The sequence below is a fragment of the Semicossyphus pulcher genome, unplaced genomic scaffold (assembly GCF_022749685.1).
Source record: "Semicossyphus pulcher isolate SPU_LCO1_2020_fin unplaced genomic scaffold, fSemPul1.0.p SCAF_22, whole genome shotgun sequence".
Lineage (NCBI taxonomy): Eukaryota > Metazoa > Chordata > Actinopteri > Labriformes > Labridae > Semicossyphus > Semicossyphus pulcher.
In genome coordinates this window covers 22153825-22225913 of record NW_027211696.1, presented here as the reverse complement: position 1 = coordinate 22225913, position 72089 = coordinate 22153825, and the positions used below count along the sequence as shown (strand labels likewise).

Here is a 72089-nt window from a genome sequence, read left to right as displayed (position 1 = left end):
CATTATTATTATTTGTAGGATTATTATTATCACTTTTTAGGTTTACATTACTTTCATTGCCATTTATTTAACTTGATTTATTGTTTCCTAACCTTAACCTTTCCCCATATGATCCCTAAACCTTAACCTGTCCCCCTCCTGGTCTCTAACCTTAACCTTCCCCCTCCCCTGGACCCTAACCTTAACCTCCCCCCTCTCTGGACCCAAATTTGAATGGAAAATATCCCCCCTGGGCCCTCATCTGAACCTCAGTCATGCCACAGTTTGGCTCCTCTCTGCTCTCCTCAGACCACACAATAACCCTATGAGCATCAACTTTGCCACCATCTGCTGGACAAAACAGCATCCTGCAACCTGGACAATCTCCCAGCCCCTCAACCACAGCTCTACCAATGAGCCACCAGAAAAACACTATTCCCCTCCCCCACCTGCCCCCACCTGTTACCCCTCACTTAGGATAGGCACATTTCTTTTACAGGACCACACCCACTCTTCTGGACCAATCTGGAGGGGGGAGGCCTGAACTGGAGGGAAAATCTACCATTTTAAGTGAGCCTCTCTCCTCCGGACTTCATCTCTCCTCGACTCCCCTCTGAGGAAGCAGCACCTGCTGCGAAACGTCAGGGACTCCTGTCTGCGCTGGAGCGAGACACCCTGTCTTTTCTTTTTAAATTATATTGTTAAAAAATGAAAAAATACGGGCACTGTTTTTATCCCTCACCATTATTTTAATCTAAGATCATTAAAAGTTAAGTTTTAGTATAACCAGAGCGGCACCCCCTGAGGACTCCTAACCTTCCCCCCAGCCGGGGGAGACCTAAACATCCTGAACCGTCCACAAAAAAGTGAACTTTATTCACCTGCCTGGAATCTCTAAGTCTCCTCAACAGGACCAAAATGGCCGCCATTCAGCATGGAAAGAGGACAGCCAGAGACTACAGGCCTCAACATCGGCTCCACATTCAAGACCAGTCGACGCAGGATACTCAGGTGGGTGCACACAATGGTTTTATGGTGACAGGGACAGGGCACCAGCGCAGTCAGGGGCAGAGGAGGGATGAAGGGTCCAGAATACACCACACAACAGACATTAGCACCCAACACCACACTACAAGGCATATACATGCACCCACCAGACAGAAACACAGAGACAGGCACTTTTTCAGTCACTCACCACCCAGACAGCCACTTGACGACTTTACACGCACAACAGCTAAGCAATATTTTAAGCTTATTCAGGCAGTTCATCATTCCCACATCATCAAAGATGCAATAGCTACAGGTCACTTTCCCACAGGCATGATGAGACAGGTCACAAAACTTAGTCAGTTCATTAAACCATCATCACCAAACGCAACAATCAGAGCTTCTATTCATGGAAACACACTGAAATGGTTGTACTCTAACATATATCTATTACTGGACCACTATCAAAACATCATTCCCACATTCACTGAGGTCTGGGGGGAAAACCTAGCCCTGGAGGTAGCAAAAGGTTGGGCTAACCGACGCTACGGGGCTAGGCTACACCCTCAGGCCTTCACCACCGCACATGAACATATATTTTGTCTCACAGAGCAGCAGTCACTTTCACCCCCTCCTTCATCCCCTCCCACTCCCTCCACTCCCTCCCCTCCCCCCTCTCCCCCTCTCCATGTCCCTCCCCAGCACTTTTCTCTCCCCCCTGGTCCCCATCTCCCCCAATCCACAGAGCATGGAGAATTGGACAATCCCCCAGAGGAGCAGTATTGGGAGGAGTCGGACTCGAGCGAGGGGGGACAACCGCCCGCCCTGCCCGAAGCAGGGGGTGATGCAGGTAACCCCCAGTATCCGGGACCAACAATATCATTTCAAACACCAATAACCTCTAACATTACTCCTAGCCCGGAGTCCTCAGTGAAGCCTAAACGGGCCCACAGAGCCACTCAAACATCAAACCCACCCATGCAAAGAAGCATCTCACCCCCCCAGACAGCTCGGGCAGAGGCGGAGAAACGACACCCTCGACCAACATCGTCTCCCCCCAGCTCGTTTTCTGGCTCCTCCCTACAGGAAAGTTCATTTATTCAACCCTTCCATTCCATCTCTCACGTCCCCTGTGTCTGCAGGTCCCCCCCACAGAACATAACAACATCCACCGGGAGCTGTCGGCCTACAGGAAACAAGAAAACACCGAAAGAGGCCCAGTTTCACCACCGACAACCACGAACATCAGTATTTGACACCCCGGTCTCCCCGATTCAGTCCCTAGGGGGTCCTTATGAGCCCACCTCACCTGTAAACCTTCACAAACAGAAGATCAACCAATCACACACTGTGAGTAAGGTAATGATGAGTGGGCTCTCACAGAAAGTCAAAGTGACGTACTCTGGAACCTCCACTGAACCCCTCACTAACAAATTTCTAAAATACAGTTAGTAGGACGGAGGCCGGCAGCTCCCCCTGGAGACCACAAGGAGGAGAGCAGAGAGGTACTGGTTACAGATTCAACATTTAAACTCAACCTGAAACCATTAAACAATAACTTGATCTTTCCCTCTTTCTCTCCCCTCGCCCAGGGGGGTCTACAAAAACAACACTGTTGACAACTTACCTATTCATGCAATAAAAATTAAATCATCATTTGGACTCTGGCTTCATAAACATTATTTACTGCAATAAATGTATAACCATCTACTTACCTGCCATAACTTACCTGCAAAATCTAATGCCAGATCTCACCTACCTGTATTCCAGCTTCCAGGTGGGGGGGTCGACCTTCGGCACACCCCCAGGCCCGTGCACCTAAGACCCAAAGGGTAAAACAAGAATAACTCCAACACTGAACCTAACCTTGCCAGAGCCGGGTGTGTGCTGATCTCGGCCCCCCCACCTGCAATACAACAGGAAAAGGTTCATTTTCACGCCAAGGTCGTCTCATACTTTCAGGATTATCATCATCAGTCTTCATCATTGTTTTATCCCCATTATCATTATTATTATTATTATTATTATTATCATTATTATTATTTGTAGGATTATTATTATCACTTTTTAGGTTTACATTACTTTCATTGCCATTTATTTAACTTGATTTATTGTTTCCTAACCTTAACCTTTCCCCATATGATCCCTAAACCTTAACCTGTCCCCCTCCTGGTCTCTAACCTTAACCTTCCCCCTCCCCTGGACCCTAACCTTAACCTCCCCCCTCTCTGGACCCAAATTTGAATGGAAAATATCCCCCCTGGGCCCTCATCTGAACCTCAGTCATGCCACAGTTTGGCTCCTCTCTGCTCTCCTCAGACCACACAATAACCCTATGAGCATCAACTTTGCCACCATCTGCTGGACAAAACAGCATCCTGCAACCTGGACAATCTCCCAGCCCCTCAACCACAGCTCTACCAATGAGCCACCAGAAAAACACTATTCCCCTCCCCCACCTGCCCCCACCTGTTACCCCTCACTTAGGATAGGCACATTTCTTTTACAGGACCACACCCACTCTTCTGGACCAATCTGGAGGGGGGAGGCCTGAACTGGAGGGAAAATCTACCATCTTAAGTGAGCCTCTCTCCTCCAGACTTCATCTCTCCTCGACTCCCCTCTGAGGAAGCAGCACCTGCTGCGAAACGTCAGGGACTCCTGTCTGCGCTGGAGCGAGACACCCTGTCTTTTCTTTTGAAATTTTATTGTTAAACATTGAAAAAATACGGGCACTGTTTTTATCCCACACCATTGGTTTTAATCTAAGACTATTAAAAGTTAAGTTTTAATATAACCAGAGCGGCACCCCCTGAGGACTCCTAACCTTCCCCCCAGCCGGGGGCAACCTAACCATCCTGAACCGTCCACAAAAAAGTGAACTTTATTCACCTGCCTGGAATCTCTAAGTCTCCTCAACAGGACCAAAATGGCCGCCATACAACATGGGAAGAGGACAGCCAGAGATTACAGGCCTCAACATCGGCTCTACATCCAAGACCAGTCGACGCAGGACACTCAGGTGGGTGCACAAAATGGTTTTATGGTGTCAGGGACAGGGCACCAGCGCAGCCAGGGGCAGAGGAGGGATGAAGGGTCCAGAATACACCACACAACAGACATTAGCACCCAACACCACACTACAAGGCATATACATGCACCCACCAGACAGAAACACAGAGACAGGCACTTTTACAGTCACTCACTTTCACCACCTAGACAGCCACTGGACGAATATACACGCACAACAGCTAAGCAGTACTTCAAGGTCATTCAGGCAGTTCACCATTCCCACATCATGAAAGATGCAATAGCTACAGGTCATTTTCCCACAGGCATGATGAGACAGGTCACTAAAGTCAGTCAGCTCATAAAACCGTCATCACCAAATTCAACAATCAGCGCTTTTATTCAAGAAAACACACGTGAATGGATGGACTCTAACATACACTTACTACTGGACCACTATCAAAACATCATTCCCACCCTCACAGAGGTCTGGGGGGAAAGCCTAGCCCTGGAGGTAGCAAAAGGTTGGGCTAACCGACGCTACGGGGCTAGGCTACACCCTCAGGCCTTCACCACCGCACATGAACATATATTTTATCCCACAGAGCAGGATTCACTTTCACCCCCTCCTTCACCCCCTCCCTCTCCCTCCCCTCCCCCCTCCCCCCCTCTCCATGTCTCTCCCCAGCACTTTTCTCTCCCCCCTGGTCCCCATCTCCCCCAATCCACAGAGCATGGAGAATTGGACAATCCCCCAGAGGAGCAGTATTGGGAGGAGTCGGACTCGAGCGAGGGGGGACAACCGCCCGCCCTGCCCGAAGCAGGGGGTGAGGCAGGTAACCCCCAGTATCCGGGACCAACAATATCATTTCAAACACCAATAACCTCTAACTTTACTCCTAGCCCGGAGTCCTCAGTGAAGCCTAAACGGGCCCACAGAGCCACTCAATCATCAAACCCACCCATGCAAAGAAGCATCTCACCCCCCCAGACAGCTCGGGCAGAGGCGGAGAAACGACACCCTCGACCAACATCGTCTCCCCCCAGCTCGTTTTCTGGCTCCTCCCTACAGGAAAGTTCATTTATTCAACCCTTCCATTCCATCTCTCACGTCCCCTGTGTCTGCAGGTCCCCCCCACAGAACATAACAACACCCAACGGGAGCTGTCGGCCTACAGGAAACAAGAAAACACCGAAAGAGGCCCAGTTTCACCACCGACAACCACGAACATCAGTATTTGACACCCCGGTCTCCCCGATTCAGTCCCTAGGGGGTCCTTATGAGCCCACCTCACCTGTAAACCTTCACAAACAGAAGATCAACCAATCACACACTGTGAGTAAGGTAATGATGAGTGGGCTCTCACAGAAAGTCAAAGTGACGTACTCTGGAACCTCCACTGAACCCCTCACTAACAAATTTCTAAAATACAGTTAGTAGGACGGAGGCCGGCAGCTCCCCCTGGAGACCACAAGGAGGAGAGCAGAGAGGTACTGGTTACAGATTCAACATTTAAACTCAACCTGAAACCATTAAACAATAACTTGATCTTTCCCTCTTTCTCTCCCCTCGCCCAGGGGGTTCTACAAAAACAACACTGTTGACAACTTACCTATTCATGCAATAAAAATTAAATCATCATTTGGACTCTGGCTTCATAAACATTATTTACTGCAATAAATGTATAACCATCTACTTACCTGCCATAACTTACCTGCAAAATCTAATGCCAGATCTCACCTACCTGTATTCCAGCTTCCAGGTGGGGGGGTCGACCTTCGGCACACCCCCAGGCCCGTGCACCTAAGACCCAAAGGGTAAAACAAGAATAACTCCAACACTGAACCTAACCTTGCCAGAGCCGGGTGTGTGCTGATCTCGGCCCCCCCACCTGCAATACAACAGGAAAAGGTTCATTTTCACGCCAAGGTCGTCTCATACTTTCAGGATTATCATCATCAGTCTTCATCATTGTTTTATCCCCATTATCATTATTATTATTATTATTATTATTATCATTATTATTATTTGTAGGATTATTATTATCACTTTTTAGGTTTACATTACTTTCATTGCCATTTATTTAACTTGATTTATTGTTTCCTAACCTTAACCTTTCCCCATATGATCCCTAAACCTTAACCTGTCCCCCTCCTGGTCTCTAACCTTAACCTTCCCCCTCCCCTGGACCCTAACCTTAACCTCCCCCCTCTCTGGACCCAAATTTGAATGGAAAATATCCCCCCTGGGCCCTCATCTGAACCTCAGTCATGCCACAGTTTGGCTCCTCTCTGCTCTCCTCAGACCACACAATAACCCTATGAGCATCAACTTTGCCACCATCTGCTGGACAAAACAGCATCCTGCAACCTGGACAATCTCCCAGCCCCTCAACCACAGCTCTACCAATGAGCCACCAGAAAAACACTATTCCCCTCCCCCACCTGCCCCCACCTGTTACCCCTCACTTAGGATAGGCACATTTCTTTTACAGGACCACACCCACTCTTCTGGACCAATCTGGAGGGGGGAGGCCTGAACTGGAGGGAAAATCTACCATCTTAAGTGAGCCTCTCTCCTCCAGACTTCATCTCTCCTCGACTCCCCTCTGAGGAAGCAGCACCTGCTGCGAAACGTCAGGGACTCCTGTCTGCGCTGGAGCGAGACACCCTGTCTTTTCTTTTGAAATTTTATTGTTAAACATTGAAAAAATACGGGCACTGTTTTTATCCCACACCATTGGTTTTAATCTAAGACTATTAAAAGTTAAGTTTTAATATAACCAGAGCGGCACCCCCTGAGGACTCCTAACCTTCCCCCCAGCCGGGGGCAACCTAACCATCCTGAACCGTCCACAAAAAAGTGAACTTTATTCACCTGCCTGGAATCTCTAAGTCTCCTCAACAGGACCAAAATGGCCGCCATACAACATGGGAAGAGGACAGCCAGAGATTACAGGCCTCAACATCGGCTCTACATCCAAGACCAGTCGACGCAGGACACTCAGGTGGGTGCACAAAATGGTTTTATGGTGTCAGGGACAGGGCACCAGCGCAGCCAGGGGCAGAGGAGGGATGAAGGGTCCAGAATACACCACACAACAGACATTAGCACCCAACACCACACTACAAGGCATATACATGCACCCACCAGACAGAAACACAGAGACAGGCACTTTTACAGTCACTCACTTTCACCACCTAGACAGCCACTGGACGAATATACACGCACAACAGCTAAGCAGTACTTCAAGGTCATTCAGGCAGTTCACCATTCCCACATCATGAAAGATGCAATAGCTACAGGTCATTTTCCCACAGGCATGATGAGACAGGTCACTAAAGTCAGTCAGCTCATAAAACCGTCATCACCAAATTCAACAATCAGCGCTTTTATTCAAGAAAACACACGTGAATGGATGGACTCTAACATACACTTACTACTGGACCACTATCAAAACATCATTCCCACCCTCACAGAGGTCTGGGGGGAAAGCCTAGCCCTGGAGGTAGCAAAAGGTTGGGCTAACCGACGCTACGGGGCTAGGCTACACCCTCAGGCCTTCACCACCGCACATGAACATATATTTTATCCCACAGAGCAGGATTCACTTTCACCCCCTCCTTCACCCCCTCCCTCTCCCTCCCCTCCCCCCTCCCCCCCTCTCCATGTCTCTCCCCAGCACTTTTCTCTCCCCCCTGGTCCCCATCTCCCCCAATCCACAGAGCATGGAGAATTGGACAATCCCCCAGAGGAGCAGTATTGGGAGGAGTCGGACTCGAGCGAGGGGGGACAACCGCCCGCCCTGCCCGAAGCAGGGGGTGAGGCAGGTAACCCCCAGTATCCGGGACCAACAATATCATTTCAAACACCAATAACCTCTAACTTTACTCCTAGCCCGGAGTCCTCAGTGAAGCCTAAACGGGCCCACAGAGCCACTCAATCATCAAACCCACCCATGCAAAGAAGCATCTCACCCCCCCAGACAGCTCGGGCAGAGGCGGAGAAACGACACCCTCGACCAACATCGTCTCCCCCCAGCTCGTTTTCTGGCTCCTCCCTACAGGAAAGTTCATTTATTCAACCCTTCCATTCCATCTCTCACGTCCCCTGTGTCTGCAGGTCCCCCCCACAGAACATAACAACACCCAACGGGAGCTGTCGGCCTACAGGAAACAAGAAAACACCGAAAGAGGCCCAGTTTCACCACCGACAACCACGAACATCAGTATTTGACACCCCGGTCTCCCCGATTCAGTCCCTAGGGGGTCCTTATGAGCCCACCTCACCTGTAAACCTTCACAAACAGAAGATCAACCAATCACACACTGTGAGTAAGGTAATGATGAGTGGGCTCTCACAGAAAGTCAAAGTGACGTACTCTGGAACCTCCACTGAACCCCTCACTAACAAATTTCTAAAATACAGTTAGTAGGACGGAGGCCGGCAGCTCCCCCTGGAGACCACAAGGAGGAGAGCAGAGAGGTACTGGTTACAGATTCAACATTTAAACTCAACCTGAAACCATTAAACAATAACTTGATCTTTCCCTCTTTCTCTCCCCTCGCCCAGGGGGTTCTACAAAAACAACACTGTTGACAACTTACCTATTCATGCAATAAAAATTAAATCATCATTTGGACTCTGGCTTCATAAACATTATTTACTGCAATAAATGTATAACCATCTACTTACCTGCCATAACTTACCTGCAAAATCTAATGCCAGATCTCACCTACCTGTATTCCAGCTTCCAGGTGGGGGGGTCGACCTTCGGCACACCCCCAGGCCCGTGCACCTAAGACCCAAAGGGTAAAACAAGAATAACTCCAACACTGAACCTAACCTTGCCAGAGCCGGGTGTGTGCTGATCTCGGCCCCCCCACCTGCAATACAACAGGAAAAGGTTCATTTTCACGCCAAGGTCGTCTCATACTTTCAGGATTATCATCATCAGTCTTCATCATTGTTTTATCCCCATTATCATTATTATTATTATTATTATTATTATCATTATTATTATTTGTAGGATTATTATTATCACTTTTTAGGTTTACATTACTTTCATTGCCATTTATTTAACTTGATTTATTGTTTCCTAACCTTAACCTTTCCCCATATGATCCCTAAACCTTAACCTGTCCCCCTCCTGGTCTCTAACCTTAACCTTCCCCCTCCCCTGGACCCTAACCTTAACCTCCCCCCTCTCTGGACCCAAATTTGAATGGAAAATATCCCCCCTGGGCCCTCATCTGAACCTCAGTCATGCCACAGTTTGGCTCCTCTCTGCTCTCCTCAGACCACACAATAACCCTATGAGCATCAACTTTGCCACCATCTGCTGGACAAAACAGCATCCTGCAACCTGGACAATCTCCCAGCCCCTCAACCACAGCTCTACCAATGAGCCACCAGAAAAACACTATTCCCCTCCCCCACCTGCCCCCACCTGTTACCCCTCACTTAGGATAGGCACATTTCTTTTACAGGACCACACCCACTCTTCTGGACCAATCTGGAGGGGGGAGGCCTGAACTGGAGGGAAAATCTACCATCTTAAGTGAGCCTCTCTCCTCCAGACTTCATCTCTCCTCGACTCCCCTCTGAGGAAGCAGCACCTGCTGCGAAACGTCAGGGACTCCTGTCTGCGCTGGAGCGAGACACCCTGTCTTTTCTTTTGAAATTTTATTGTTAAACATTGAAAAAATACGGGCACTGTTTTTATCCCACACCATTGGTTTTAATCTAAGACTATTAAAAGTTAAGTTTTAATATAACCAGAGCGGCACCCCCTGAGGACTCCTAACCTTCCCCCCAGCCGGGGGCAACCTAACCATCCTGAACCGTCCACAAAAAAGTGAACTTTATTCACCTGCCTGGAATCTCTAAGTCTCCTCAACAGGACCAAAATGGCCGCCATACAACATGGGAAGAGGACAGCCAGAGATTACAGGCCTCAACATCGGCTCTACATCCAAGACCAGTCGACGCAGGACACTCAGGTGGGTGCACAAAATGGTTTTATGGTGTCAGGGACAGGGCACCAGCGCAGCCAGGGGCAGAGGAGGGATGAAGGGTCCAGAATACACCACACAACAGACATTAGCACCCAACACCACACTACAAGGCATATACATGCACCCACCAGACAGAAACACAGAGACAGGCACTTTTACAGTCACTCACTTTCACCACCTAGACAGCCACTGGACGAATATACACGCACAACAGCTAAGCAGTACTTCAAGGTCATTCAGGCAGTTCACCATTCCCACATCATGAAAGATGCAATAGCTACAGGTCATTTTCCCACAGGCATGATGAGACAGGTCACTAAAGTCAGTCAGCTCATAAAACCGTCATCACCAAATTCAACAATCAGCGCTTTTATTCAAGAAAACACACGTGAATGGATGGACTCTAACATACACTTACTACTGGACCACTATCAAAACATCATTCCCACCCTCACAGAGGTCTGGGGGGAAAGCCTAGCCCTGGAGGTAGCAAAAGGTTGGGCTAACCGACGCTACGGGGCTAGGCTACACCCTCAGGCCTTCACCACCGCACATGAACATATATTTTATCCCACAGAGCAGGATTCACTTTCACCCCCTCCTTCACCCCCTCCCTCTCCCTCCCCTCCCCCCTCCCCCCCTCTCCATGTCTCTCCCCAGCACTTTTCTCTCCCCCCTGGTCCCCATCTCCCCCAATCCACAGAGCATGGAGAATTGGACAATCCCCCAGAGGAGCAGTATTGGGAGGAGTCGGACTCGAGCGAGGGGGGACAACCGCCCGCCCTGCCCGAAGCAGGGGGTGAGGCAGGTAACCCCCAGTATCCGGGACCAACAATATCATTTCAAACACCAATAACCTCTAACTTTACTCCTAGCCCGGAGTCCTCAGTGAAGCCTAAACGGGCCCACAGAGCCACTCAATCATCAAACCCACCCATGCAAAGAAGCATCTCACCCCCCCAGACAGCTCGGGCAGAGGCGGAGAAACGACACCCTCGACCAACATCGTCTCCCCCCAGCTCGTTTTCTGGCTCCTCCCTACAGGAAAGTTCATTTATTCAACCCTTCCATTCCATCTCTCACGTCCCCTGTGTCTGCAGGTCCCCCCCACAGAACATAACAACACCCAACGGGAGCTGTCGGCCTACAGGAAACAAGAAAACACCGAAAGAGGCCCAGTTTCACCACCGACAACCACGAACATCAGTATTTGACACCCCGGTCTCCCCGATTCAGTCCCTAGGGGGTCCTTATGAGCCCACCTCACCTGTAAACCTTCACAAACAGAAGATCAACCAATCACACACTGTGAGTAAGGTAATGATGAGTGGGCTCTCACAGAAAGTCAAAGTGACGTACTCTGGAACCTCCACTGAACCCCTCACTAACAAATTTCTAAAATACAGTTAGTAGGACGGAGGCCGGCAGCTCCCCCTGGAGACCACAAGGAGGAGAGCAGAGAGGTACTGGTTACAGATTCAACATTTAAACTCAACCTGAAACCATTAAACAATAACTTGATCTTTCCCTCTTTCTCTCCCCTCGCCCAGGGGGTTCTACAAAAACAACACTGTTGACAACTTACCTATTCATGCAATAAAAATTAAATCATCATTTGGACTCTGGCTTCATAAACATTATTTACTGCAATAAATGTATAACCATCTACTTACCTGCCATAACTTACCTGCAAAATCTAATGCCAGATCTCACCTACCTGTATTCCAGCTTCCAGGTGGGGGGGTCGACCTTCGGCACACCCCCAGGCCCGTGCACCTAAGACCCAAAGGGTAAAACAAGAATAACTCCAACACTGAACCTAACCTTGCCAGAGCCGGGTGTGTGCTGATCTCGGCCCCCCCACCTGCAATACAACAGGAAAAGGTTCATTTTCACGCCAAGGTCGTCTCATACTTTCAGGATTATCATCATCAGTCTTCATCATTGTTTTATCCCCATTATCATTATTATTATTATTATTATTATTATCATTATTATTATTTGTAGGATTATTATTATCACTTTTTAGGTTTACATTACTTTCATTGCCATTTATTTAACTTGATTTATTGTTTCCTAACCTTAACCTTTCCCCATATGATCCCTAAACCTTAACCTGTCCCCCTCCTGGTCTCTAACCTTAACCTTCCCCCTCCCCTGGACCCTAACCTTAACCTCCCCCCTCTCTGGACCCAAATTTGAATGGAAAATATCCCCCCTGGGCCCTCATCTGAACCTCAGTCATGCCACAGTTTGGCTCCTCTCTGCTCTCCTCAGACCACACAATAACCCTATGAGCATCAACTTTGCCACCATCTGCTGGACAAAACAGCATCCTGCAACCTGGACAATCTCCCAGCCCCTCAACCACAGCTCTACCAATGAGCCACCAGAAAAACACTATTCCCCTCCCCCACCTGCCCCCACCTGTTACCCCTCACTTAGGATAGGCACATTTCTTTTACAGGACCACACCCACTCTTCTGGACCAATCTGGAGGGGGGAGGCCTGAACTGGAGGGAAAATCTACCATCTTAAGTGAGCCTCTCTCCTCCAGACTTCATCTCTCCTCGACTCCCCTCTGAGGAAGCAGCACCTGCTGCGAAACGTCAGGGACTCCTGTCTGCGCTGGAGCGAGACACCCTGTCTTTTCTTTTGAAATTTTATTGTTAAACATTGAAAAAATACGGGCACTGTTTTTATCCCACACCATTGGTTTTAATCTAAGACTATTAAAAGTTAAGTTTTAATATAACCAGAGCGGCACCCCCTGAGGACTCCTAACCTTCCCCCCAGCCGGGGGCAACCTAACCATCCTGAACCGTCCACAAAAAAGTGAACTTTATTCACCTGCCTGGAATCTCTAAGTCTCCTCAACAGGACCAAAATGGCCGCCATACAACATGGGAAGAGGACAGCCAGAGATTACAGGCCTCAACATCGGCTCTACATCCAAGACCAGTCGACGCAGGACACTCAGGTGGGTGCACAAAATGGTTTTATGGTGTCAGGGACAGGGCACCAGCGCAGCCAGGGGCAGAGGAGGGATGAAGGGTCCAGAATACACCACACAACAGACATTAGCACCCAACACCACACTACAAGGCATATACATGCACCCACCAGACAGAAACACAGAGACAGGCACTTTTACAGTCACTCACTTTCACCACCTAGACAGCCACTGGACGAATATACACGCACAACAGCTAAGCAGTACTTCAAGGTCATTCAGGCAGTTCACCATTCCCACATCATGAAAGATGCAATAGCTACAGGTCATTTTCCCACAGGCATGATGAGACAGGTCACTAAAGTCAGTCAGCTCATAAAACCGTCATCACCAAATTCAACAATCAGCGCTTTTATTCAAGAAAACACACGTGAATGGATGGACTCTAACATACACTTACTACTGGACCACTATCAAAACATCATTCCCACCCTCACAGAGGTCTGGGGGGAAAGCCTAGCCCTGGAGGTAGCAAAAGGTTGGGCTAACCGACGCTACGGGGCTAGGCTACACCCTCAGGCCTTCACCACCGCACATGAACATATATTTTATCCCACAGAGCAGGATTCACTTTCACCCCCTCCTTCACCCCCTCCCTCTCCCTCCCCTCCCCCCTCCCCCCCTCTCCATGTCTCTCCCCAGCACTTTTCTCTCCCCCCTGGTCCCCATCTCCCCCAATCCACAGAGCATGGAGAATTGGACAATCCCCCAGAGGAGCAGTATTGGGAGGAGTCGGACTCGAGCGAGGGGGGACAACCGCCCGCCCTGCCCGAAGCAGGGGGTGAGGCAGGTAACCCCCAGTATCCGGGACCAACAATATCATTTCAAACACCAATAACCTCTAACTTTACTCCTAGCCCGGAGTCCTCAGTGAAGCCTAAACGGGCCCACAGAGCCACTCAATCATCAAACCCACCCATGCAAAGAAGCATCTCACCCCCCCAGACAGCTCGGGCAGAGGCGGAGAAACGACACCCTCGACCAACATCGTCTCCCCCCAGCTCGTTTTCTGGCTCCTCCCTACAGGAAAGTTCATTTATTCAACCCTTCCATTCCATCTCTCACGTCCCCTGTGTCTGCAGGTCCCCCCCACAGAACATAACAACACCCAACGGGAGCTGTCGGCCTACAGGAAACAAGAAAACACCGAAAGAGGCCCAGTTTCACCACCGACAACCACGAACATCAGTATTTGACACCCCGGTCTCCCCGATTCAGTCCCTAGGGGGTCCTTATGAGCCCACCTCACCTGTAAACCTTCACAAACAGAAGATCAACCAATCACACACTGTGAGTAAGGTAATGATGAGTGGGCTCTCACAGAAAGTCAAAGTGACGTACTCTGGAACCTCCACTGAACCCCTCACTAACAAATTTCTAAAATACAGTTAGTAGGACGGAGGCCGGCAGCTCCCCCTGGAGACCACAAGGAGGAGAGCAGAGAGGTACTGGTTACAGATTCAACATTTAAACTCAACCTGAAACCATTAAACAATAACTTGATCTTTCCCTCTTTCTCTCCCCTCGCCCAGGGGGTTCTACAAAAACAACACTGTTGACAACTTACCTATTCATGCAATAAAAATTAAATCATCATTTGGACTCTGGCTTCATAAACATTATTTACTGCAATAAATGTATAACCATCTACTTACCTGCCATAACTTACCTGCAAAATCTAATGCCAGATCTCACCTACCTGTATTCCAGCTTCCAGGTGGGGGGGTCGACCTTCGGCACACCCCCAGGCCCGTGCACCTAAGACCCAAAGGGTAAAACAAGAATAACTCCAACACTGAACCTAACCTTGCCAGAGCCGGGTGTGTGCTGATCTCGGCCCCCCCACCTGCAATACAACAGGAAAAGGTTCATTTTCACGCCAAGGTCGTCTCATACTTTCAGGATTATCATCATCAGTCTTCATCATTGTTTTATCCCCATTATCATTATTATTATTATTATTATTATTATCATTATTATTATTTGTAGGATTATTATTATCACTTTTTAGGTTTACATTACTTTCATTGCCATTTATTTAACTTGATTTATTGTTTCCTAACCTTAACCTTTCCCCATATGATCCCTAAACCTTAACCTGTCCCCCTCCTGGTCTCTAACCTTAACCTTCCCCCTCCCCTGGACCCTAACCTTAACCTCCCCCCTCTCTGGACCCAAATTTGAATGGAAAATATCCCCCCTGGGCCCTCATCTGAACCTCAGTCATGCCACAGTTTGGCTCCTCTCTGCTCTCCTCAGACCACACAATAACCCTATGAGCATCAACTTTGCCACCATCTGCTGGACAAAACAGCATCCTGCAACCTGGACAATCTCCCAGCCCCTCAACCACAGCTCTACCAATGAGCCACCAGAAAAACACTATTCCCCTCCCCCACCTGCCCCCACCTGTTACCCCTCACTTAGGATAGGCACATTTCTTTTACAGGACCACACCCACTCTTCTGGACCAATCTGGAGGGGGGAGGCCTGAACTGGAGGGAAAATCTACCATCTTAAGTGAGCCTCTCTCCTCCAGACTTCATCTCTCCTCGACTCCCCTCTGAGGAAGCAGCACCTGCTGCGAAACGTCAGGGACTCCTGTCTGCGCTGGAGCGAGACACCCTGTCTTTTCTTTTGAAATTTTATTGTTAAACATTGAAAAAATACGGGCACTGTTTTTATCCCACACCATTGGTTTTAATCTAAGACTATTAAAAGTTAAGTTTTAATATAACCAGAGCGGCACCCCCTGAGGACTCCTAACCTTCCCCCCAGCCGGGGGCAACCTAACCATCCTGAACCGTCCACAAAAAAGTGAACTTTATTCACCTGCCTGGAATCTCTAAGTCTCCTCAACAGGACCAAAATGGCCGCCATACAACATGGGAAGAGGACAGCCAGAGATTACAGGCCTCAACATCGGCTCTACATCCAAGACCAGTCGACGCAGGACACTCAGGTGGGTGCACAAAATGGTTTTATGGTGTCAGGGACAGGGCACCAGCGCAGCCAGGGGCAGAGGAGGGATGAAGGGTCCAGAATACACCACACAACAGACATTAGCACCCAACACCACACTACAAGGCATATACATGCACCCACCAGACAGAAACACAGAGACAGGCACTTTTACAGTCACTCACTTTCACCACCTAGACAGCCACTGGACGAATATACACGCACAACAGCTAAGCAGTACTTCAAGGTCATTCAGGCAGTTCACCATTCCCACATCATGAAAGATGCAATAGCTACAGGTCATTTTCCCACAGGCATGATGAGACAGGTCACTAAAGTCAGTCAGCTCATAAAACCGTCATCACCAAATTCAACAATCAGCGCTTTTATTCAAGAAAACACACGTGAATGGATGGACTCTAACATACACTTACTACTGGACCACTATCAAAACATCATTCCCACCCTCACAGAGGTCTGGGGGGAAAGCCTAGCCCTGGAGGTAGCAAAAGGTTGGGCTAACCGACGCTACGGGGCTAGGCTACACCCTCAGGCCTTCACCACCGCACATGAACATATATTTTATCCCACAGAGCAGGATTCACTTTCACCCCCTCCTTCACCCCCTCCCTCTCCCTCCCCTCCCCCCTCCCCCCCTCTCCATGTCTCTCCCCAGCACTTTTCTCTCCCCCCTGGTCCCCATCTCCCCCAATCCACAGAGCATGGAGAATTGGACAATCCCCCAGAGGAGCAGTATTGGGAGGAGTCGGACTCGAGCGAGGGGGGACAACCGCCCGCCCTGCCCGAAGCAGGGGGTGAGGCAGGTAACCCCCAGTATCCGGGACCAACAATATCATTTCAAACACCAATAACCTCTAACTTTACTCCTAGCCCGGAGTCCTCAGTGAAGCCTAAACGGGCCCACAGAGCCACTCAATCATCAAACCCACCCATGCAAAGAAGCATCTCACCCCCCCAGACAGCTCGGGCAGAGGCGGAGAAACGACACCCTCGACCAACATCGTCTCCCCCCAGCTCGTTTTCTGGCTCCTCCCTACAGGAAAGTTCATTTATTCAACCCTTCCATTCCATCTCTCACGTCCCCTGTGTCTGCAGGTCCCCCCCACAGAACATAACAACACCCAACGGGAGCTGTCGGCCTACAGGAAACAAGAAAACACCGAAAGAGGCCCAGTTTCACCACCGACAACCACGAACATCAGTATTTGACACCCCGGTCTCCCCGATTCAGTCCCTAGGGGGTCCTTATGAGCCCACCTCACCTGTAAACCTTCACAAACAGAAGATCAACCAATCACACACTGTGAGTAAGGTAATGATGAGTGGGCTCTCACAGAAAGTCAAAGTGACGTACTCTGGAACCTCCACTGAACCCCTCACTAACAAATTTCTAAAATACAGTTAGTAGGACGGAGGCCGGCAGCTCCCCCTGGAGACCACAAGGAGGAGAGCAGAGAGGTACTGGTTACAGATTCAACATTTAAACTCAACCTGAAACCATTAAACAATAACTTGATCTTTCCCTCTTTCTCTCCCCTCGCCCAGGGGGTTCTACAAAAACAACACTGTTGACAACTTACCTATTCATGCAATAAAAATTAAATCATCATTTGGACTCTGGCTTCATAAACATTATTTACTGCAATAAATGTATAACCATCTACTTACCTGCCATAACTTACCTGCAAAATCTAATGCCAGATCTCACCTACCTGTATTCCAGCTTCCAGGTGGGGGGGTCGACCTTCGGCACACCCCCAGGCCCGTGCACCTAAGACCCAAAGGGTAAAACAAGAATAACTCCAACACTGAACCTAACCTTGCCAGAGCCGGGTGTGTGCTGATCTCGGCCCCCCCACCTGCAATACAACAGGAAAAGGTTCATTTTCACGCCAAGGTCGTCTCATACTTTCAGGATTATCATCATCAGTCTTCATCATTGTTTTATCCCCATTATCATTATTATTATTATTATTATTATTATCATTATTATTATTTGTAGGATTATTATTATCACTTTTTAGGTTTACATTACTTTCATTGCCATTTATTTAACTTGATTTATTGTTTCCTAACCTTAACCTTTCCCCATATGATCCCTAAACCTTAACCTGTCCCCCTCCTGGTCTCTAACCTTAACCTTCCCCCTCCCCTGGACCCTAACCTTAACCTCCCCCCTCTCTGGACCCAAATTTGAATGGAAAATATCCCCCCTGGGCCCTCATCTGAACCTCAGTCATGCCACAGTTTGGCTCCTCTCTGCTCTCCTCAGACCACACAATAACCCTATGAGCATCAACTTTGCCACCATCTGCTGGACAAAACAGCATCCTGCAACCTGGACAATCTCCCAGCCCCTCAACCACAGCTCTACCAATGAGCCACCAGAAAAACACTATTCCCCTCCCCCACCTGCCCCCACCTGTTACCCCTCACTTAGGATAGGCACATTTCTTTTACAGGACCACACCCACTCTTCTGGACCAATCTGGAGGGGGGAGGCCTGAACTGGAGGGAAAATCTACCATCTTAAGTGAGCCTCTCTCCTCCAGACTTCATCTCTCCTCGACTCCCCTCTGAGGAAGCAGCACCTGCTGCGAAACGTCAGGGACTCCTGTCTGCGCTGGAGCGAGACACCCTGTCTTTTCTTTTGAAATTTTATTGTTAAACATTGAAAAAATACGGGCACTGTTTTTATCCCACACCATTGGTTTTAATCTAAGACTATTAAAAGTTAAGTTTTAATATAACCAGAGCGGCACCCCCTGAGGACTCCTAACCTTCCCCCCAGCCGGGGGCAACCTAACCATCCTGAACCGTCCACAAAAAAGTGAACTTTATTCACCTGCCTGGAATCTCTAAGTCTCCTCAACAGGACCAAAATGGCCGCCATACAACATGGGAAGAGGACAGCCAGAGATTACAGGCCTCAACATCGGCTCTACATCCAAGACCAGTCGACGCAGGACACTCAGGTGGGTGCACAAAATGGTTTTATGGTGTCAGGGACAGGGCACCAGCGCAGCCAGGGGCAGAGGAGGGATGAAGGGTCCAGAATACACCACACAACAGACATTAGCACCCAACACCACACTACAAGGCATATACATGCACCCACCAGACAGAAACACAGAGACAGGCACTTTTACAGTCACTCACTTTCACCACCTAGACAGCCACTGGACGAATATACACGCACAACAGCTAAGCAGTACTTCAAGGTCATTCAGGCAGTTCACCATTCCCACATCATGAAAGATGCAATAGCTACAGGTCATTTTCCCACAGGCATGATGAGACAGGTCACTAAAGTCAGTCAGCTCATAAAACCGTCATCACCAAATTCAACAATCAGCGCTTTTATTCAAGAAAACACACGTGAATGGATGGACTCTAACATACACTTACTACTGGACCACTATCAAAACATCATTCCCACCCTCACAGAGGTCTGGGGGGAAAGCCTAGCCCTGGAGGTAGCAAAAGGTTGGGCTAACCGACGCTACGGGGCTAGGCTACACCCTCAGGCCTTCACCACCGCACATGAACATATATTTTATCCCACAGAGCAGGATTCACTTTCACCCCCTCCTTCACCCCCTCCCTCTCCCTCCCCTCCCCCCTCCCCCCCTCTCCATGTCTCTCCCCAGCACTTTTCTCTCCCCCCTGGTCCCCATCTCCCCCAATCCACAGAGCATGGAGAATTGGACAATCCCCCAGAGGAGCAGTATTGGGAGGAGTCGGACTCGAGCGAGGGGGGACAACCGCCCGCCCTGCCCGAAGCAGGGGGTGAGGCAGGTAACCCCCAGTATCCGGGACCAACAATATCATTTCAAACACCAATAACCTCTAACTTTACTCCTAGCCCGGAGTCCTCAGTGAAGCCTAAACGGGCCCACAGAGCCACTCAATCATCAAACCCACCCATGCAAAGAAGCATCTCACCCCCCCAGACAGCTCGGGCAGAGGCGGAGAAACGACACCCTCGACCAACATCGTCTCCCCCCAGCTCGTTTTCTGGCTCCTCCCTACAGGAAAGTTCATTTATTCAACCCTTCCATTCCATCTCTCACGTCCCCTGTGTCTGCAGGTCCCCCCCACAGAACATAACAACACCCAACGGGAGCTGTCGGCCTACAGGAAACAAGAAAACACCGAAAGAGGCCCAGTTTCACCACCGACAACCACGAACATCAGTATTTGACACCCCGGTCTCCCCGATTCAGTCCCTAGGGGGTCCTTATGAGCCCACCTCACCTGTAAACCTTCACAAACAGAAGATCAACCAATCACACACTGTGAGTAAGGTAATGATGAGTGGGCTCTCACAGAAAGTCAAAGTGACGTACTCTGGAACCTCCACTGAACCCCTCACTAACAAATTTCTAAAATACAGTTAGTAGGACGGAGGCCGGCAGCTCCCCCTGGAGACCACAAGGAGGAGAGCAGAGAGGTACTGGTTACAGATTCAACATTTAAACTCAACCTGAAACCATTAAACAATAACTTGATCTTTCCCTCTTTCTCTCCCCTCGCCCAGGGGGTTCTACAAAAACAACACTGTTGACAACTTACCTATTCATGCAATAAAAATTAAATCATCATTTGGACTCTGGCTTCATAAACATTATTTACTGCAATAAATGTATAACCATCTACTTACCTGCCATAACTTACCTGCAAAATCTAATGCCAGATCTCACCTACCTGTATTCCAGCTTCCAGGTGGGGGGGTCGACCTTCGGCACACCCCCAGGCCCGTGCACCTAAGACCCAAAGGGTAAAACAAGAATAACTCCAACACTGAACCTAACCTTGCCAGAGCCGGGTGTGTGCTGATCTCGGCCCCCCCACCTGCAATACAACAGGAAAAGGTTCATTTTCACGCCAAGGTCGTCTCATACTTTCAGGATTATCATCATCAGTCTTCATCATTGTTTTATCCCCATTATCATTATTATTATTATTATTATTATTATCATTATTATTATTTGTAGGATTATTATTATCACTTTTTAGGTTTACATTACTTTCATTGCCATTTATTTAACTTGATTTATTGTTTCCTAACCTTAACCTTTCCCCATATGATCCCTAAACCTTAACCTGTCCCCCTCCTGGTCTCTAACCTTAACCTTCCCCCTCCCCTGGACCCTAACCTTAACCTCCCCCCTCTCTGGACCCAAATTTGAATGGAAAATATCCCCCCTGGGCCCTCATCTGAACCTCAGTCATGCCACAGTTTGGCTCCTCTCTGCTCTCCTCAGACCACACAATAACCCTATGAGCATCAACTTTGCCACCATCTGCTGGACAAAACAGCATCCTGCAACCTGGACAATCTCCCAGCCCCTCAACCACAGCTCTACCAATGAGCCACCAGAAAAACACTATTCCCCTCCCCCACCTGCCCCCACCTGTTACCCCTCACTTAGGATAGGCACATTTCTTTTACAGGACCACACCCACTCTTCTGGACCAATCTGGAGGGGGGAGGCCTGAACTGGAGGGAAAATCTACCATCTTAAGTGAGCCTCTCTCCTCCAGACTTCATCTCTCCTCGACTCCCCTCTGAGGAAGCAGCACCTGCTGCGAAACGTCAGGGACTCCTGTCTGCGCTGGAGCGAGACACCCTGTCTTTTCTTTTGAAATTTTATTGTTAAACATTGAAAAAATACGGGCACTGTTTTTATCCCACACCATTGGTTTTAATCTAAGACTATTAAAAGTTAAGTTTTAATATAACCAGAGCGGCACCCCCTGAGGACTCCTAACCTTCCCCCCAGCCGGGGGCAACCTAACCATCCTGAACCGTCCACAAAAAAGTGAACTTTATTCACCTGCCTGGAATCTCTAAGTCTCCTCAACAGGACCAAAATGGCCGCCATACAACATGGGAAGAGGACAGCCAGAGATTACAGGCCTCAACATCGGCTCTACATCCAAGACCAGTCGACGCAGGACACTCAGGTGGGTGCACAAAATGGTTTTATGGTGTCAGGGACAGGGCACCAGCGCAGCCAGGGGCAGAGGAGGGATGAAGGGTCCAGAATACACCACACAACAGACATTAGCACCCAACACCACACTACAAGGCATATACATGCACCCACCAGACAGAAACACAGAGACAGGCACTTTTACAGTCACTCACTTTCACCACCTAGACAGCCACTGGACGAATATACACGCACAACAGCTAAGCAGTACTTCAAGGTCATTCAGGCAGTTCACCATTCCCACATCATGAAAGATGCAATAGCTACAGGTCATTTTCCCACAGGCATGATGAGACAGGTCACTAAAGTCAGTCAGCTCATAAAACCGTCATCACCAAATTCAACAATCAGCGCTTTTATTCAAGAAAACACACGTGAATGGATGGACTCTAACATACACTTACTACTGGACCACTATCAAAACATCATTCCCACCCTCACAGAGGTCTGGGGGGAAAGCCTAGCCCTGGAGGTAGCAAAAGGTTGGGCTAACCGACGCTACGGGGCTAGGCTACACCCTCAGGCCTTCACCACCGCACATGAACATATATTTTATCCCACAGAGCAGGATTCACTTTCACCCCCTCCTTCACCCCCTCCCTCTCCCTCCCCTCCCCCCTCCCCCCCTCTCCATGTCTCTGAATTGGACAATCCCCCAGAGGAGCAGTATTGGGAGGAGTCGGACTCGAGCGAGGGGGGACAACCGCCCGCCCTGCCCGAAGCAGGGGGTGAGGCAGGTAACCCCCAGTATCCGGGACCAACAATATCATTTCAAACACCAATAACCTCTAACTTTACTCCTAGCCCGGAGTCCTCAGTGAAGCCTAAACGGGCCCACAGAGCCACTCAATCATCAAACCCACCCATGCAAAGAAGCATCTCACCCCCCCAGACAGCTCGGGCAGAGGCGGAGAAACGACACCCTCGACCAACATCGTCTCCCCCCAGCTCGTTTTCTGGCTCCTCCCTACAGGAAAGTTCATTTATTCAACCCTTCCATTCCATCTCTCACGTCCCCTGTGTCTGCAGGTCCCCCCCACAGAACATAACAACACCCAACGGGAGCTGTCGGCCTACAGGAAACAAGAAAACACCGAAAGAGGCCCAGTTTCACCACCGACAACCACGAACATCAGTATTTGACACCCCGGTCTCCCCGATTCAGTCCCTAGGGGGTCCTTATGAGCCCACCTCACCTGTAAACCTTCACAAACAGAAGATCAACCAATCACACACTGTGAGTAAGGTAATGATGAGTGGGCTCTCACAGAAAGTCAAAGTGACGTACTCTGGAACCTCCACTGAACCCCTCACTAACAAATTTCTAAAATACAGTTAGTAGGACGGAGGCCGGCAGCTCCCCCTGGAGACCACAAGGAGGAGAGCAGAGAGGTACTGGTTACAGATTCAACATTTAAACTCAACCTGAAACCATTAAACAATAACTTGATCTTTCCCTCTTTCTCTCCCCTCGCCCAGGGGGTTCTACAAAAACAACACTGTTGACAACTTACCTATTCATGCAATAAAAATTAAATCATCATTTGGACTCTGGCTTCATAAACATTATTTACTGCAATAAATGTATAACCATCTACTTACCTGCCATAACTTACCTGCAAAATCTAATGCCAGATCTCACCTACCTGTATTCCAGCTTCCAGGTGGGGGGGTCGACCTTCGGCACACCCCCAGGCCCGTGCACCTAAGACCCAAAGGGTAAAACAAGAATAACTCCAACACTGAACCTAACCCTAACCCTAACCCTTACCCTAACCCTAACCCTAACCCCAAACGTCCCTTAACCCTAACCCTAACCCTAGCCCTAACCTTAATTCTAACACTACTGAGGATGTGTCCTACAATTTTAGCTTCAATCAATCCAGCGCTGGAAATATAAAGTTTAAGATCAGATCTGAATCCAGGATAAAACCCTTATCTCAAAGTGGCAGTCGGGCAGTGTAAGTAACTCTTAAAAAGGGTTTTAATAACAGATTATCGCTGCCTGTATGCTTTTATTTGTTGTTTCCGCTTTTACTATTACATGCTTTTATTTTGGTGCTCCCGGGCCGGAAGTAGAAGTTGTGCATCTAATAACGACTTGACTTCGCACGGAGCATACAATATCACGGGACGGTCAGAGATCAACATAGCTCCGTAATTTAAGGATTTCCCTGTATGTGTTAAGCACCTGGCTAGAATTGGGAACAAGGTATGTTGTAAAAAATATGTTTTTCTTGGAGTTATGTGTGTTTAGCGGACTTACTGTGAGAGACTTTTTATTTTCACCATGCTGATATTTATGTTGCTGGTTAAGCTAACTTTAGTCTGTATATGTGTGTATGCTGTGATGTTAAGCTAAAGGTAGCCTTTGAGTCATTTCATGGTTAAGATGGTTTATTTGTTTGTAAGAGCTCATTTTGTTTTATTTGTCTGTCCTTAGCTCTTACGGTGTTCCTGAAAGGAAAGGATTTATGTGCAACATAAGAACAAACGGCTGTACATTAATAAACTCATCTGGAAACATCAGTACGCTTCACCATTGTCTGGCTGGGTTCGCTACAGGCAGCGTAAGGAGGTCGTCAGGAGACGAGATACCCTAACCCTAACCCCTTAAGTATAAAACCAATTTAAGACAAAATCATGTTTCACAATTAATAGTTATAATTTAAAAACATATAAAAACTTAAAACATATAAGCACATTACAGAAACAATTTCATTAAAATCAATTATACCTATAAATGGGGTTAAATTCAGTTGCTTCATTGCTTTCTCAACCCGACCTGCCGAGTATCAGAGTGAGGTTTGAACCAGGGAATCCACAGATGGCCTATGCATTCCCTGTCTTTTTAGAAGCACAAGTCAGTTAAAACTGACAGCTCTAGAAAGCAGGATCCGTTGTCCCTAACCTAACCCAATGGGCTTTCCTAACCTTAACCATCCGAGGCTCATGTCTAACCACAACTGGGAACATGCTAGACACATGGTTCTGGCACCTCTGGAGTTGGACTGAGCCACAGAACACACCCCTATAATTTCAGCTCGATAGCGCCACCTTGTGGAAAAAAAGGGTATTGCACATTACCATATCCAATCAACTCAGAATGGCAGGAAACGTGCTCCTAGCAACTTTCCACACACTGTTTTTGGGGTAAAACACTTGGTCAAATCTTAGTCCATTCCTTTCTATGGGAAAACTTCAAACGGTTATATCTCCAGATGTCAAGGTCAGACAGACTCGGGAGTGGGTGGCATCTGCCATAATTCCACCACGCTGAACACCAGACTTGCTCCCATGTCTCTACGACCTTCCGTTCCCGAGATACACACAGTATGACCCCAAAAAAGGGACGTATCTCCCGACTGGAAGCCACCACAGCCAAACGGATGACACCATTGGAAAGCCCGTCACTCATTTTGGGGGGTGGAGCTTGGTTTCGTCTCTCTACGACCTTCCTATCAAAAGTTATTACACTTATTACAACATGACACGACGTGTCATTCCCCCATTTACCCTTATACCTAACCCTAACCCTTACCCTTTTGGGGGGGAAAGAAAAGGGGTTTTCGTCCTAATGTGAAACACATGGTAAGAGAAACATACACACACCCACTTCTGGTAGTCGCACTGGCTTGGGAATGGTACCGTGGGAAAGTTCATCCCCAAATTAGTGTACGTGGAGCCAACTCTCAAGTCTCTGTGACCTTCAGAGAAAAAAGTTATTCGAGCAGAGAGCGATTTCGGGGTGGTTTTCATCCCTTATCCTTAATCAGACCCCTATTTTATGTCTTCTCTGACATAAAATCAGTCCTAAAATGAATTACACTGCCAAAGACAGAGTGCACTGAAGTTATGTTCATTCTAAGTGACATTTTATTTGGCAAATATGACAGCTGTGGTTGAAAAAAGGTCTCGTCAGAGATCCAGAAACAGAACGTCCTGAATTCCAGCACACACAAATAAGCTCTGACAGATTTCCAGACAATTAAGATTTTAAAGCACAAAAAGTGTTCAAAGAGATATCAAATCTGGTTTGAATCTAAAGACCTCTAATACATATCCCAAAGACACATCATTATCTCATATACTTTTCCTGATTGCACAATGAATTTTAAAACAATTCCAAAAATAATATCTGTTGAGAACATCAGTAAACATGAAAGGTGTTTCAACATACACTATATTACCAAAAGTATTCACTCACCCATCCAAATAATAAACTCAGGTGTTCCAATCACTTTCATGGCCACAGGTGTATAAAATCACAGACACCTAGGCATGCAGACTGCTTCTACAAACATTTGTGAAAGAATGGGTCGCTCTCAGGAGCTCAGTGAATTTCAGCATGGTACTGTGATAGGATGCCATCTGTGCAACAAGTTCAGTCTTGAAATTTATTTGCTACTACATATTACACAGTCAACTGTCAGCGGTATTATAACAAAGTGGAAGCGATTGGGAACAACAGCAACTCAGCCACGAAGTGGTAGGCCACTTAAAATGACAGAGCGGGGTCAGCAGATGCAGAGGTCGCCAACTTTCTGCAGAGTCAATCGCTACTGACCTCCAAACTTCATGTGGCCTTCAGATAAGCTCAAAAACAGTGCATAGAGAGCTTCATGGAATGGGTTTCCATGGCCGAGCAGCTGCATCCAAGCCATACATCACCAAGTGCAATGCAAAGCGTCGGATGCAGTGGTGTAAAGCACGCCGCCACTGGACTCTAGAGCAGTAGAGACGCGTTCTCTGGAGTGACGAATCACACTTCTCCATCTGGCAATCTGATGGACAAGTCTGGCTTTGGGGGTTGCCAGGAGAACGGTACTTGTCTGACTGCATTGTGCCAAGTGTTGTTTGGTGGAGGGGGGATTATGGTGTGGGGTTGTTTTTCAGGAGCTGGGCTTGGCCCCTTATTCCCAGTGAAAGGAACACTGAATGCCTCAGCATACGAAGACATTTTGGACAATTTCATGCTTCCAACTTTGTGGGAACAGTTTGGGGATGGCCCATTCCTGTTCCAACATGACTGCGCACCAGTGCACAAAGCAAGGTCCATAAAGACATGGAGAGCAAGTTTGGTGAGGAAGAACTTGACTAGCCTGTACAGAGTCCTGACCTCAACACGATAGAACACCTTTGGGATGAATTAGAGCAGAGACTGCGAGCCAGGTCTTCTTGTCCAGCATCAGTGTCTGACCTCACAAATGCGCTTCTGGAAGAATGGTCAAAAGTTCCCATAAACACTCCTAAACCTTGTGGAAAGCTTCCCAGAAGAGATGAAGCTGTTATAGCTGCAAAGGGGGGGATGTCATATTAAACCCTTTGGATTAAGAATGGGATGTCACTTAAGTTCGTGTGCGTGTAAAGGCAGATGAGCAAATACTTTTGGCAATATAGTGTATATCCACCTATTTATTGTGTTCTGATGGCTAAAAAGCACTGATAAGGAGGGTGAAAGGTAAATTACAAGTAGCTCTTCATTTTAATGGTGAATGTCAGGCCAAACCAGCCTCAACACACATCTGATAGAAGTGACCCTGCAGGGAGAGCAGCTGAGAGGGCGAGTCCATCTCTGCGATGGAGCCCCGATCCATCACTATGACCCTAAGGAGAGAAAAGATGAGTCAGGCGAGACATTTACAATAACCCAGAAAGAAAATTCATAATTATTCCAAGTTTAAAGCAAAAACTAGAGAACCACATAATGACAGCATCTGTGCTCTAGGTGGAAAGGAAATAAAGCAGTTTAGGGGGAACCTGGTGTAATCCATGATGGTGTTGAGGCGATGAGCGATGGTTAGGACTGTACAGTCATCAAACTGAGTACGAATGGTTGACTGGATCAGTTGGTCTGTTTTCAAGTCCACAGCTGCTGTGGCTTCATCCAAAACCAGGATCCTGGTCTTCCTCAGGAGAGCTCTGGCCAAACACAGCAGCTGCCGCTGGCCGAGACTGCAGAAAAACATTTAACTTAATAATCAAAGACAGGAATGTCTCTGGTGTCAATAAAGGAAAACGAAACAAATAAATGGATTTAATTTCATTTTCATTTAAGATCTAGCGGAAAGTCAAATTAATCAGTCTGTCTTTTACTTCATCATTGCTAAGTGCTGCTGATGGTAGATTCATGTTGGGTCTCTCTCTAAATAATATAAAAACTCTGGTGTTGGACAGGTAAACCTAGTCCAGGTGTGTTGTAGATGGATCTACCTGAGGTTCCCTCCGCCTTCACAGCACTTATGGTTCAGTTTTTGTGGCAGTGAGGACACAAAGCTGCTGAGATGAGCCAGATCCAAAGCTTTCCACAGATCCTTATCTGAACTGGAATCAAAGGGGTCCAGGTTCATCCTCAGAGAACCTGAAAACAGAACCGGGTCCTGACAGAGAGCAGAACCAGGTCCTTAAAATCTTTTACTGTGTCTCAAAACAAAATGTATGTTTCCACTTAGCTGGACACTTGGCCACAAGATTCTGTGCATATTTTTTTACTTATCTTATTAGTCTGTACATTTTTTTTTAGGATACACTTATTTACTTATTTTTATATGCCCTTTATTGTAATGTTGCACTCCACTTTGCAGCTGTAACACTGTAAATGTCCCCGTTGTGGGACGAATAAAGGATTATCTTATCCTACGATTCACCTGTCCATCAATATGAACATTATCGCTGGTCAACAATCAATTAGTTGACACAACTATAAAGTACTCTCACTGAAATAGTCACTGCACACTGTACCAACAAATACTTCAGTATTTGCAGTACTGACCTGAGGAATAATGGTGATTCTGGAGCGAAGATCATGGAGGCCGATCTGAGCGATGTCAATCCCGTCGATTAAGATTCGTCCTTTTGCTGCCTCCAGAATCCGGAAGATTCCCAAAGCCAGAGACGACTTCCCGGCTCCCGTCCTCCCGACGATCCCAACCTGAAAATTGATTATTTTAATCAATAAATATTCAGAAAACAGTTGATTCATTACACATAATTAAGTCACAACCCACATATTCGTTATTATAATCAATAATTATTCACATCACTATTTATTCATGGTTCATCATTTGAAGATATCTAAAGTCATAAAGCAATTGAATTATGTTTTCTACTTTTAACTTTAGGTTATAACTTTTATTTACTTATATTTTCATTGCTTTGCAAAGAATAATTTTACAGACTCGAATCATTGCTGACCTTTTCTCTGTCCTGAATGTTGATTGAAATGTTGTTTAAAGCCCAGTCCAGACCTTTACGATACTGCAGTCCGTAGTCTTCAAACTGGATGTTTCCTGTGGTCGGCCATGCTGCAGGCAGCAAACTGCCCTCAAGGGTCCATGCTGCCTGGGGGGACACATCAGGACTCACCCTTCACACCCACAGCCTCATAATCAAAGATCAGCAACAGTATAATGGCAGAAAAAAAACTACAAAAACTGATTCAAATACATGTCTACACTCTCAGCTCAATAGATGCTGCTACACGCTTCTGGTCTGCAAGACCTCAGTCACAGAGATGTTGGACCATTTAAAGAAGCCACATTTAAACCAGACCCGGCTGTACGGCAGCAGACCTCTTTGGACGTGATGTCGTACTCTTTCACCCTCTCCACTGACACAATGTTGTTCTCCACATCAGTCCAGGATCGAACAATCCAGCTCAGAATTCCTGTCACCTGCAAAATTATAAACGTTCACAAACACCATTAATCATCTGATGTTTTTGTTCACTTTGTCTGTCAGGTGAATAAAAGTTCCAGTGTAAAACACAGAGACTTGAGCTTTCAGGCAGCAATATCTCTGGCTCAGTCCTCAATCTAAACCAAACACATCTTGCTGCTGTGAAGACAGTGGGCAATCATGTTAATATGATCAATCTATCTTAATCAGCAGGTTATGTGCTGCAGTCATTTAAAGTAGCTGTAATTAAGCCTCTTCTTAAGAAGCTTAGATCACAGAGAAAGTAATGGTTAATCAGTTGTGTGACATTCTTTTTTATAACAGTGGTTATTTGAGGATTTTCGGTCAGGATTTAGAGTCCACCACGGCACTGAGATAACGCTTGTAAAAGTTTCAAATTATCAACTTATTGGTTTGGACAGAGGACTTCTCTCTGTACTCGTCCTGTTAGATCTTAGTGCTTCGACACGATAAACCATCACATCCTGTTACAGAGACTAGAACAGTTAATGTTCATTACAGGATCTGCACTAAGTTGGTTTAAATCTTATCTATCAGATCGATCTCAGTTTGTTAATGTTCATGATGTGTCCTCTATGCAAACCAAAGTTAGTCATGGAGTTCCACAAGGTTCTGTGCTCGGACCAATTATTTTTACCTTATATATGCTTCCTCTGGGTAATATCATGAGGAAACACTCCATTAATGTTCATTGTTATGCAGATGATACTCAATTATACTTATCAATGAAGCCAGACGAAACCAACCAGCTATCTACACTAGAAGCATGCCTTAAGGACATAAAGATCTGGATGACTAGAAACTTTCTGCTACTTAATTCAGACAAACTGAAGTTATTGTGCTCGGCCCCAAACACCTCAGAGATTCTTTCTCTAATGATATAGCTGCCCTAGATGGCATCAGCCTGGCATCCAGCACTACTGTTAGGAATCTGGGAGTTCTGTTTGATCAGGATATGTCCTTCATCTCCCACATAAAACAAATATCAAGGACAGCCTTCTTTCATCTTCGCAACAAACATCAGACACATCCTGTCTCAACACGATGCAGAAAAACTAGTCCATGCATTCGTTACTTCCAGGTTGGATTATTGTAACTCGTTACTATCAGGCTGCCCTAATAAGTCACTAAAAACTCTGCAGCTGGTACAAAATGCTGCAGCACGTGTGCTGACAAGAACTAGGAAGAGAGATCACATCTCTCCTGTATTAGCCTCTCTGCACTGGCTTCCTGTAAAATCTAGAATAGAATTTAAAATCCTTCTTTTTACTTACAAAGCTCTTAATGGTCAGGCACCATCATATCTTAAAGAGCTCATAGTGCCATATTACCCCTCTAGAACATTGCGCTCCCAGAATGCAGGCCTGCTTATCAGCTCCCCCTCCTTTGGAATAATCTACCAGTTAGGGTCTGGAAGGCACACACCATACAGTATGAAAAATGTCAGAGAATCATTGCAATTCAATATGTGCTTGATGCCTCAATTCTAAGGGAGTTTCTTACGTTGCTAAAATTTGTAAAGTTACATTTTTTTAATAAGCTTTTTAAAATCAAGAGTTGGATCACAAGTGACAAATATTTAAATTCCTCCACATTTTCAGTTTTTTGCCCATTGACACAGATGTCAGGACAGTCTCTAAGTTTGTTTCTATTGAATTGAAAAGTACACAGTTACAGTCTTTCCATTATTTAGATTTGCGACAGATTTAGCCATTTAGCAAAATCAGCGTCATGCGTATACACATATATATATATATATATATATACATTTATGTGTTTATGTGTTTATGTGTTGAGAGCAAACACGCTAAACTTGTAGTAAAGAATCACAGATTTTTTGTTTTTTTAAAAGAAACCATTCTAAATACTGGGTCAATGTAAAAGCTACTTTAGCAATGTATGCTTTTGTTGTACAAACATTCTTGGTTGATTGCAAATGGAAAAAAGTCTATATTTATCTTTATAAATGATCCATGTGTTCAACAGTTAACAGAGATACAAAAAGTTTTGACCTGGAGAGAATGTGACACTGCCAATCCCACGATGCCCGGACTGAGTTCATCTCGACCTCGCACTGACAGGACGGCTGCAGCCAATACCAATAGATTCCCCAGAAACTCCAGATTCACAGCAAGCCATCTGAGGTAAACAAGTTAAATTAAAGAACTACAGAGTATCTACAAACAAACCAAAACATGTACAAACATATTCCTACACTCTAACAATTAATTAAAATTAAGTAAAATCTTTTTACCATTCAGGAGGAACTACCTGAGTTAAATATTGTTTAAACTACAAAATACATATATTAAATAACTTAAAAGACATCTTCACAAATGTATAAATACAGTAAACTAAAATAAAATGTGTGAACTCACATTCAGCTTGATTTGTATCTAAAAGTTTTGAGACATGCAACATTTATTATCAAACATGGCATGGAGACGATCTAAACTGCTGGAGTCTGGACAGTTGTGTGTCATCTACGTTACAGTGATGTTAAAACCATGCTGCTTAGAGGAAGTTTTATTCTGAGAACAGCAGTGGGCTATCAAATCTTAAAGCACAAGGAATGAGCAATCAACTATCTCTGCTCTTTAAAGTAGGTCTGTCTGTCTTCTACAAGCCTCATAGAGGTATCTATATCTACAAAGCTTTCCACAATTATTTCAGGAGCTTCAATGAACCTGGTGGCCACAAAGCGAGGGAAATAAGCTTCCTGGTTGTTGTCAACATAGGTGTCTGCCTGCAGGATGAAGCGCCGCTGTTCACCAAAGGCTCGGATGGCACCGGCACCCTGCACCGTCTCGTTGAAGTGACTGTAGATTGGCGAGCGACTCACTGCCTCCAGTCTTCGCAGCTGACATGACGACGCCACGTAGAAACTCTGGACACCAGAACCATGAAAATAATTAATAAGAGGTAGAGCTGAACCTCAGAGACGTCATGTTCACCTTCAGCAGAAACCTTTACCTGTATGAAGATGTAGACAAAGGTCAGGGGGAGGAGCACCAGTCCAGTAAAGGGTGTGGCTAACAACAGAATGATGCAGACCTCCAGCAGCTTGAACAGATAGCCCAGCATCATCTTCAGCCCATCAGGAATCATGCAGTCAATGGCGTCAATCTCTTTGGAGAAGCGGTTCAGCAGGTTTCCACTGGGCGTCACCTCAAAGAAGGACATGGGCGAGTGCAGGACGCTGTGCAGAAGATCAGCGTGAAGGTGACGTGATGCTACGATACCACCTAGAGCAATGGCGAGGGTTGTCCCAAACATGGCCATCCCTGAAACCATGAATGCACCAGGAGACAACAAACTGGTTTTAATGGGCCATCAAAGATTGATTAATAAACATGTATCTACTCGGGTAAAAATTAAATGACTTCAGGGTTAAAAGTTTACAGATGAACACCAAGCAGCTGCTCTGAGGTGTCACATGTGTTGCACTAACAATGGAATCACTTCTGAAATATCAGGAAACTGAAAAAGTTTAAAACCAGGAAACTTGACTGAATGGTTTCTCCATTCTGGTTTTTCAAAGTTAAATGACATCAAACAAGTTCACAGGCTTTCAAACCATAAACATTAAAACTCTTACTAGCTAAACTGTCTGTCTCTCATTGATGTTAAATCAATAGTCTGTCTCTGTGATGACCTTGGACCCACCCTGGGTGAAGCCCAGAGCTGCAAACACGCTCAGTTTTAGTTGGTGGTCGCTCTGTGTGCAGTTGGCTGGTGGCTCGTCTGCCCATAGGCTCAGCCAGTAGCTATAGGCCAACGAGGCGGCCTGCTGGAAGGCACAGAGGAAGACGATGGTCATGATGAAGGTGAGGCCGACGGTCCTGAAGTACTGTGTGTACACCTGCAGCTTCACCTGTCAACACCAGAGGATCAGACTGTTGAATCTGCCTGCTAATGAAATGTTCCTCACTTGTAATTCTGAATTCATCTCTTTTCAAATTCATAAAATCATGTAAAACTAACAGAACTTTTTGCCATTAAATCAAAGGAGCTACTCAATAAATCAATGCTGAGCTCCATCCGGTGTTTTTACAATTGATTACATTTTTGTTTTTATTTCTGTAGTTTGGTTTATTTCTCTGTAGACTCTGCTGCATATTAATTACTTAAACTGCTTCATACTGTATGTAATTTATTCAAAATAAAAGTAAATAATTTAACAAACATTTATTATAGTGAATAAAAAATTACCCACCCTCCCTGTGTGAGCTTTATCAGCTTCTGTAAGTCTCCCAGCATCCTCATTATCCAAGTCCTGATCGATGGCCTCCATCATCTGAACACTGGCACTGCCATCCACACAAACACACACACACACACACACACACACACACAAAACATGTCAGCCCAGTGTGAATTTTGTGTGTGTTGGAGCCAGAATGAACTTTGCTGATTTGACATGAGAAAATAAAATATGAATGTAAATATAACATTTAAGTTATGCTATAATTTGCATAGAAGTATTGATTTGAATATTATGAAATATATTATTGATATTATAAAAGTATAAAAAGAATGGAGTGATTTACCTCACTTCTTACTGATAGGACCCCTTTGTGGCCGCTTCTATAGCTGATATGTGTCTATGAATTGGGGGAAATCATTGTGTGCACCTGTGAGAATCCTAGCAAGACGGGGTGCGGAACAGCTTTTTGACTTCACTCTGGTAGACTCACAAATATATACACTGAAACCGTTTGTTTTATTCATTGAATTAAAGAGCTGTGGGGATGTTTTTGTGTAAAGTTAATGCTTAATAAAGGCGTTTTCTGGATCTCCGCGTTGCTTTATGAATCACCGTGTGTCATTAACCACGCTTGCGCTTGGACAGTGGCTATCAGAGAGATGTGGACCTACTTAATTGAAAGAATGTGCACAAGTGTGTATACCATATTGCGATTATTTGTTATGTCAGCTGAGTGTGTGGTTTGTTTGTGTACCATTGTGACTGGCCTTGTAGGCCCAACACCCGCAGGGATAGGTACAGGGATGGGTGCATTGTGAACCAGGTGGCAGGCAAAAGTGGGGACCTTGGCTTGTTCATTATCTGCAGTTTAGACTGGTTCTTGGTACATGAAATGTCACCTTTTTGGCAGGGAAGGAACCAGAGCTGGTGTGGAGGTGGAGCGTTACCAACTAGATAACGTTGGGCTCAGATCCACGCACGGTATTGGCTCTGGAACCAAACTCCAGGAGAGGGGCTGGACTTTATGTATATTCCCTAGGATAAGAGGCACATGGTGGGTGTGGGGATACATTCAGCCCTCAGCTGTGTTGGAGTTTTCCCCAGTGAGAAGGCTCTGACTGTGAATAGTACTTAAGCAACAAATAGCAGTTGTAAGTATGTGGTTGTCTTGGAGTCAATGGGTGGAGTCCTGAAAGCGTTTCCACCTGGAGACTACTAGGGGAAATCCTGGAGGGGGGTGATTGGAAGCAAAGGTCCGCTCCATCTGAACCCGAGTGGTGCTTTGTGATTGGACTTCTATGCTAGTCATGGATGGGGCATAACTAACACCATGTTCAAGCATAGAGTAATTCATAAGTTTACCTGGTACCAGAACAGCCTAGGCCAATGATCAATGATTGACTTTGTTGTCGTATCATCAGATCTGCGGCTGTATGTCTTGGACACTCATCAACTGGTTACCAACTGGGGAGTAGGATCACAAAGAGGAACTCTGTACTGTACTCTGCTGTACAGACCTGGTAAACCTGAATGTGTAGTAAGGGTGGGCTAGTCTGGGGGAGGCCGCTGTCTGCGAGGTATTCAACTCCCACCTCTAGAAGAATTTCTTAATAATAATAAGAAGAAGAAGAAGAAGAAGAAGAACTCAGACTTATGTAGCACCTTTCAAGGGGCCCAAGGCTGCTTTACAGAGTAAATAATGAACAGACAACAGAATAAAACAAGCAAATAAATAGGCAAAAAGAGGTAGCACTGAAAACAGGGGAAGGTGGTGAATTGTAGTTCAAAGGCCAGCCAACAGATGTGTTTTGAGGATGTTTTTGAAAATATCCAGGGAGGCAGCGTTGCGGATCTCTGCAGGCAGAGAGTTACAGAGGATGGGGACAGCAACACTAAAGGCTCGGTCCCTAACAGTTCGGAGGCGAGAGTGAGGGATGGAGAGCAGGCCTGCATCTGAGGACTGCAGACTCCGGGATGGGGTGTAGGGATGGAGGAGGTCCTTTAGGTACTGGGGGTCGAGGGAATGGAGAGACTTGTGGGTGAGGAGGAGGATTTTATAGGCGATGCACGACTTGACAGGGAGCCAGTGGAGGTGGATGAGGGTGGGGGTGTCCTGCCAGAGCTTGGTGCGGGTGAGAACCCTGGCAGCTGGACGTACTGGAGCCTGTCCAGGGCTTTGCTGGGAACCCCGAACAGGACTCCATTGCAGTAATCCAGGCGGGAGGTATTGAAAGTATGAATGAGGGTCTCTGCAACGGATTCAGAGAATGATGGCCAGAGTCTGGAAATGTTACGGAGGTGGTAAAAAGCAGATTTGGTGACCGATTTGATGTGAGCCTGGAAAGAGAGGGTGGAGTCTAGGATGATGCTAAGGTTGTGGACTTCGGGGGATGAAGAGATGTAGCAGCCGTCAATGGAGAGGAGCAGATCTCCAACCTTACGGAGCAGCGCCGTGGGACCCACAGCCATGAGCTCTGGTTTATTGCAGTTGAGTTTGAGTAGGTTAGATGACATCCTGTTTTTTATTCAAATTCAATCAATCAATCAAATTTTATTTGTATAGCGCCAAATCATAACCAGGGTTATCTCGAGACACTTTACAGAAAGAGCAGGTCTAGACTGACTCTTTGTTAAGTTATTTAAAGAGAGGCCCAACATGAATCACCATGAGTAGCACTTAGCAATTCGACACATTGGCAGAAAAACTTCCTTTTAACAGGCAGAAACCTCGAGCAGAACCAGACTCATGTTGAACAGCCATGTGCCGAACATGGGACAGAAGGAGATGCAGGATAGAGACAGGCAAAGAGAGCAACAACAACATATGTTCTTGTTACCACAACAACATATGTCCTTGTTACATGAACAACAACATATGTCCTTGTTACATGAACAACAACAGACACATACTTATGGTTACAATGCCAATAATAGTGGTAGACTAGGGTGAAGATTAGCAAAATAAATAAATAAATAAATTAGAAGCAGAGTAGCAGAGTAAAGCAGAGTAATGATAAAGGCTGAGGTAATCGTAATTGTAACAGTTGAAGTCAACAGGTCTACTATTAGCATTAGCAGCAACAATAATGATACTATGGGGAAGGCTGATGTTAGTAGTTGTTGCAGTCGAGCAGGTCCACAGCAGCAGGTGGTCTGCAGCAACGATCCTCAGGAACCTTCAAGACAAGGGAGCACGAGAACTCCCGGGAAGATATGTGGTTAGTAATGTTAATGGGACCAGAAGATACAGAGTTAATGAGCTGCATTAATATGACAGATAGAGAGAGAGAGAGAGTCAGAGAGAGAGAGAGAAGCTTGGTGTGTCAGATCCCCCCGGCAGTCTAAACCTATAGCAGCATAACTATGGGCTAGTCCAGGCCTGAGCCAGCCCTAGCTTTGTCAAAGAGGAAAGTTTTAAGTCTACTCTTAAAAGAAGAGAGGGTGTCTGCCTCCCGGACCTTGACTGGTAGATTGTTCCAGAGGAGGGGGGCCTGGTAATTGAAGGCTCTACCTCCAACACTACTCTTAGACACTTTAGGTACCACAAGCAGGCCTGCATCCTGGGAGCGCAATGTTCTAGAGGGGTAATATGGCACTATGAACTCTTTAAGATATGATGGTGCCTGACCATTAAGAGCTTTGTAAGTAAGAAGAAGGATTTTAAATTCTATTCTATATTTTACAGGAAGCCAGTGCAGAGAGGCTAATACAGGAGAGATGTGATCTCTCTTCCTAGTTCTTGTCAGCACACGTGCTGCAGCATTTTGTACCAGCTGCAGAGTTTTTAGTGACTTATTAGGGCAGCCTGATAGTAACGAGTTACAATAATCCAACCTGGATGTAACGAATGCATGGACGAGTTTTTCTGCATCGTGTTGAGACAGGATGTGTCTGATGTTTGTTGCGAAGATGAAAGAAGGCTGTCCTTGATATTTGTTTTATGTGGGAGATGAAGGACATATCCTGATCAAACAGAACTCCCAGATTCCTAACAGTAGTGCTGGGGGGGATTGAAGATGGCGGCGTAGAGGACGGACGCAGTGAAACCAGCTCCTGTACATAATCCTACTTTTTGCCCCAGACCCGCGCTAATTTGCCATAGAAACGACTACATTTACCTCCAATAACTAAACTAACAACTGGAGATGCCGCCGAAAAAAGCTGATGTAGGTGCGAGGGAAGATAGAGGTGGAAAGCCCACTTTATCAGCAACACCTGTAGCCAACGCAGCTAGGCCCGCTAACGTTAGCCTGAACGAAGTCAACGCCGAAAAGCCGCCGACATGGTTTCATGCAGAATTTGCAAAGGGGTTCGACAAAATTCAAGCCTTGCTGGACCAAAAGCTGAACCCTTTGGCCACCTCAGTGGAAAAACTCATCAGCGACAACCGTGCACTAGGTCTACGTGTGAAAGAGATTGAAGGCAAGCAGGCTGACCACACTAAAAGTCTCGACTTTCTACACAACGACCTCAGAGATTTTAAAAAGAAAACGGAGGAAGAAATTAGCGACCTCAAAGAGAAGCTCGACGATCTGGAAAACAGAGCCAGAAGACAGAATTTGCGACTGGTTGGCTTCCCAGAGGGTGTAGAGGGGAGCAACGCCATCACTTTCTTACAAGAGTGGCTCCCGAAAATACTGGAGCTTGAGTCCGGGACCCCTATCGAGATTGAGCGGGCTCACCGTACACTTCAGTGCCGACCTGATGAGGGTGGCCGCCCCCGGGCCATGGTGATTAGGCTGCTCCGCTTCGCAGATGTGACGAGGATCCTTGACGCGGCACGGAAGAAAAGATCGCTCCAGTACGGCAACTCCGATATATTGATATTCAGAGATATTTCCACAACTCTCTACAGGAAAAGGAAAGCCTTCGCACCACTGAAGAAGAAGCTGCACGACCGTAATATATCCTTCAGGCTCCTCCATCCCACTAACTTGGTGATGGACCTCCCGGAGGGCAGACGCACTTTCACTTCCCCGGTGTCAGCTGAGAACTACCTGGGAAAGCACCATCCCGACGCGCTGAACTGAGCCTGTAACTCCAAGCACCTGAGGTAACGAACTACATCGAGGTAACGAACTATACCGAGGTAACGAACTACACCGAGGCTTCATGTGAGAAATAAGACGGCATTGAAACAGACTTTTTTTTTTTTTTTTTTAAGTTACTTTGTTTTGCTCTCTTCTTATTCGCCTCTTTTAATTTTATTATTAATTTTATTATTATTTTTATTACTATTGTTATTATTTTTAATTCTAACCGTCTATTTTATTTCGTTCTGCAACTTTTGGTCTCCCCACGCCCAGTGCGTGTGATACTTAATGCCCGTCCCTTGGTTGGATTTCACTGCAAAACTCGTTACTTCCAACTGGTTCTATGATAATTAGCCTCCTCAGATGTTAATTATAGAACTTTTTGAACCCTTTTCTGTTCTGAATCTGTTAAATAATATGTTCATTAGTTCCTTGCCCGTCACTAATTGGGCTGTCTTGATGGCATCTTGTAATGGGGTTGTTTCTATTTGAAACCTTGGCACATTACTTTAGATTAGGTAGTCTGGTTACACCTGGCAGGGTTGAGTATGTCACTACGCTTGTCGACAGGAAGAATATATGCCAACTCTCTTTTCTTTTTTTTTTCTTTTTTGGGGTGGGAGGGTTTTGAGGGAGGGCAGAGGTGCTACGGGTTTAGTAACCTCTCTGATTACCTTAGTTTCAGTTTTGACCTCATTAGACGACGCGTTTATTATGGCACAGGATATTATTTTGTTTTTTATACTAACTACTGACACTTATTGTTTGTCTTACCATACTGATGTGGCTGTCCGGCGACCGCCTGCTGTACCACCATATCTGTGTTTACTTCCTACCAGTTTAACGTACATGGCCAGATATGATGTATAGATTTCTAAGCTGGAATACCAATGGCATTAATCAACCTACCAAACGCCGAAAAGTCCTTAACTTCATCAGAAAGCACAATGTTGACATTGCATTTCTGCAGGAATCTCATTTAACTGACGTAGAACACTGTAAGCTGGGCAAACAATGGCAAGGCCAAATTTACTACTCCTCATTTACTTCTCAGGCACGGGGAGTGGCTATTCTGTTGAGAAAAGGGGTACCCTTTCAACTGGAATACTTAGAGAGGGATAGGGGGGGCTGATATGTCTTGGTTAGAGGTTTTTTGGCCAATAAACCAATTACTATGCTCAACGTTTATGGACCAAATCAAGATGAAGCTGATTTCTTTGTGAATCTTTTCTTCAAAATAAATTGCTCTCCCACCGAGCTTATCGTTGGGGGCAACTTTAATTTGATATTGGACCCACACATGGATAGGTCCTCATTATCCTCTAAACCTTTATCCTCAGCAGCCAAGGTTCTTAAAAAAGAGTTGACAGATCTTAATCTGATCGATGTGTGGAGGGCGAAGCACACACACCTTCGAGAATATTCTTTTTACTCACATGTACACAAAAGCTATTCTGGAATTGATATTTTTTTCATCCATGCAGGAATGGAGCACCTTGTTATGTCCTGTGAATATTTAGCTAAAACGCACTCAGATCACGCCCCTCTTCTACTTGACCTGAGTAAACAGGACCAAAACAACAATCCTAAACGCTGGAGGTTCCCTACCCATTTGGTCAATGATGAGAATTTTGTTAAACTAATTAACGAGCAGATTGATTTTTTTCTCACTGCGAATAAAGGCTCGGCCTCCCCATCCATAATCTGGGAGTCCATGATGGCTTACATCAGGGGCTCCACAATTAGCTACTCCTCATGGAAAAAGAAACAATATCGAGCCCAAATTATGTCCCTGGAGACTGATATTAAAACCCTTGAAAATGAACATTCTCACTCTAAAACACAGGCAATCTTAGACAAACTAATTGCCAAAAGAGCGGAATATGATGCGCTTACTACACGTGAGGTAGAAAATGCAATGGCTAGGCTGAGACAGCGCTATTATGAACAGGGTGACAAGTCAGGGAAGTTACTGGCCTGGCAGATTAGAAGAGAGGAGGCCGCCAGATACATTTCTGCTATTAAATCGCCAAGTGGAGATGATGTGGTCCGCAATCCCCAACATATTAATCAGGCTTTCACAGAATTCTACAAAACCTTGTACTCTTCTCAGGGTGAGAGCAATCGTGACATGCACAGCTTTCTGGACTGCTTGGATATTCCAAAGGTATCGGAAGGAGCTCAGATTAACCTTGAAGATCAAATATCCAAACAAGAGGTTCTGGATGCTCTGACTAGATTGCCAGTGGGGAAGGCCCCTGGCCCCGACGGCTTTACAATTGATTTTTTTAAGAAATTTGCAGAAAAACTAATTGATCCTCTCTTAGAGATGTTTAACCATGCAATTGAAAACAACCAATTGCCTCAAACACTGGAACGAGCCCTCATCATTGTTCTGTTAAAACCAGGTAAAGACCCTAAGCTGTGCGGATCATACAGACCGATCTCTCTTTTGTCAACTGAATACAAACTGCTTACTAAAATTATAGCCATTCGTCTTGAAAAAATAGTTCCCTATCTGGTTGATACGGACCAGACTGGATTCATTCAAAATCGGTCATCAATAGACAATGTTAGGAGGTTCCTTAACATAGTGCACTGTGCTAAGTCCTTGAATGACCCAGTTCTGGCAGTCTCACTTGACGCAGAAAAAGCCTTCGACTGCGTTGAATGGCATTTTCTCTTTGCGGTCCTACATAAAATGAACTTTGGCCCAAATATGCTAAGCATGATCCAACTGTTATACCTTAACCCTACAGCCATGATACAGACAAATTCAGACGTGTCGCCTCCATTTTCCCTCTCAAGAGGTACCCGACAGGGGTGCCCATTGTCACCCCTGCTTTTCGCCCTAGCATTGGAGCCCTTAGCTATTGCAATAAGGACCCACCCCTCGATCTCAGGGGTCAGGGTTGGGGATGCAAAACATGTTATATCTTTGTATGCGGACGATATAATCCTGTTTTTGACAAATTTATCCACCACCCTGCCGGCCCTTGTGGACTTGCTTAATACATATAGTGAAATATCCGGATATAAAGTGAATATGCAAAAAAGTGTGGCCTTACCCCTTAACCTGCCAGCTGAACAAATCCCACAGGGAAATTTCCCTTTTCAATGGAATGCTCAGAGTGTTACGTATCTGGGCTTAGAGATTCCCACGCAGTTAGATAAGACTTTCTCACTTAACTATGACACACTGTTAAGGAAGGTGGAGAAGGACCTGGACAGATGGATGCAATTACCCATTTCTCTGATAGGGCGCGTGAATTGTATAAAGATGAACTTGCTGCCGCAATTTCTCTACCTGTTCCAAACCCTTCCCATATCAATCCCAACTAAATTTTTTAAGAAACTAGAAGGTGTGATATCCAGGTTTATATGGAGGGGGAAGGTACCCAGAATTAAAATTAAGACCCTGTATAACACTCCTCAACACGGTGGGCTAAAACTCCCCAATTTCGAATTTTTTTACTGGGCTGCTCAGCTAAGAACTATCTGGTTCTGGCAGACAGAGATTCCTCACTCACCAAGATTGATTTTGCTAGGGGACTTATCTGTTTTACCTACTGACAGGATAAGAAAAACACGTTTTATTAGGCTATCCCTAATTGCTGGAAACAAATGCATTGCTATGTTGTGGAAAAGTGAAAACCCACCTACTGTCTCAATGTGGCTTAAGGAAGTTGCATCATACATGGCCTCGGAAAAAATTATGTTCAATGTGAAAAAGAAACCCCATCTCTTTGACAAATGCTGGAGTGACTTTAAAATGTATCTGGATAACTTTTCACAGTTAACTAGTTGAGTTCTGCCAATGATGTAGCGGCGGTCGTTGGTTGTAGCATACCTGTAGGAGTAGCTGTGCTTCTTCATTGCCAAGGTCATGACCTGTGCTGCACGTAATTTGCTGTGCTTTGTATTTTCTTTATCTTTTTATGGTTTTAATTTATTTTCTTTATTAATTGTTCAACTAATGTTTTTATTTATCATTTAACTTTCTTTTCTTTCATTTATTTATTTTCTTTAGGGTTGAAGGCAAGAGTTGGCCTATGGCTCGGGAGGGGGGGTGGATCTGGGTGGAATTTGAAGTTCTATTGCTGTTATTGATGCTGTGAACTGTATATGAAAAAATGTTAAACAAATTGTTAAAAAACAACAACAAAAAAAAACAGTAGTGCTGGATGCCAGGCTGATGCCATCTAGGGCAGCTATATCATTAGAGAAAGAATCTCTGAGGTGTTTTGGGCCGAGCACAATAACTTCAGTTTGTCTGAATTAAGTAGCAGAAAGTTTCTAGTCATCCAGATCTTTATGTCCTTAAGGCATGCTTCTAGTTTAGATAGCTGATTGGTTTCGTCTGGCTTCATAGATAAGTATAATTGAGTATCATCTGCATAACAATGAACATTAATGGAGTGTTTCCTCATGATATTACCCAGAGGAAGCATATATAAGGTAAAAAGAATCGGTCCGAGCACAGAACCTTGTGGAACTCCATGACTAACTTTGGTTTGCATAGAGGACACATCATGAACATTAACAAACTGAAATCGATCTGATAAATAAGATTTAAACCAACTTAATGCAGATCCTGTAATGAACATTAACTGTTCTAGTCTCTGTAACAGGATGTGATGGTCTATCGTGTCGAAAGCGGCACTAAGATCTAACAGGACGAGTACAGAGAGAAGTCCTCTGTCTGAAGCAGGAAGTAGATCATTTGAAACTCGCAGTGCTGTCTCAGTGCTGTGGTGGACTCTAAATCCTGACTGAAAGTCCTCAAATAAACTGTTGTTATGAAGAAAGTCACATAATTGATTAGCGACTGCTTTCTCAAGGATCTTTGAGATAAAAGGAAGGTTAGATATAGGTCTATAGTTAGCTAAGGTGCCTGAATCTAGGGTAGGCTTTTTAAGAAGTGGTTTAATTACAGCTAGTTTAAAAGGCTGGGGTACATAGCCCGTCGATAAAGACACATTGATCATATCTAGTAAAGAAGTGCTAATTGAGGGAAAGACTTCCTTAAGCAGCTTGGTTGGAATCGGGTCTCAAAGACAGGTTGATGGTTTAGACGAAGATATCAGAGAATTTAGCTCAGGAAGGTCAACTGGAGAAAAACAGTGTAAACATCAGGTGTGTGAGCAGTTTCCGAAGATACATCTGCACCAGTTACCGGCAGGAGGTTACAGAGTCTCTAATCTTTAGGATTTTGTCATTAAAGAAGCTCATAAAATCGTCACTGCTGAGGCCTATAGGAATACTTGGCTCAGTGGAGCTGTGACTCTCTGTCAGCCTGGCTACAGTGCTGAAAAGGTACCTGGGATTGTTTTTATGTTCTTCTATGAGGGAGGAGTAGTAGACACCTCGAGCATGCCGTAGGGCCTTCCTGTATTTATTAAGACTATTTTGCCAGATTAAACAAGACTCTTCTGTTTTGGTGGATCGCCACATTCTTTCAAATTTACGCGACATTTGCTTCAAGTTACGAGTTTCTGAGTCATACCATGGAGCTAGCCTCTGTCGTTTAATAATCTTCTTTTTTAAGGGGGCAATCGAGTCTAGAGTACTTCTCAGCAAACCTGCAGGACTATCAACAAACTGATCAAGCTGAGAGGGACTAACATTAGCATCAGAGCTTTCTGTAGGAAACAGATGTGGTAAAGAATTGTTTCCTTAAATTTAGCTACAGTCCTATCAGACAAACATCTTGTGAGTACATGTTTGTTAACTGGAGAGTAGTCGGTTAATAGGACATCGAATGTTACGAAATAGTGATCTGATAAAAGAGGATTTTGTGGGAAGACAATTAAGTTTACGGTTTCAAGGCCATAAGCTAGAACAAGGTCGAGGGTGTGGTTAAAGCGGTGAGTAGGCTGGTTTACACTTTGAGTGAAACCAATAGAGTCCAAAAGGGACATAAATGCCATGCTAAGACTATCATTGTCAACATCTACATGAATATTGAAGTCCCCTACAATAATTATTTGATCTGAACTCAGGACTAAATCTGATAAAAACTCTGAGAATTCAGTTAGAAAATCAGAGTATGCGCCAGGAGGGCGGTATACTATCACAAATATAACAGGCTGTAAAGTTTTCCAAGCTGGGTGTGAAAAACTCAGAACAAGGCTTTCAAAAGAGCAGAAACTAAGTTTGGGTCGAGGGTTGATTAGAAGACTAGAACTGAAGATAGCTGCCACTCCACCACCTCGACCAGTGTCTCGAGGAATATGAGTATTAAGATGACTGGGAGGAGTGGATTCATTTAAGCTGACATATTCTTCCTGACACAGCCAAGTCTCAGTTAAAGAGAGTAAATCAATATGATCATCTGATATCAGATCGTTCACTAATAGAGCTTTAGATGACAGGGATCTGATATTTAACAGACCACATTTAATTCTCATATTTTTTGGCATAACTTCGGTTGTTGTTTAAATTTTTAATAAATTTTTTTGATATATACTGCAAATACAAAAGCTTTCATCAGTGGGCCATAGGCTCTGTCACCATTATGGGGATAGATTTGGCGATAGTGACTGAACAGACAATTATTTACATAAAAATCTTTGAGATTAAACCTTTAAGTCAGCTCAGTGTGTGGTTTGTGTGTGTACCTAATCAGCTGCTCCTGTGAAAGATCGATGGAGAAATCTGTCATACTGAGACGAGACATCGACTTCCTGCTGCCTTCAAACAATACAAATATACACAATATAACACACGCACACATAAATACACAAATCTTCACAATTACAAATTAACATAAAACATAAGAACATATACTAACAAATGTAGACAATTACATATATACACATATACATGAAAACACACCAGAAAAGACAAATACACAGATACACAAAAACATTTATATAAAAGACACCAATTCAGTTACTTACTGTCATTTGATTCTCCTCGTTAATTAAAGTAATGTAGTTTGATTCAGTGTAATGTTTTAAATCTGATTTCTTACCCTTGTCTTTGACGCCGACGCTCTCTCTGCGCTGGTTTCCACTAAAGGTGTGGATGAATTTGGCAAAGGCTCCCTTTCTTTCCATCAACTGCATGTAGGAGCCCATCTCAGAGATCTGGCCCTGATCCATCACTAGCACCAAGTCCACTTTAGACAAGAAGCTGAGGCCGTGAGTTACCAGCACCCGGGTCTACAAAGACACATCCTTTGTTAAGTAACAGACATTACAGGGTTTAAACAATATAAAGAAACACACATTAGGTCAGGTTGGGATTTGTAAGTCTGGAGCCTCCCATTGCCAGCTGGCCTGCTCCTTCCCTACTTTGAGCCTGCATTCCCTGAATCATCTGAGCCGTCAAGGAACTGTTAAAACAGACATCAACAGCATTGCTACCAATTCACGGTCCTAACAACTGCTCCCAATTCAACGTCTGTTCATGTCAAGTGCTGCATGATTCCCCAGAACCCTCTGTCCATCTCCACCAACCTCTTACCTGAACCGCAGTCAGCTGTTCCTGCTGACTTTTTACCTGAAACCTGGCCGGCAGTTTCTGCTCGTACAAAGTCAAACCTCAAGTTTTCAAACCCCAGTCATGCTTAACTGCAGCAATCCCCTGTCCCTGATGAACTACAAAAGTTTCCTGTTTTTGAGTCTGCTGTTCCTGTTGAAATACCAGCAGGGTCTCACCTTGTCTTTGAGGAGTCCTCTGGGGCCGATGACTCGATCAAAAATGTGTTGTCCCACATGAGCATCAACAGCTGACAGTGGGTCATCCAGCAGGTAAACATCTGACTTCCTGTAGACAGCCCGAGCCAGACTAACCCTCTGCCTCTGCCCTCCAGACAGGTTCAGACCCTGTAGTCAGAAAAAACTTTAACACTAACCAAATAACAAACACAATAAACTCAGCGGGCATCAAGAGTCAGAGCATCTACATTTAGTGAGACATCAGCCCTCCAGTCGACTGACCAGACAGACTCTGTATAAAAGGCTTGGACATTTCCGTGAGATGCGCCAATGGATTGCGCACTCGGGCATAGGACATGACGTCACCTTGTTAGCAGGTTATATGAGAGTGCATGTCCAGCAGGAGTGAGAGACAGCTTCAAGTGTTTAATGCTTTGATGTTTAGTCATATGCACAGGTTTATCATACCCTTGTATTTCCTCAGCTGGATGAGTGATGTTTCTCTGCATGCTCATGTTTCATTGACTGATGCAAGTTTAAAGTTATGTTAAAATTGTTTATAAGTTAAAGCAACAGAACAGCTGTGTTCTTACCATGTTCTAGAGTTAATTGAGTGCACGTGGCGATAACAAATCCGTGAATGGACGCCATTATGCAGTAGCTATTTTTTTACCAGCGGGTGTCGCTATTGCCATTTGTATAACCTTATACATTAAGCCTTGTACATTAAGCTGTTTAGCCAAATAGACATGTTTACCTTTGTATGTGATTTTCTGCTCAGGAAATAACATAACAGTTGTATATGTTAAATGGGAGCTGGTTGTTTGATTTAATTCCTTTACTAGGAAGTACATGTTTCTTTATTCATGTCTTTCATGACAATTAGGAATAAAGACTGCTGGAAACTAAGGCAGTATCAGATAACTACGTCTCCTCACCTCATTAATGTATCCTGATTGATACACCATGCTGTTTACAGTCTAAACCCATAAAGAACTAGCCCTACCTTATCACCTCACAAACAGACTCGGCTAAGGGGGGGTGTTCGTACCTTCTCCCCGATCTCGGTGCTGTCTCCGGCGGGCAGGATGTCCAGGTCCGGCAGCAAAGCGCAAGCCTCCAGCACTCGATGGTACCAGCTCTCCTTCCTCTCTCCCCCAAACAAGACGTTGTCCTTCAGAGAGGCGTTCTGGATCCAGGCCTGCTGCGGGACATAGGCCACTGATCCCTGCACAGCCACATTCAAAATAAACTTTATCATCACTCACAAAAATTCTATTCAAAAAACCTTCATTATCATTTACAAAGGATTACACTCAAACAACCTCTATTATCACTGACAAATATTACATTCAGAATAACTTTTATCATCAAACTGAATTTAAGATGAAAGAAACCAGAACACAGTTGATGAACTGTCTACTGACAGTTTACTGATCCAGAGTTGTGTTCATACAGCTGTTTATTAATGTAATTCTGGCTGCTAGCACTGAAAGCATAGCTTAGCATAGCTAAAAAGTTTATTGGACCCGATGTTAAAAAGCAGACATTGTTCATTTATTGTAACAGTAGTTCATTTTAAAAGGGCTTCTTTGTGTTTATATAAATTGTTAACTGCATAACACACTCCAAGATTGCATCCATTAAATTGAATGAAAGCTCAATAGTATTTCTCTCCCTGGCTCCGCCCTTTGAGATGACATCACACACAACATTTTTTACTTTTTACAGTTTCAAAATCAAAAATGTAAATGAAAAAAGGTGCCATGTTCTTACCTTCATGGAGACAAAGCCACTCCTCTTCTCCATCTCCCCCAATATGGCCGACAATAAAGACGACTTCCCTGAGCCAACATCGCCGACCACAGCTACCAGGGCACCCGTCTTTACGTTCACATTGATCCTCTGTAGACACGGCGGCCCATCGTTGGTCCAGGAGAAGAACCCACCCTCAATCACCACACCATCTCCGTCTGAAGACGGAACATGGTTTCAGCACGTGGTACCTGGTAGTTCTATGTGATACCACATGGTTCCAGCTGATTCTTTTTGGTAATTAGGTATTTTTTCACATGGTTCCACCTTATTCTATTTGGTAATTACGTATATTTTCACATGGTTCCACCTGATTCTATTTGGTTCTTACGCATATTTTCACATGGTTCCACCCGATTCTTTTTGGTTCTTACGCATAGTTCCACATGGTTCCACCTGATTCTTTTTAGTAATTACGTATATTTTCCACATGGTTCCATCTGATTCTTTTTGGTAATTACGCATATTTTCACATGGTTCAACCTGATTCTATTTGGTTCTTACGCATAGTTCCACATGGTTCCACCTGATTCTTTTTGGTAATTACGCATATTTTCACATGGTTCCACCTGATTCTTTTTGGTAATTACGTATATTTTCACATGGTTCCACCCGATTCTTTTTGGTTCTTACGCATAGTTCCACATGGTTCCACCTGATTCTTTTTAGTTCTTACGCATAGTTCCACATGGTTCCACCTGATTCTATTTGGTTCTTACGCATAGTTCCACATGGTTCCACCTGATTCTTTTTAGTTCTTACGCATAGTTCCACATGGTTCCACCTGATTCTTTTTAGTAATTACGTATATTTTCACATGGTTCCACCTGATTCTATTTGGTAATTACGTATATTTTCACATGGTTCCACCTGATTCTTTTTAGTAATTACGTATATTTTCACATGGTTCCACCTGATTCTATTTGGTTCTTACGCATAGTTCCACATGGTTCCACCTGATTCTTTTTAGTAATTACGCATATTTTCACATGGTTCCACCTGATTCTATTTAGTAATTACGTATATTTTCACATGGTTCCACCTGATTCTATTTGGTAATTACGTATATTTTCACATGGTTCCACCTAATTCTATTTGGTTCTTACGCATAGTTCCACATGGTTCCACCTGATTCTTTTTGGTAATTAGGTATTTTTTCACATGGTTCCACCTGATTCTTTTTGGTTCTTACGCATAGTTCCACATGGTTCCACCTGATTCTTTTTAGTAATTACGTATATTTTCACATGGTTCCACCTGATTCTTTTTGGTAATTACGCATATTTTCACATGGTTCCACCTGATTCTATTTGGTTCTTACGCATAGTTCCACATGGTTCCACCTGATTCTTTTTGGTAATTACGCATATTTTCACATGGTTCCACCTGATTCTTTTTGGTAATTACGTATATTTTCACATGGTTCCACGTGATTCTTTTTGGTTCTAACGTATATTTTCACATGGTTCCACGTGATTCTTTTTAGTTCTTACGCATAGTTCCACATGGTTCCACGTGATTCTTTTTAGTTCTTACGCATAGTTCCACATGGTTCCACCTGATTCTTTTTAGTTCTTACGCATAGTTCCACATGGTTCCACCTGATTCTATTTGGTTCTTACGCATAGTTCCACATGGTTCCACCTGATTCTTTTTAGTAATTACGTATATTTTCACATGGTTCTACCTGATTCTATTTGGTTCTTACGCATAGTTCCACATGGTTCCACCCGATTCTTTTTAGTAATTAGGTATTTTTTCACATGGTTCTACCTGACTCTATTTGGTTCTTACGCATAGTTCCACATGGTTCCACCTGATTCTTTTTAGTAATTATGTATATTTTCACATGGTTCCACCTGATTCTATTTGGTAATAACGTATATTTTCATATGGTTCCACGTGATTCTTTTTGGTTCTTATGCATAGTTCCACATGGTTCCACCTGATTCTTTTTAGTAATTACGCATATTTTCACATGGTTCCACCTGATTCTATTTGGTAATAACGTATATTTTCACATGGTTCCACGTGATTCTTTTTGGTTCTTATGCATAGTTCCACATGGTTCCACCTGATTCTTTTTAGTAATTACGTATATTTTCACATGGTTCTACGTGATTCTTTTTGGTTCTAGGCTAACAGTTTTCCCCTAATCCAGTCTTTTTGCTATGCTTGGCTTAAAAGTTTCTGTGCTGGACACATAGTTGAAACTGATCGGCAAACAAATGTGTGTGTGTGTGTGTGTGTGCGTGTGTGCGTGTGTGTGTGTGTGTGTGTGTGTGTGTGTGTGTGTAAGTGATGTCACACACCTGTGCTATGAGGAAGTCTCTCCACATTGTCTAGCTTCAGTTCTTCTTGACACAGGAAGTTTCCCAGACGTCTGAGGGAGACGACAGCCTGATCAATAAAAAAACAGGTCACTTTTAGTCCACCTGTGACACACGTAGTGATACATTTATAAAAATGTAAATGTAAAGCTCTGGCAACAACTGCTATTGTTTCATATTCAGGATTTTGTGAAAATATATATATATAATTATAAAATGTATTATATATTATAGGGACTAGACTTCTGTCTCGTCTTTACTGAGTCTGAAGACTTAAAAGTTAAATGCTTACTGGTTGACTTGCCTGCATGGCGGTTCTAACACATAGTTCTACATGGTTCCACCTGATTCTTTTTGGTTCTAACTCATAGTTCCACATTGTTCCACCCGATTCTTTTTGGTTCTAACACATAGCTTGGTTCCACCTAATATCTCTTTGGTTCTAACTCAGTTCCTCATGGTTCTACCTGATATCTTTTTAGTTTTAACACATAGTTCCACGTGGTTCACGTGATTCTTTTTGGCTTTAAACATGGTTCCACATGGTTCTAAGTTGACTTGCCTGCATGGCGGTGCTCATGGCGAAGGGAAGCTGACTCAGAGGAGTTTTTAAAATGTTGATGAGAGCAACAGAAACAAAGATTTTCTGAGCATCCAGAACGTTTCCCTCATCGATCAACACGTAAAGTCCAAACACTGACAAGGCGATCTGATCAGAAAAGATGGAAAAAATATTTGTTAAACAATTTGTCATCAGAGTGAAAAAACTTTAAAGTAACGAAACAGAAAGATTATATTTCTATCTAACAGCTTGTTTTCTTACAAAGATTAATGTCAGTTTGATGTGGATAATCATTGACTGTATATAGAGATGTATGATGCATCTCAAACTCCTCTCGTTTTACAAAAGTGAAGCCAAAATTTTGCTGACATTTTGTGCTGGTGACGTAGAGGGATCATTTAGGGCCCTATTTACACGGCGGACAGCACACAGACTAAGGCACATGGCACTAAGTTAATAAGGGCATGTCTGACAAAGTTTTGCCAGTTACGCGGCGCACATCGAGGCGCAAAGAGGTTGGCTTAAGTCCCTGGATTATTTAAGGGTGTAATATGAGTCAAACCAATCAGAGTGTCAGCTCTCATTCCCTTGAAGAGCCAGAGGGGTGTACTACGAAGTGAGATTAGAGGGTTAGCCAGGTCTGTTGAGCCTTAACCCAGGGTTTTCTGTGTAACGAAGCTGGTTCTCTTTTAACCTGGCTAGATCACCATTGTAACTTACTCTTCAAAATGTTCAGAGTTTTGGCTTAAAATTGTCTGTAAAGCGCCGTCCTGTCATTAGTAATGTTCTGATGACAGAGCGCTGGTTTAGCTCAGTTGGTAGAGCAGGCGCCTCATATACGGAGGCTACAGTCCTCGTCGCAATGATCGCAGGTTAAACTCCCAGCCTGGCGATCTTTGGTGCATGTCATCCCCCACTCTCTACTCCCCACATTTCATGTCTATCTTCAGCTGTCCTATAGATTAAAGGCAAAGCCCAAAAAATAAATATATAAATAATGTCCTGACGATGTCCTCCACGGGTACTATAGATCCTCAGCTGAGGTTATGTGTATATGTAAACTTTAGGAACCATGACGTTACGCACGTAAAGACACAGAATGAAGCCATGCAGGAACACTAGCACGTACTGTATGCAGAGCCTATGCATTCAGTTAGTGATGAACATAATGAACCCCCCAGTCTCCCTTTTCTCTTTTTACCTGTTCACTTCTGGTAAAATTAATACTTTAAATTCCAGCATATCATCCAAACAAAAACGATGAGGACACAGCAGCTAAAGACACTGGATCACTTTTGTTTGGTCCTAATTTGTAATCTGGCGTCGTGTGGGTAAGCGGTTTGCTGATGTCAACGTTGTGAATCTAGTGGCCCATGGTGGCAGTGGGGTTATGGTATGGGCAGGCGTATGTTATGGACAACGAACACGGGTGCATTTTATTGATGGCATTTTGAATGCACAGAGATACCGTGACGAGATCCTGAGGCCCATTGTTGTGCCATTCATCCACGACCATCACCTCATGTTGCAGCATGATAATGCACGGCCCCATGTTGCAAAGATCTGTACACAATTCATGTAAGCTGAAAACACACCAGTTCGTGCATGGCCAGCATACTCACCGACATGTCATCCACTGAGCATGTTTGGGATGCTCTGGATCGGCGTATACGACGGCGTGTTCCAGTTCCTGCCAACATCCAGCAGCTTGGCAGCCATTGAAGAGGAGTGGACCAACATCCCACAGGCCAAAATCAACAACCTGATCAACTCTATGTGAAGGAGATGTGATACTGACTGGTTTTCTGACCCCCCCCGGACCCCCCCGGACCCCCCCAATACAGTAAAACTGCACATTTTAGAGTGGCCTTTTATTGTGGCCAGCCTAAGGCACACCTGTGCAATAATCATGCTGTCTAATCAACATCTTGATATGCCACACCTGTGAGGTGGATGGATTATCTTGGCAGAGGAGAAGAGCTCACTAACACAGGTTTAGATTTTGTGTACAAAGAAAAAGTCTGAGATCTTTGAGTTCAGCTCATGAAAAATGGAAGCAAAAACAAAAGTGTTATATTTTTGTTCAGTTTATCATGTCTTTAATTTGGGAAAAAATGATAGGTGCCCAATACAGAATAATCTTGTTGACTGTACAGTTTTGAGTTGACATCCTCTTTTGTATCTATTTGTTTTCCAACTGTCTCCATCAATCGACTCCACATTACAACAGATGTTGAGGATGACTTGTTTGCATTGCCTGCCACATAAAAATGGCAGAAACTGTCTGACGTCACTATTCTTTGTGTTACATAATATTGGTTGGGAATGACATTGGCATAAACAACTGTAACATTGAGAACTTTATTTTACTAAAACTAATTATGGTAAAAAAAAATAAAATCTGTGACCTTTGAACTCACATCAACTATGGCCAAAAAAAGTGGTCTTCATTTCTCTAAAGTGGATATTAAGATGATAAAAAAGCATTTACTCAAATTATGTTGAATTTCTTAAGGAAACATCATCATAGAATTCTCCTCACTTTCTTTTTTACTCCTTAAATCTAGAGTCATGTCCACCTCTGACCTTTTCTCCCGCTCTAACGATTGTCTCCTTTCCTGTTCCTAAATCCTTTTATCTTCAAAATGTAAACAACTTTAAATTTCACAAATAACTACAGAGCTGTAAAAGCTCTGAGCCACACACAAATACTCTATCTAACCTCTCGAGTAACTCAGTAACTACAATATGAAACATTTGCTTTCTGTCCAAACCAGTTCTCCTTTTTTCAGCTTCCACACATCTCCTGCTCTGTGTGCATCTGTTACTCCAGGAGGAAACAGGCCTTAAACCCCAATACAGGATTTTATTTTTATGTATATGTATGTATTTTAATGCAATTCTATGCACTCCTTCACATTCAAAGTAATCAATTAAATTTTAAAAATGCGTACAGCTGTCATCATTTACCATTGATTTAAAGTGAAATTTGTAACCATTCATTTAATGTAATATTTAAAGGGGTTTTCTTCCTAAATAGACACTCACAATAAACTTTTTCAGTTAGTTTATGCAGTGCTGCACCTCTCACTGTCTGCTACTCTCTCTTTTCTCTCTCTCTTTCCATAATTTGTGCTGTCTCTCTTTCCATAATTTGTGCTGTCTCTCTTTCCTTTCTGTCTGTCTGTCTGCATCACATAAAACGCTGTGGGATTAGATGAGTAAGGCAGGCTAAGTAAACAGAATGTACAACATCACATCATAAATCAACAATTATTGAGAAGGCACTGCAGAAGCCAACTTCTCACCATTGCCTCTATTAAAAGATGGTGTTTGAGTTTTTCCGCCTGGAGCTGAACACATCTCTCCTCTAGTGTTGTAACCCGTGTCAATGTGTCGGGAACAGCCATCGGTCGGGAAGTGTGCGTGAGTGAGTGGTCAAGCAAGTCAGAGAGAGAGCAGCAGAGTGACGGTAAAGGCGAGCGGAGCAGAGAGACTTGAGAGAGGCTTAAATTTAATATCGTATCCGGGGCTACATTCAAAGCGTTTGAGGTTGTGAGGCGCTCCTCAGAACGTGGTGCCCTAGGAGACCGTCTATATTGCCTAAGCCTTGAGCCGGCCCTTTTAAGACCTAAAAGATTCGGGGCTTTTGACAAAACATTCGGGGCTCAAGCCAAAGAAGCCATCCCCACCGCTCTGCTGATGCATTTCTGTAGCATTCCTCTCTTGCCTTATTTGCAGCAGCAGTTTTTTGTTTTTACTGAAATAAAACAAGTGTGGTAATCAGCAACCAGCACCTCCTTTACAGTCCATTTATCCTCCATAGGCTAAATTAAATCATATTCTTTATCACTATCGCCATGTTATTACTTTAACAACTAGGTTTCAATTTCTTGAAGCATTTTATATTCATTGTCTGTTATATGCTCATTTATTCCCCCTGTTATTCATCATTTTATTATAAATAAAAGGCTTAATTTACTGCCAAAAGTCGTCTGTCGATACTTTTCAAAGCAGAACTATGGTCAATGTGTTCAGATCATACCAAAAAGATAATGAGACTGATTAATTGTTATCCTTGTAATTCTATTTGTTTAATTTCCTCCTAATCGGAGGTGGTGCCCCTTTCAGAGAGTGCAAATTGCTTATCATAAGGTAGTTATCACTACAAGGCTTTATCGAGCCAGCTTGCCTGAAGAAAGCCTTGGTATGTTGAACTTGTTTCGTAGTATAACCCCATTTGCACCGGCAGGTGTGTTGCTATTTAAACATCCGATTTCTTCTTACATAAACCGAGCTCGGCCCAGCATATTTAACTTCTTTCCTTCCACTGTGCCCCTGCACACGCAGAACACACAGCACACTGTACAATACATGTCGAAGCACTGATTGATGTTAAAGCCACTGAAGCGATCCCACTGCCCAGCAGAAACGAACATTAAGAAAGGCGCTGGGAAAGTTGATAGCTGAGGATTGTAATAAATATAGCTCTTAGTTGTGTGTGTGTGTGTGTGTGTTTCTGTGTGTATTATGGATCATGAATCAGAATCAGTGTGTGAGATGAAGAGCTTGGTGTCTCTGCAGTTTTTGGCCTGTGCGTGGCTCAAGCAGGAATCTCTCTGTGGTGAAGCAGGTGTGTATGGAGGCAGCGGTGAGATTGTCCACATCATGATAAGGAGAAGAGGGAAACTAAAGCTTGCTGTCTCACAGTCCTCTGTCCCATAACCAATGTTATTTCACTGTATCTGCAAATATACTGCTTTTTCCTTATGAGTAGAAGCGCTGCTGTGCATCCCCATGTGAGTAACAATGTATGTTCATAATGCACCCTTTAAATAGCAGAGACAGGCTACCTTAGGCCAGGTTTTTGTTGGTCTATGGCGCAGTCACTTTCTGCGTCCTCAGGATAGCAGTGCGCTACCCGTTTGCATGACCACACCTCATTTTAAGACCAACACGTCCATAGATGCTAACGTGGGTGCAAAATCACTTACTATTTACACAATATGGGTGCTGGGCATGAAAATGACAACTGTGTCGGGTAGAAAAAAGCAATGACACTTGCACTGCATGCTGAGGCGCTTTGCACTGGGTGTACGATAGGGCCCTTAGGGCCAGAGTCTGCGCAGTTCCACACACTTCACCATGATAAGAACCAACTATAATGACATATAGTAATATATAATATATATATAATATATAATTATGTTTGAGAAAAATGTATTTGACGTATTTTGATTTTATAGTTTGACTCATGTCCCATCTGTTAACATGGAGGAGGCAGGCTTTATGACCTATACTGCAGCCAGCCAGCAGGGGGCGCTAGAGGGGAGAAGGGTTTTGGCTTCATCTTTAGAGAGCAGTCATGTTGGCCATTTTTTTATACAGTCTATGATGATGACCAGTATTTAGCCTGGAACCAGTGGTCAGTCTGGCCAGACTCAGACTCACCAGGAAGGAGGACGAGTTGAAGGAGGCCAGAGAAATGGCATAAAGGATCTGAGATTTCTTCAGGGCGTTCAGTTCTCCATCTCTCAGAATGGAAACTCGTTGCAGAAACGCTTCCTCCCAGGCGTAGAACTTCAGGATCTTCACCCCGCTCAGGATCTCATTCATGAGTTTGATCCGACTGTCCATGAATTTCATTTGAACCTCCTGGAAAACACATATATAAATATAAATATACATATATATATATATACACATATATATAAATATACATATATATATATACACACATATTTATATATAAATATACATATATATATATATACACATATATATAAATATACATATATATATATATACACATATATATAAATATACATATATATATATATATATGTATATATAAATATACATATATATATATACACATATTTATATATAAATATACATATATATATATACACATATATATATATAAATATACATATATATATATACACATATATATAAATATACATATACATAAATATACATATATATATACACATATTTATATATAAATATACATATATATATATATATACACATATATATAAATATACATATATATATATATATATATATATATATATGTATATTTATATATAGATTAGCTGTCAACAAGAAACGTTTAAATTTAATTTACAATAAGAAATTAGGACAAAGAAATGTGTCACCTGCAGTTTGCTTCTTATTTTAGCAATGAATCCGTTCAGAGGGAAGATCAGAACAACAGCAGTAATACCAGCTAGAGCTGATGGACCCAGGAGCTGCCAAGCAATCCATCAATCAGTCCATCAATTAATCCATCAATTGATCAGCCAAGCATTATAATCATTATAATTTATTTTTGTTTATTTTTGTTTATGTTGTGTTTGCATTATTTGTATGTTGTGTTTATGCTGTAAGGTGTTTTTTTTACCTGCCACAGGAAGTAGAAGCACAGTGAGATCTCGATAGGCGTGATCCAGATGCTGTTAAAATAAACTACAAAGTCCATCAGCTTCTGAGTGTCGGCAGAAACCAGATTAATGATTTCTCCCACATTGCAGCCGCGCTGCGCAGCACTGCTGATCCTCAGACACTGAGGATTCACGCACAGAAAACATAACAAAAATATCAAACATTCATGATTCAAACAGGAAAAGTGGAAGCGCTATACTGCTCTCTCTCCCTCCTCCCTCTCACAATCAGCTCTTGAAGGTCCTGAATCAAGAGACCTGATTGGTCAGTAGGCAGCTGATCTCTTTGCTCGAACATAACCTGCTCTAGAGCACGTCAGGTGTTCAGCATATATTACAATGGTGATCTACCTTGTGAACCACCTTCGTAGTACTGAAAACCCAGAGTTAACCCTGGAGTTACCTCGAAAACTCAAATCCTGCTTGGTAGTGTTATTCATTTTGAGATCTTTATATTTAAATTGTTTATTACGAACCTGACTGATGACAAATCAGAAACCCTTTAATCTAGATAACAAACCCTAACCTTTCTGTAGACGAGGCCCATGACAGCCGTCTTCAGTCTCATTCCCACAGTGAAACAGTGGAACATGTACTGATGGTGGAACAGAGACTGCAAACAGGACAGCAGAAAGAGCAGTGAGGCGAACAGGAAACCTTTCCACATCTCAGCATCCTTGTCCCGCATGAAGCCCAGCAACAAGCTGACGACAACAAGAAAAAACTGTTAATAACGACATGAGTAAACGTACACAACAAAAATAACTGTAAACTGTACGCAACGACAATAAGAGTAAACTGTACACAACGACAATAAGAGTAAACTGTAGACGACAATGAGAGTCAACTGTACACAACGACAATGAGAGTCAACTGTACACAACGACAATAACAGTAAACTGTACACAACAATAGGAGTAAACTGTACACAACGACAATAAGATTAAATTGTACACAACAATAAGAGTAAACTGTACACAACGACAATAAGAGTAAACTGTACACAACAATGAGAGTAAACTGTACACAACGACAAGAGTAAACTGTACACAACAATGAGAGTAAACTGTACACAATGACAATAAGAGTAAACTGTACACAACGACAATAAGAGTAAACTGTACACAACGACAATAAGAGTAAACTGTACACGACAATAAGAGTAAACTGTACACAACGACAATGAGAGTAAACTGTACACAACAATAAGAGTAAACTGTACACAACGACAATAAGAGTAAACTGTACACAATGACAATAAGAGTAAACTGTACACAACGACAATGAGAGTAAACTGTACACAACAATAAGAGTAAACTGTACACAATGACAATAAGAGTAAACTGTACACGACAATAAGAGTAAACTGTACACAATGACAATAAGAGTAAACTGTACACGACAATAAGAGTAAACTGTACACAATGACAATAAGAGTAAACTGTACACAACGACAATAAGAGTAAACTGCACACAACGACAATAAGAGTAAACTGTACACAACGACAATGAGAGTAAACTGTACACAACAATAAGAGTAAACTGTACACAACAATGAGAGTAAACTGTACACAACGACAATAAGAGTAAACTGTACACAACACTGAGAGTAAACTGTACACAACGACAATAAGAGTAAACTGTACACAACGACAATGAGAGTAAACTGTACACAACGACAATAAGAGTAAACTGTACACAACACTGAGAGTAAACTGTACACAACGACAATAAGAGTAAACTGTACACAACGACAATGAGAGTAAACTGTACACAACGACAATAAGAGTAATCAACAAACTGTAATCTGTAAATCAAACATTCAGACAAAAGAAATCTTGATTCTCTGGAGGTGACAGGACTGTAATCCCCCCTCCTTTTACCTGTCTACCTGCTTACTTGTCCACCTCTACCTGTCGACTGTTGACAAATTTTTACAGCTGAAGAATCAGCACCAGTGTCACCTGTGTGCCCTGTGTGACCCTCGTCACCTGTGTGACCAGCGTTGCCAGTTTAACTCACCTCAGCACCTGTGGCACAGCGAACATGAAGGTGTCATGCAGGAGGAGACACACAGTCCCACACAGGAAGTACGGCCCAAAACTCCGGCCCAGAGCATGCAGGAGGAAGAGGCCATAGCCCCGCCCCTTCCTGTTCTTCCTCAGGAGCTGTGTTTTTTCTGTCAGTGCAGCAGAACCTCGGAACCAGGACCAGGAATGGGACAGTCCAGAACCAGCAGGCACCTCCCTACAGATCATCAAATCACCGTCAGCTGCACCTGTTCACACCGGAATTTTCCTGATCTAGCTTCACTTAACCTGACAAAGGCAGTCATGCTAAGTGTGATCATAAGCCATGCTGGTTGTCAAGTCCATAACTCAACCCAGGGTTTCTATGAGCGTGTTTACATGAAAGGGATGGAGTCTGCAGCATATGACAAACACAAAGGGACAAGTCTGCCGTCAGCTGATTGGCATATTTTACAAAGTCAGAGAGACTTTGATATTAGACAGATATGAAGAAATGAATCCAGACTCAAATACACTCAGCTGCAGCTGCTGGATGCAGAAAGCACAAGTGGCAAAAAATCACAGACTGTGTAAATGTGCAAATTAAGTTTATAATATCACTGCTCCATCATTAAACCACAATATATCTATTATAATAACACTCTGGTATTACATTAAATTAATACATTGCACAGATGTATTTATGTGGCTTTAATGACAGATTTTAGACTTATTCTCTCTGCCCAGTTGTATCATGGAGCAAATAAATCTAAAACTACAATTTAAAGCAGAAAGAATGCTTACTTTCAAAGTACAATAGTACTTCAGGCTTCAGTGCTGTGATCAGTCTCTGTTGTAAATGTACATCAGTAAAGCTCCATGAATATCCTCTATATCTTAAAAACAGACAGTAAACAGGAAGTGTTTTACCGCTCTCTCTCCCTCCTCCCTTTCATGTTCTGCTCTCAGAGCTCCTGAATCAAGAGACCTGATTGGTCAGTGGGTGGTGTTTAGTACAGGTTGATCTCTTATCTCAAACATCACCTGCTCCGGAGCAGGTCAGGTGTTCAGCATAAGTTACCATACTGAAAACTCAGAGTGAGCCCTGAATTTACCTCGATAACCGCTGATCCTGCTTCGTAGTATAACTCCAGGTGTACACTGTGTTTATAAACTTAAAACTTGCCCTCTGCATTTGGGTCGTCTAAACAACACACTACTAGTAGTTCTTCAAGTCTTTAATTACTGACATCTCTGTTTCTCAATCTAAATATAAGAATAAAAATTAATTATTCAGTGTCCTACTGCAGTGGTTTGCAGTTTTCAGTCCAGAACTTCTCCAAGTCGGTCATGATCCGGATCGATGAGTCTTGGTTCCGCAGAGACCACAAGTCTGCAGCCTGCAGGGGGCTCCGGTAACCCCGAACCACCAAACTGAAAGGAAAGTAAAATACTTTTTATTATTATTATTTTTATTGTTGCTACTATTACAGAACACAGAACTAACACAGAAATAGGCTGTGGCTCAGTGGAATAGTCGGCCGTCTTTCAGTCGGAATGTCAGAGGTTCGATCCCCAGTTCCCTCAGTCTACATGTTGAACTGTCCTTGGCCAAGACACTGAACCCCAAATTGCTCCCGGGAGCATAGCCAACTGACAGTTGATTGACAGTTGGGCACTTTACGTAGCAGCCTCTGCCATCAGTGTGTGAGTGTGTGAATGTGATATGTAGTGTAAAAGCAGCTTTGAGTGGTCGCAAAGACTAGAAAAGCGCTTTATAAGTACAGTCCATTCCATACTAGTAGAAGGGCCATTGGATATTGGTAGAGGTAGTACTGGTAGAAGTAATAGAATTTGTTTCAGAAGGTTCCCCATAAGGATACAATAATCACACAAATGTATTGATGTTCATAATGAGTCATTTTGGCACACATTTGATGTTTGGTGAGGTTCGTTGACTTCAGTGTTTAAGCTGTGATGTTCATACCTGCTGAACCAGAAGAAGAAAAACTTGGAGAGAAACGAGGCGTCGTCTTCTGGACATTTATTCTAATGAGAGAAAAGACATATCTCTTTTAACAAAATATCTTTAATAAGAAACACTTTAAAAGGGGCTATATGTAAGATTTTACATATATTCATCAATCAAATATCATTTTTTATTGCCAGTGTGTGAAGGGACAGTAGAGGAACTGATAAATTGAGACCTTCCCCAACTTCCTCCATCGGCCTGAACAGCCTGTGGGCTGATTTTTATGTAAAGCACTCGGGACGGTTTTTCAGGGAAACAAGAGGATGTGACGTATCTGCGCGTTCCCGAGTACCTCTGCCGAGAGCTCATTCTACGCCACTACAGTCAACAGTGAGCAACACAGGACAACAGAAGCTGTGAAATGGTGATGGATAATGCCAACAAGTGACCGGCACCCACAACAACACCAACACAAACTACACACAAGAATAAAAACAAAGATACGTTTTATCTAGTGAAGCCCGTCTGGCCTAACAGGAAGTGACCGACGTCAGGGGGAAAACTAGAGTCAACATTGGCAGGGCATGTGAATCATAGAGATCTTCGATTGCTTTAGGGAACAAAACAGACCCACAACTTATTGTTGTCATAGAAACAAACCCGCGTGTAGCGTTCTCTCAACGGGTGCAGCGTTTTTTCTCTCACAGCACAAGAGCGTCATCCCAGCTCTCTGCAGCCGCCCCGCCCCGCCTGGCTGATGTTCGCTGATGCTCGTGATGATTTGCTGGTTCGCCTGCATAATTTGCCGTTTGGTTACAAAGCACAATGCCGGAGTCATGCAGTGTATTTATGTTAGAGCTAGTTTGCTAACCTTAGAATGCTCGCTAACGTTATGACAACCAAAATACTATCTGACTGTGTGTGTCAGTGTTGTCAGTCTATCTTTACAAATAACTTCTCCAGCTAACATGATACTAACTGAGGTATGATGACAAACAGTGTTGATTTTGGACAACATGACACCGATCAATGAGCACGACTCGTCAGTGAAAAGTAAACAAGCCGATGAGTTCCCAGACTGAGCATGCTCAGTTTCGTGTGTCTTCGGCAAAGCCCCAGATGCTCGTTCATGCGTGCAAGTGTCCCCGCAAGCGCGGACTAGAAGGTTGACTGCAGTTCCCTCAACGGCCGACCGTGTCGCTAGGAATGAGGATTTTCTGAAATATAGACCCTTTAATGAAGAGAAACTACACACATCCATTATCTTTGCTCCAGAACAGACCTGACTGTTACGTGTGTTACCTAAATAGGTGTGTGTGTGTGTGTGTGTGTGTGTGTGTCATCTGGTCTTGGCAGTAGGTTGTTTGTGTGTGCGTTTGTTACCTCAAAGTAGGTGTGATTTTGTGAGGACGGTCGGCAGTCGGAGAAGCAGCTGAGGACGAACTCGATGAGTTGGAGAGCAAAACAGATGAAGAACGCTACGAAACGAACAGCGTCTGATGAAAAACCCTGAAATAGCAGAGGTCAGAGGTTAGAGGTCAGAGTAGGATTTTCATTGATGATAAAATAAGAACCAGGGATAAAAGTATTTAAGAAAGGTTTCATGTTTTTTATGCGTGATGTCAGTTTGTTATAAAGTGATAACGTGCAGGTTGTTACAAGTGAATCTTTCCTATAATAAACAAAAATAAGTCACTGGGAATAAAGGGCAGATTTTCTTACTTCATTTGTTATCAGCTTCTTCTTTAAACTGAAATAACTCAGCAGGTACTGACTATCAAATCTATTTTCAAACTCTTGGGTGATCTCTCCTCACCCACAATCCCACAACATCTACAAACTTTCATCCTGATAGCATTAACGGTGGCTAAGAAACTATTTTACTCAATTCGAAAGTCAGAACTAAAGTTTCAATAAACCACTGGCTGAATCTGTTAACAGACCACTGCAACAATCGACCCTGCAGGACAATCTGGTTCCATTCAACAACACCTGCTCTCTTTTCCTGCAGTTCATTCAGAGCTGATTCCTCTGTACACCATCTCAACCAGATCCTCCCAACCCCAACATAACAACTCAAAGTAACCCACGTCTGTTTTCTCTCTCTTCCTCTTTTTTTTTTCCTTTTGGCGTCGTTGTTGTTGTTGTGATTTATGATACGTCCCTGTACTTTTGCTGTTTGTTGTAAATACTTCTGTTTAGTTAGTGTTTCTGGTGTGCACATGTGATAAATAAAATTTTTAAAAATCTATTTTCAAACACTCTTCTGTGATTTCAAAGAAACCTTTGATTTAATTAGCAGCTACGTATGATCTACTTTCTAAGAAATGATTAACTCAGACACGCTGTGGTTATATTCACACCTCCAGAGGAGAGTAAATTTAGACGTGCATCCTTTCAGCAGAACCTTTTAACTACATGTGAAATTCTGCAGGTAAAAGAGAAAAACTGAGGAACAAACCGAGTTGCTCTCCCGTTTACTCCTGAAAGCAACATGTGATCTGTGATAGTGATGTAGAAACAGGGAATATGGTGAATATGGATCAATCCAACCAGGACTAATAGACTAACACCAGAAACAAACCAAACAAATGGAATAAAACAGAAACAGAGAAAATCTGAGGTTAAAGAGGAAATAATCAGGCTAAAGACTGAAACACAGTTTGGACATGAAAGAAACTCCACAGGGACTCCAGGCTGCGGTTCGACCCACGCTAGCTCTGGTTCCTTTCACACCAGAGAGGTTCCTTCCACACTGGTTCCTGCTTCCTTCACTTCAGCTCCAGTTTCTTCCATAACAGCTCTAGTTCCCTTCCACAGCGGTTCCGGTTCCTTCCACACGAGCTATGGTTCCTTCCAAAATAACCCGGTTCCTTTCACACCAGAGAAGGTGCTGCTTTCACCATGTTTAAGAGCTGCAGCAGTGATTTAACCCAAACAGCCAGTATATTATTAATAACAAAACATTGATACCTGATCAATGATCTGTTCGATATCCACCTTCAGATGAACAAGGGAGCAAAGAACCAGAAGAGTCCAGAAGAGGAAGAGGAGGACGGACGAACGGCTGCCCTTCGTCCGCTCTACCTGAATTATAACTACAGCGAGAACCTGAAGAAGAGGAAGTAAGAAACATGAAGGGGAGGTTTCAGTGACAGGATATTTTGAGCTGATTTTACTTTTTCTAGGTGACCAACCTGAGAATCATTGGTAACATACCAGCGTGAGGCTCCGAATCAGTGGGCCCATCAAGATCAAGAGATGCTTCTGTATCTCCTCATTCTTTCTCACCAGGATGTAAAATATCTCCAGAAGTCCAAATGAAGCCAGACTGAGACCCAGGAGCTGAAAGGAGTGGACAGAGACCAGGTTTAGATCAGAAACCAGGTTTAGACCAGAGAGACCAGGTTTAGATCAGAAACCAGGTTTAGACCAGAGAGACCAGGTTTAGATCAGAAACCAGGTTTAGACCAGAGAGACCAGGTTTAGATCAGAAACCAGGTTTAGACCAGAGAGACCAGAGGTCCATTTCACAAAGAAGGTTCAACAAACTCTGAGTCTAACCCTGAACTCTGAGTCGATCTACTCTGAGATAGGAAACTCTGAGTTTTCGGTTCCAGAACAGCTGATCAGAGTTAGTTCAATCAACTCTGAGTAGGTTCAGCCGGAGTTAAGTGCGTGCACGCTGACTGTAAAAAGACAGCATTAATGGAGCCCGATACCACGATTCACCATGGCAACGGTACACAAAAAGAGGTCCTCCTACGTCACACCAGTGGAGCTCGAAATCCTCACACGGACGTTCAGCGAATACGAGCATGTTTTTAGAAACATAAAGTAACACGGCTGCAGCTGCAAAAGAGAGAGAAGCGGCTCGAGTGAACGCGTCAGTTTGAACTGGTCTGTTTATTTAATACTTAATCACGACTGGAAGCTAAAATGTATATTAATTTAGGAGCAATCCAGAGGGAGAAAAAAACGTACATGGAAGCAGCTAAAAATAAAACAGCAGAACATCATTGAAAGGTGCGGCTCAGGCAGAACAGGCTCATGGCTGAACCTCACTTCAGTGATATTTTAAATATTAAACAGATTAAATATCATTCAGTGGCTGTTTTAATGAGCATCAGCTTTATCCCTAACATGATGCTGACTTCACATACATTATAATTCATGTTGATTAAACTGAATGTGTTAGTTTAAATAAATAATAAAATCCAATAACTTACGGCGTCTTATCTGAGCACTCTCGGCAGTGGTGGTGGAAAATCTACAAATGATGACTTTGACACAGATTTGTCTCTTGATTTTTTTATCATAATTATAAAAGACTTTTGCAAAGCGGTCAGAGCAGCACAGAGACGCAACGTTTCTTCTTTTAATTTGTAACCGCTCAAACACGCGTGAGACGGGCTGAATGAACGAGGAAGTGAATGAGGGTTTTATATTCTAGAGGGAGGAGACAGAGCGAAGCTCTGAGTGTCCTGAAGGAAACCTGCTCCTGACCAGGTGAGGTTCACAGACTCAGTTACCATAGTAACCAACTCAGAGTTAAAGTTACCTCTCTTACTGAAACGGCAAACCCGAGGTTTCCCTCATTTCAGGGTTAATAAACTCAGGATTTTCACTAAACCCGCTTTCTGAAACGGACCCCTGGTTTAGACCAGCGTGTCTCACCGTCTTGCTGCAGCAGAGTTTGGAGAGCGGGATGACGCCTCTGTGTGGACGGAGCTGCAGATACAGCAGGTAAAGAGGAGAACAGGTCCACAGGTAAACACAGGGGAACCACACCAGCACTGTGTGCTGGAAACATTGGGTCAGGTCTGGTCTGGAGGTGTACCAGGTCAAGTTCCAGTCCTGACAGCAGAAAATACAGGGGGTTAATACAAGCAAAAATATTTTAGCTAAGAGCTCTGATTTCAATGTCAATCCCATTAAATCAATTACTTTTTAAAAATCAATCTCTTGTCATGAAGTCACTTTGTTTTAATGAATCAGATGTTTGAATTGAAACTCACCCAGAGAGGATCCAGACCGCTCAAACTGCACAGTTCCTCCATTTAGAATGTTCTGCGCTGTTTTGCGATAATTCTGTGGCTGTCAGACACAACCACTGTAGTGAGGATGCATTCTCTCTCTCTGACTGTCTTTCCCTCCCTCTCTCTCTCCCTCTCCCTCTCTCTATCTCTGTGTCTTTCTCTCTGACAGTCTTTCTTTCCCTCCCTCCCTCCCTCCCTCTCTCTCCCTCTCTCTATCTCTGTCTCTTTCTCTCTGACAGTCTTTCCCTCCCTCCCTCCCTCCCTCTCTCTATCTCTGTCTCTTTCTCTCTGACAGTCTTTCCCTCCCCCCCTCCCTCTGTATGCAGCAGTGTTTCCTCCTCACCTGCTCCTGCAGATCCTCTGAATAACTCCGGTCAGTGTTCTTCTTTTCTCCTCCTCTTTTATGTTGTGTTTTGGGGACAATCTTCTGTTTTTAAAGAAATTTATTTGTTTGAAGGTGAGCAGAGCCTCTTCTGGAAGTGCTGCTGTTCGGGTGAGAGAGTCAGGAGACGATGTTCAGGACCATGTTCAGGAGGTGTTCTGGACCACGTTCAGGACCATGTTCAGGAGGTGTTCTGGACCATGTTCAGGAGGTGTTCTGGACCACGTTCAGGAGGTGTTCTGGACCATGTTCAGGAGGTGTTCTGGACCACGTTCAGGAGGTGTTCAGGACCACGTTCAGGAGGTGTTCTGGACCATGTTCAGGAGGTGTTCAGGGTGCTCCGGGTGCTAAAGGTACCTGCCAGTACCCTTTTAGCAAGTCCAGTTTCGTGATGAACGTGGCTGGGCCTATGCTATCAACGCAGAGAGGAATGAGTCCGGTACAGTCACAGCGTTCAACTTCCTGAAATCTGTACAGAAACGAGGGGAACCATCAGATTAAGGTGTCAGCAAACACAGAGAGCTCCAAGGACTACGACTGGGCTTGGCTAAACCATTTTCCACCAGGTATTCTACCTCTTTGCTCATCAACTCTCTTTTCACCATAGGACAGCGATAGGCATGCTGTTTGATAGGTTTCGAATTACCAACATCAATGTCATGTTCTAAAACTGTTGTCCTAGAGGGAACATCCCCAAACAGAGTTGGATATGAATGGAGCAGGCACAGGATATCATCTTTTTGCTGTACCGGTAAGTGTGACAAATGTACACCTATATTACACATCAATTCTGAATTGGTCAGCCTACCACTCGGCTGACTATCAGAAGTTCTCAGTCCATCATCAAACACCAAACCTGCACAAACCATGGAAGCAGATGTCAGATTGGGGCAGCAGTCTCTGGAGCTATTTCCTGCTCACCGGTGGAGGCTTCCCTGGAATGATAGGGTTTAAGCATGTTAATGTGACACAGCCTATTCTTCCTCCTGCGCTCTGGAGTGCGGATGACATAGTTGGTATCGGACACTTTGCTTTCCACTACATAGGGACCCGAAAAACGGGCAGTGAGAGCAGAACCAGGCATGGGTAATAAAACCAGAACTTTATCCCCAGGCTGGAACTGCCGCTCAACCGCTTTCCTGTCATACCTCTTTTTCATGTTGGTTTGAGAGACCCCAAGGGCTTCTTTGACCAAAATGGTTGCCACATGCAAACGTTTCCTACACTTTGACACAAAATCAGACACATTTGTTCTCGAAAACCTTCTAGAAAGAAACTGTTCTTTGAGCACTTTCATTGGGCCTCGCACATTATGACCAAACAAGTTCAGCCGGACTGTACCCAGTGGATTCCTGTCTGGCATCACGAATAGCAAATAGAACAAATGGCAGCGCCTCATCCCAACCTCTCCCTGTGTCATGACAGTACTTTTTAAGCATGGACTTTAAGGTCTGATGCCAGCGCTCAAGGGCACCTTGTGACTGGGGATGGTATGCACTGGATACTGAATGAGCTACTCCAAGAGACTGCAAGTTCAGCTTGAAGCTTCTAGAGAGGAAATTTGTTCCTTGGTCGGTCTGGATGACTTTTGGTAAACCAAATGTTGTAAAAAACTTACTCAGCTTTCCTGATGGCTGTGGCAGTGATTTTCCTCAACGGGATTGCCTCAGGATAACGGGTCGAAACACACATAACAGTCAACATGAACTGGTTACCAGACTTCGTCCTGGGCAATGGGCCCACACAATCCACAATGACATGTTCAAAAGGCTCACCTACTGCCGGAACAGGACATAGAGGTGCTGGAGGTACCACCTGATTTGGTTTTCCCACTACCTGGCAAGTGTGACAGGTATTACAGAAATGCACCACATCAGCCTTCATACCTGGCCAAAAGAAATGTTTAAGGACACGATCATACATTTTAGTAACACCCAGATGCCCAACCCACAGGTGCTCATGTGCTAATGCCAACACATGCTGTCTGTATCCCACTGGAACAACTATCTGATAAATTGCACCCCAGTCTTCACTCAACTCACTAGGGAGAACATCTACCTGTGACACCCACCTACGCATTAATAAACCATCATCCAAGAAAAAAGAATGTTTCCTGTTACCGCCACAAAACACTTTGCTAGGGAGGAGTCATCCTTTTGAGCAAGGATGAGGGCCTCCCTGGTCAGAGGTAGTAGTACCGCAGGTGCATCAGTTGGTTTTTCCTCTTTCTGCTCCTGAGGCTTGTAGTTCCCTCGACCACCAGCAGATGGCGTTAGAGGTATTAATACTGCAGCTTGTTTTACCTCTTTCTGCTCCGGAGGCTTGTAATTCACTCGCCCACCAGCAGATGGTGACAACCTACCTTCAGACAGGATAGATGCAAGAAAAGAGTCAGATAGCTCAACATTCTCAGCCAGCTTACGAGCCTGAGTTCTGGTTAACACACTAACCGCAAACACCTCGGGATGACTCAGAGCTAACTCATCTTTTACAGACCGAGACATGGGGACTTCAACCACCTCAGGAGCCGGATAAACCTTACCTCCCGCAATATCGTTCCCCATGATGAAGTCAACTCCATCTATGGGAAAACACTCTAACACCGCTACGGGGAAAACACCAGAGGCTAGCTTAGAGTCAACATGAACATGGTGGAGAGGAGCAGGTACAAAACTCATCCCAGTGCCCCTCATCACCGTGCTACAATCACAGGTAGTCTGTTCAATTACAGACAGGACTTTTGAAAGAATTAACGACTGTGAGCCTCCTGTATCCCGCAATATCGTTACTGGCCGCTGATCCTCCGGTTTTCCTGTGAGGGACACAAAACCACTGGATATAAAGGGCTTAAAACATTCATCAAGCCCGCTCGGAGCCGCACTCTCACTAGAGGGAACAGTCTTTATGAGGCCTGCCCCCTTCTGAGGTTTTGAAATGGACCCCTGCTGCTTCCATTTCCACGCTGCACAGTCAGCTATCAGGTGATCATTTTTCTGACAAAAGAAACACTGTTTATCTGATCTATTCCTGGAGGATGATGAGAAAACTCTATCACGCGGAGTATATGAGTCCCTAGTTTTTTGATTATTCTCACGAGGTGCCGAATCACGTTTAACGAAGACATTCTTGTGAGTCAGCGCAAACTCATCCGCCAGAGTGGAAGCCTGCTGCAGAGTAGCTACCTTCTGCTCATTTAAGTACATCACCGTTCACTCGGGCACACAGTTTTTGAACTCCTCTAACAGGACGAGTTCCCGCAGAGCTGTTAAATCATCAGCCTTGCATGCTGAGCACCAACGATCAAATAATACCCCCTTCTCCCTCGCAAACTCGCTGAATTACTGGCCAGCTGCTTTTCGGTGGCTCCTGAAGCGTTGCCTGTACGGAGAATAGCGCTTTTGACCGTCTCATAATCAAGACTTTCCTCCACTGAAAGTGTGGAGAAAGCCTCTTGAGCCTTACCCGAAAGACGACATTGTAGTAAGATGGACCATGCATCCTCTGGCCAGTGCAGTGCAGTGGCAATCCGCTCAAACGCGCCGAAATAGGACTCGACCTCACTTTCTCTAAACATGGGGACAAGAGCAATGTTTTTGCTAACATCAAATGAGGCAGCAGAGACAGAAGAACGCGGCGTGACAGAAGGAATCATGTGTGCTTGTAACTCGATCTGCCTCATTCTCACCGCAGTGTCAGCCTCTACTTTACGTATCTCAAGTTCTCCTCTAAGCTGAAATTGTCGTTCACGATCCTCCTTTTCAATCTGGAGCCGCGCTAAGCGCACTTTCAACCGCGCGTCTATTTTCGAACCGGCAGAGGACTCACGTGAAAAGGGTTCAAATGGCGGCAAGGTAAACACCCTTTCCCCCTCTCTCCTACCCTCCAAGCCCGGAGTGACATTCTGAGGGACATAGAGCGGCTGCAACTTTGCTACGCCACTTACCAACAACACTGCAACACCCCCGGAGATTCTAACACAGACGGTAAGAAAATGCCCCGATCAACTAAAACCCGTAACGCAGTTAATTTCAGTTCTTTTTTCTTCAGTGTGCTTGAAAAAACTATACCATAGTGTTTGGCAATTTCACATAAATCAGCCTTTCTAAACTCATGGATTTGTGCAAGAGAGGGTTTGGCCACAAACTCCTCCAAACAGAAAGTTGCCATACTCACCGGCGCTCCACTCTAGAAAAGGGTCTGAGGTTGTCTGCTGACAGGTAACATTCATAAAGCCTTTAACTTAACATAACATACCTCCCCAGTTCCTGCCTGAGAAAACTGTCCTACCTTGTCTTCTGGGCCTTGCCGGGCTCGAGGTAATCAACCCCCAACAGGGAACGCAGTCCCAACCCAGATTTCGACCCGAAAATAAAAAAGGCAAAATAATAAATGAGCGACTGAAGGAAAGACTGAACAGTCTAGCAGGTCACTCGCTACCTAGACTGAGGAAGCAGTTAAACATTAACAGTCCGATCACCGATGGTTCAACAACCACAACAGACAAACAAGCAAACAAACAAAAAAAAAAAACATCCAATGTCCGTCTTCAAAAGTTGTATCCCAGACGAGCCCCCAATTGTTACGTTCCCCGTACTCTTAGGGGATGCGGGGAACAACAAAATTATAATGCCCGGAATGAAGAGGAAGACCAGGAAGATGTTTAGCGAAATAAATAGGGTTTTTTATTTAACCACACACGCAAAACAAACCCACTAGATCTTGTCCTAGAAATAGACACAAAAATGAATTGAAGGGAGCGTCAGCCTGGGCCGCAGCACACGAGAAAGTCACCTCACACTGCCCACAGCGCCCTTTTCATCTCTGCTGCCTGCAGCCCGATTGACACACGTGGAAACACTTCTCCACTGATTACCAACACCAACCTGTAGCAGGAAACAGAGCGGGGAGGGGCGACAGCACAAAACACAACCCATAACAACCA

The 72089-nt window shown here is 44.3% G+C and overlaps 1 protein-coding gene across 1 annotated transcript; it reads right to left on the bottom strand.

Moving 5' to 3' along the window:
* Nucleotides 1–27173: 27173 nt before the first annotated feature.
* LOC138601792 (multidrug resistance-associated protein 1-like) lies at nucleotides 27174–66786 on the bottom strand. Its single transcript, XM_069673002.1, has 30 exons — nucleotides 66745–66786; nucleotides 66404–66583; nucleotides 64946–65071; nucleotides 64700–64837; nucleotides 63110–63235; nucleotides 61742–61803; nucleotides 61060–61188; nucleotides 59768–59992; nucleotides 58272–58449; nucleotides 57706–57867; nucleotides 57461–57553; nucleotides 56748–56951; nucleotides 51297–51443; nucleotides 50717–50804; nucleotides 48366–48562; nucleotides 47641–47817; nucleotides 46590–46757; nucleotides 45902–46091; nucleotides 45546–45618; nucleotides 33902–33995; nucleotides 33352–33559; nucleotides 32659–32969; nucleotides 32373–32572; nucleotides 31698–31824; nucleotides 29559–29660; nucleotides 29182–29328; nucleotides 28760–28918; nucleotides 28201–28367; nucleotides 27748–27942; nucleotides 27174–27594 (listed from the first exon to the last, which is right to left on the bottom strand). Exons 1-30 carry the CDS (start codon nucleotides 66784–66786, stop codon nucleotides 27486–27488), a joined length of 4524 nt encoding a protein of 1507 aa, XP_069529103.1. The 3' UTR covers nucleotides 27174–27485.
* Nucleotides 66787–72089: the final 5303 nt, after the last annotated feature.

Coding starts and splice junctions, on each gene's coding strand:
- LOC138601792 (XM_069673002.1), bottom strand. CDS start 66,786: ATGGAGGAACTGTGCAGTTTGAGCGGTCTGGATCCTCTCTGG. Junction 65,072..66,403: donor AACTCTGCTGCAGCAAGACG/GTGAGACACGCT, acceptor CACTCCTTTCAG/CTCCTGGGTCTCAGTCTGGC. Junction 32,970..33,351: donor AGCTCTGGGCTTCACCCAGG/GTGGGTCCAAGG, acceptor TCATGGTTTCAG/GGATGGCCATGTTTGGGACA.